Genomic DNA, 70064 nt, shown 5'->3' with positions numbered 1-70064 from the left:
ACAGCTGCAGCAAAAGCATTTGTTTTTAAGCTAGTGTTAATGACTCTCTTCATGTTTGCAATAGTCTAGAGCGAATGCAGCGTCAGACTCAATTTTGTGATGAAAAAAGCTAGAAAAATTGAAAAACTTTTAAAGCATTCGAAACTATTTAGAGACATGGATCCCCAAAAGCATGCTATTGTGCTAATATGTTATCATGCTATGGTATTGATTGTACCACAAACATGCTTATTGAGACTTTGAAATGTCCATGTTTGAGCTCTACTTCGGGCTGCATATGCTAGTAAATTGCTGTCCGCAGTATATCTTGTGCAACTATTACATTCAATGTAGTGAGTGCCTTTTGGAAATAAACACGGTTGAACAAAATCCAACAAGGTCTGCATGGTTGTTTTCTCTGTGCCCTTTGTTTTGAATCTTTTTATCAATGTGCTGAGGCAGTGTTCTAATCAAATACATGGTTTCCCCACTCAAAGGTCAACCTGAAATGTAAGAATCTACAAAAAAAAAAAGCACTCAACGTGCTATTTACAAACCTTGAGGTAATGTTCACCTGAAAGATAACAGACTGACCTTCCTGCTCTGCACAAGCAAACATTATGCAACCATGATTGGCAAGAACTGCCTCTTAAAATAGCTTCCAAATTAGCATTCCTTTTTTCCTTTCCTATTGTGAAAATTAGCCAAATAACACCAGACACTGATCTAAAAGAGCAATAATAGGACAATTGAAAAAGCATTTATGAAAATATTTGATTGGCTGCATTGTTCAGACTTCACACACTCCTCCAGTGTTGTCACTGCATGAGAAATTTCCATTCAATTGCAGACTGGTTTTTACATTATTGAGCTAAGGGAACCAACTCTTCTCAGCATTACCGATCTTGACATCTGAGTCAATAACAGTGAAGAAGCTGTAAATGGAAGCAAATAAAGAAGTCCTCTCCCTCTGGAACATCTGCAAGGCTTTCTTTGTTTGAGTGAGTGGATGTGGTTATGTGTGTGTGTGTGTGTGTTTGTTTGTTTCACTCCATGTGCATCTGAAAATAGTTCACCCCAAAATAACAATTTTGTCATCATCTACTGATCCTAATGTCACTCCATATGACTTTCTTTCTTCCATTGAACAAAAAAAGATGTTTAGCAGAATGTCCAAGCTGTTCTTCTCAATGTAATGAAAGTAGACAGTGACCGATGGCTGACAAGCTCCAAAACGTACCAAAAAGTAATCCATACGACTTGTTTGTGCGCTATATTAAGACTGATCACAATGTGAATCTGGTGAGGATAGTTCAAAAGTTCTTTAGCTGAAATATGTTTACCGAAATTCGAACCTCTGCCTCCAGTGGCTGAAGCTGAAAGTGTTGTTGAACATATGGACACATGTGAGATCTAGTTTCTAGGGTGAAATGTCCACAAAGTGGCACCAAAGGTGAGTTGAATTTTTAGTTGTACATGATGCATATTTTATTAACTCTGCACCCTAACACCAACCTTAAATCTAACCATCAGTGGAGTAGAAATGTCATTTTAGAGTGAAAATGCAACCTCAGAATTGCGCTCATGATTGTTTTTGTGAGCATGATTATTTTCTAATTCCCACAAGACCAGAACCCAAATCTAAACTCCTGTCATAACCATGTAGGCTTAACATTCACATATTATTAGGCAATGAAGGGATGTGACTTAACCATCTGTATAGCACTGCTTAAATGAATCAAACTCCACCCATATAAATTACATCAGTAACACACAAGTCCACCCAACTTGAAAAGTACTCCTTAAAAAAAAAAAAAGAAAAAAAGAAAAGGTACTCAGACTTAATTTTCAATTTGCTTTAGTAACAAATCTAGTACACTTGCCCCACAGTCTTTTATATATATATACAGGTGCATCTCAATAAATTAGAATGTCATGGAAAAGTTCATTTATTTCAGTAATTCAACTCAAATTGTGAAACTCGTGTATTAAATAAATTCAATGCACACAGACTGAAGTAGTTTAAGTCTTTGGTTCTTTTAATTGTGATGATTTTGGCTCACATTTAACAAAAACCCACCAATTCACTATCTCAAAAAATTAGAATATGGTGACATGCCAATCAGCTAATCAACTCAAAACACCTGCAAAGATTTCCTGAGCCTTCAAAATGGTCTCTCAGTTTGGTTCACTAGGCTACACAATAATGGGGAAGACTGCTGATCTGACAGTTGTCCAGAAGACAATCATTGACACCCTTCACAAGGAGGGTAAGCCACAAACATTCATTGCCAAATAAGCTGGCTGTTCACAGAGTGCTGTATCCAAGCATGTTAACAGAAAGTTGAGTGGAAGGGAAAAGTGTGGAAGAAAAAGATGCACAACCAACCGAGAGAACCGCAGCCTTATGAGGATTGTCAAGCAAAATCGATTCAAGAATTTCGGTGAACTTCACAAGGAATGGACTGAGGCTGAGGTCAAGGCATCAAGAGCCACCACACACAGACGTGTCAAGGAATTTGGCTACAGTTGTCGTATTCTTCTTGTTAAGCCACTCCTGAACCACAGACAACGTCAGAGGCGTCTTACCTGGGCTAAGGAGAAGAAGAACTGGACTGTTGCCCAGTGGTCCAAAGTCCTCTTTTCAGATGAGAGCAAGTTTTGTATTTCATTTGGAAACCAAGGTCCTAGAGTCTGGAGGAAGGGTGGAGAAGCTCATAGCCCAAGTTGCTTGAAGTCCAGTGTTAAAATTCCACAGTCTGTGATGATTTGGGGTGCAATGTCATCTGCTGGTGTTGGTCCATTGTGTTTTTTGAAAACCAAAGTCACTGCACCCGTTTACCAAGAAATTTTGGAGCACTTCATGCTTCCTTCTGCTGACTAGCTTTTTAAAGATGCTGATTTCATTTTCCAGCAGGATTTGGCACCTGCCCACACTGCCAAAAGCACCAAAAGTTGGTTAAATGACCATGGTGTTGGTGTGCTTGACTGGCCAGCAAACTCACCAGACCTGAACCCCATAGAGAATCTATGGGGTATTGTCAAGAGGAAAATGAGAAACAAGAGACCAAAAAATGCAGATGAGCTGAAGGCCACTGTCAAAGAAACCTGGGCTTCCATACCACCTCAGCAGTGCCACAAACTGATCACCTCCATGCCACGCCGAATTGAGGCAGTAATTAAAGCAAAAGGAGCCCCTACCAAGTATTGAGTACATATACAGTAAATGAACATACTTTCCAGAAGGCCAACAATTCACTAAAAATGTTTTTTTTATTGGTCTTATGATGTATTCTAATTTTTTGAGATAGTGAATTGGTGGGTTTTTGTTAAATGTGAGCCAAAATCATCACAATTAAAAGAACCAAAGACTTAAACTACTTCAGTCTGTGTGCATTGAATTTATTTAATACACGAGTTTCACAATTTGAGTTGAATTACTGAAATAAATGAACTTTTCCACGACATTCTAATTTATTGAGATGCACCTGTATATATATATATATATATATATATATATATATATATATATATATATATATAAAAGACTGTGGGGCAAGTGTACTAGATTTGTATATATATATATATATACACTACCGGTCAAAAGTTTTGAAACACGTGACTGAAATGTTTCTCACGATCTTAAAAAGCTTTTGATCTGAAGGCGTATGCTTAAATGTTTGAAATTAGTTTTGTAGACAAAAATATAATTGTGCCACCATATTTTTATTTATTTTATTATAAAACTAAAATGTAATAAAAAAATAAATGAAATAAAAAACTTTTTTGAAATTGATGACTTGGACCAAATAATAAAGAAAAGCAGCCAATAAGTGCCCAACATAGATGGGAACTCCTTCAATACTGTTTAAAAAGCATCCCAGGGTGAAACCTCAAGAAGTTGGTTGAGAAAATGTCAAGAGTACATGTCTACAAATTCTAGGCAAAGGGTGACTAATTTGAAGATGCTAAAATATAACACAGTTTTGATTTATTTTGGATTTTGTTTAGTCACAACATAATTCCCATAGTTCCATTTATGTTATTCCATAGTTTTGATGACTTTACTATTATTGTAAAATGTGAAAAAAAAAATACAATAAAGAATGAGTAAGAGTTTCAAAACCTTTGACCGGTAGTGTGTATCTATCTATCTATCTATCTATCTATCTATATATATATATATATAAACTGAGGAGTGAGTCTAAATTATTTTCTGTGGTAATCAACAGCATGCCTCAGATGCTGTTGACAGAACTAATGCTGTATTCGATCTTCGATTCGATTTTTACAACACACTTCCACTGAGTTCACACCTCTTAACATCCTTTGTATTTCTCTCACAATCAACAGTTTCAGTGGAGACACTCTCAGTGTGAAGAACGTATCAAGAACAGCTCAACACCGCTCTGCAATTAAAAAGTGTTCAAAAACTTACCTGAACTATTTGGTATGCAGTGTATAGGATCCAAACATGATGTCATTATTTGAATAACAATGCAGTTAACTGAGTAATTATGAATAGTTACCTAATAAATATATGAACATTTGTTTTATATTTACATTTTCTTGGCAACATTCAAAAGATTGCATACAGATTTTTTCTCTGGTCTGTGATTATATAAAAGCTTCTCTCACAAGCAGGTGCAAGACACATGTCTCAGTGGCATACAAAGGTGAGCTCTCACATTAGTGCTGAAATCACACTTGTCACAGCAAGAAACAGATGTGGCCTGCAGAACAGAAGACCTCTTTCCCAGGGCAACAGTGCTGGTGCCACACACTCATTCAGGCTAGTATCAGTAACACCATATCAGGATCCCCTTGCAATAGACAACCTTCCTAAAATATAAAGGCAACCATATATTTTAATGTATAAAAATACCAATTTATACTATGTGATGTTACACATTGTGTGCAAGGAAGAACTTAGAGCACTTAGTCATTTTGTTATGAGTTTAATGTTAATTGATGTTAATGTTATGAGACTGATGTTTTAAAATATGAGATGAAAATATGAAAATATACTTTTAAATATAAGGTAACGCTTTAGAATAATGGTCCGTCATTAATAGATAATTATGCAGGAATTAATACAGGATTAATGAGTAGTACTACATTACAACAGTAGTACAACAATTTAGTTACCTCTATTAAGTAATATGGAAACATGATTAACCAATCAGTAAGTAATAGCGAACTGATGACTGAGGTAGTTCACTGTTAGGTAATCGCTAATTCCTCATTGAGAACTATCTACTAACTATGGCTAATTTAAAATAACTACTTATTAATTACTAATCAAAACATAAACAGTGTCTAAAATGTGAATTATTATATTTTTATTGTGAACATGATCATTAAATGCACCTTCAGATAAACATACGCGTCACGTGTGTTCTTTGTGGAAATTAATTTATGAATGTAGCAGCTCGCTAAATCATGGCTACTGTATCATAGTCAGCTTACCTTACAGAAATATAGGAATGTATGTGCCCAACCTGTGTATTCCTTGGGATATCTCTGTTCATTACAAATTATTAACTTCGGCAGGTTTGATATTGCTGGAGGTCTTTTTTTAAATAATTCTCATAACCCATAAGTAATGAGTCAAGTGTTACCACATAAACAAGGAATTACTAATTATTTTAAAGCGAGGGTCATGGTAACACATTATTAATTAATGAATACACACTTGAATATACACAACATTAATTTTTTTTTTTTTACAAAAAACTTTTTTTATGAATTTTTTATTCATAGATACTGTAGGATAATCTTACAAGAAGTGTTTAATTTTATGTAAAATTATTTTTTTTCTGAGTAACTTAATGGATCCAATGAAAAAAAAAAAAAAAAGAAAAGAATGAGTGTCACATCCATCAAGCTTCTAATCCAATCAGGATTTGCCATATTCAGTGGTCGTGCTGAAACTGAAAGAGAGAGTGCGATTTTGCTCCGACCTCCAGTCGATCTGCCTACACGTGGTAAACTTTAACATACATTCTGTTCTGTGCAGACTAAACATAGGCAAAGGAGGAAACATGTCAATGTAATTTGATAAAAGCTGTTCATATTTCCAGAGTGGGCTGTATAATGTGGAATTGGCCTCATGCTGCATGCCGGTTTTCTGTTGAAGTCTTGTGGAGATCAACACTCTTGTCCTTTAGACATATAATTTTATTATTTTACTTTATGTTATGATATAAGACTTTTAAAACATGTAGTAACCGTGAGCACCAGCAATTAAAAGCATTATCCTGCTAAAGGTTTGTAGCCTATGCAATTATGTTCAGTTATTTCAGTGATTCATAATTAAATGGCAGAATTTTTTTTTTTTTTTTTTTGGAATGTCTGTGAATGTTTGTTTGATCTGTTTGATTAAATTAATAAAATGTAGGAACAAACACTTGAGTATGCATTACTAACTGACAAGTAACACCTCTGTTAATGGATTATAATGTGTTTTCACTTTAGAATAATGGTCCAGATAACCTTTAACTCCCAAGGAAGAAAACAGTAAGATCTCATTAATTAATAATGCATTACCATGTTCCTCACTTTAGAATAATGGTCCAGATCATTAGTAATTCCTTCATACTTATGCGGTAACACTTGACTCATTACTTATGGGTTACCAGAATTATTTTAAAAAGAACTTCAGCAATATCAAACATGCAGAAGTTAATAATTTTTTAATGAACAGAAGAGATATCCCAAGGAATTCACATGTTGGGCACATACATCCCTGTATTTCTGTAAGGTAAGCTAACTATGATCATGGCCGTAACCACCATAGACATTGAGGAGGACATTTGGTCCCCAACAGTCCTGAATATGTGGTTACATCCTTGACTATGATACTCTACCAGACACTGTAGCCTTGATTTAGCAACCTCTTAACATTCATAAATTAATTCCAACAAAGAACCCATGCATGATCTTGTTCACAATAAAAACATAATCATTCACATTTTAGACACATGTTAATGTTTCGGTTAGTAATTAATTAGTAGTTATTTTAAATTAGCCATATTTAGTAGATAGTTCTCAATGAGGCAGATCAAATTCAGTAATTACTGATTACCTAACAGTGAACTACCTCAGTCATCAGTTCGCTATTACTTACTGATTGGTTAATCATGTTTCCATATTACTTAATTGTAGTAACTAAAGTGTTCATGTAGTACTACTCATTAATCCTGTATTAATTCCTGCATAAATACCTATTAATGATGGACCATTATTCTAAGATGTTACCAAATATGAAACTATAAATTATGAAATATGTGCTCTATATTGACAACAATGTTTCAGGGTGCTCTGATGCTGCATTTTATTTTCACGGAACCAAAGCAGCATCAGAACTGTCTTTGATACTAGGGGCTGAGGTGGGTCAGAGCAGGATTAATTAAGTCTGGCTTTTATATGGCTTTCCAGCTTTTCACAGAGGTTTGAGCAGGAAGAGAGCAGCCTTAACTTGGCTGTGTAAAGATACCTTTATTAATTGAATGACCAGTAAAATTGAACAGTAGTGAATGTTTGTAACTTTTTTTTCTCCTTTGAAATCTTCTACAGACCCCCTAGCACCTTTTTGTGGCCCAATGAAAGCATAGGAGACTGAAAGAGTGAGAAAGAAGAGCAAATCTCACCACTTCTTCCCAACCACCCATGGGTGTAGCTACATGGTGGCCATGTCTGGCCTGTGCCACCTTGATTAAAGCTTGGCCACCCCTCTGGCCACCCCTGTTGTGCAAAGCAATCTGACCGCACTGACAGCTTACTTTTTCCCAGCTCAAAGTCCTATTACATTGACACAAAGACAGTCTGCGCTATAGACCTTTTTCATGTAGGCTAGTCCCAGTCCGCACCATTTGTTGTGTTTAGAAACTTCTGGTATAGCCTTTATCAATAGCAGTGACCACAAGATGAAATTATTGTTGCTTTTAATGAATGACTCCTCGGAAATACTGAATCTAAACAACCCTAACTTGGGTTCCAATGATTTCCCAGGGATGATGAAATAAAGAAAATGGCTTCATGTAAATCGACTGTATGAAAGCACACATTTGTGGTTTCAAGGAGGAGAGTGCATACCTGTGAAAGTATCTGATGTGGTAAGTGAGGCGTTTCTCAGGTAAAGTGTTATGATCCATGAAGAAAATGAGGAGCTGCACATTGTTCAAGTTATTCTCCGAGGAATAAAGGTAGCAAACTCGAGTCTGAAAAGAATGTTTTTTTAAAGCTCATTTTACTTTTACCATTGTTTTTTAATTGATGGTGCATTTGCAGCATGTTTATTTCCCATTTGTATTTAACATTTAATGCAGTTGCTGGTTTGTATGTTAAGAGCGTTCAAAATGCAATAACGTGATGACAAACATCACAAAGGAAATGTTTACATCTTTACTGTTGGCTTTTTTTTATTATTTGTTTATACTGCATTCATATCAGATGAGGGCCCCCATATTTAAACTCACATCTGTAATTTATTTGCCATTGGTGAACACATCCAGTCACTGATTCTTGAGATAAGGGACAAAACAGGTTTTAAATCTTAGTTTTTATTTTTTTAATAATAAATTAATTTGAAATTGATATATTTGTAGACAAATGTCTCAGCAAATGAACCATGTAAGGGAACATGTAATGGTTTTTCTGAAAATTGACATTTATTCACTTCATAACATACATCTTACTGTCATTTGTGTCAACTCCATTGGACACACTAAAAAACATACTATTTTAATTTGATCTATCCAACAAGAGTGTAAAATCTTTAATTATCTAATAATAGTGTTCAGTAAAGGAGTTCAGTTCTAAAATACATTCTATAAATTTTTTATTTATTATTTTTTTCTGTTTTCACACTATTCTGAAAATTCAAAATTGATGAGTTCAAAAATTCAATCTCAACAATATGTTGTACTCTGGAGATCCCGATACCCCCCCAGTTATAGCTGCCTCTTTAACCTAAACTAAAATGCCCCGATTTGTCCCAAAATTCTAACTGAAATTATCACAATTATCACAGCCCTTTCACAGACGAAGTATATAAATACATGAAAACACACATAGTCAAGGGGCACATTTGAGCAGCAGGCAGTATGGAGAAAGTGGCTTTAAGAAAAGTAATCTGTAGGATTGCAAAACTGTTATTGCTGTGGGAAAGAACTGGTTGAGTTCAATGTTTGTTGAGATGCAGTTACATGAAATCAGTTTAGTACAGAAGTGTAACACCAGTAAATGTGTGTGCTATAAGATACCTTATGTGTGAGGGTATTCCATGCAGGCTATACACGGTCACAGTTAGACATATTAAGTAATTTTCTGCAGATTTGAAGCAAGCTGAGGTTTTATTATTTTATTTTTTTAACACCCCAAAGAAATCACTGGGTCTTACCTGACCACCCTTGAAAAAAAGTTCTGACAACACCCCTGTAACCATCTCTTGTTTTATTTATTTATGTATGTATGTATTTATTTATTTTATTTTTATTTTACTTTTTACTGTTTAGTGCACATAAACTGCAGTGTAAAAATGACTCCAAGCTTCTAACATGTTGTCAATAATCAACTCTAGCATTTGGGGATTGTGACTACAGTCAGGTTGGAGAATGATAACTAAAGCACCTACAGTAGTCTGCAAATAGTTGCATAAAGTTTGCACCAACAAGTCAATCTTTAAATGTGCGCAGGGCAACAACCTTCTTTCTTGTAGTGTGAACTTGGCCGATGTCTATTTGAAAATCGTGAAACCTGATAATGGGACTAAAATTCATGGCTTTTCCTGCACATTCACTTTTGAGATGGATTCAGGTCAGAGAGGTAGGAAATTCAAGCTCTGCCTGAATGAGTCTGGTGGTCCGCTGAGGTTTATGCCACTTTGACTCATGCACAGACTGCGCAGTTCTGAAATTCCTTCATCTCTTGTATAAATCCTTGTGGATGTTGTACTTGGTCCCATTTTGAGACTGGCAGATCTGAAAGCAAACACCAAAGAATCACCTGAGATTTTAGAGAACTGCACCAAGAACCACCAGCCTTTACCATGGTACAGATGGTAATGGTACAATACTTCATAATTACCATATTAATATACCATAGCATTTGCATGGTACTCCAAAGTACCATAAATATGAATACTATAAATACCATCATTGTTATAACAACATCTTTGTTTGTGTCCATGTAACATGTCACAATAAATTTGATCATTTCTACTTAATTTTATGAGTTTTCAGAGTTTTAACTCGGTTTTCTTCATCAGTAAATAAATTCAGTGGTCAAAAAAGTGCAATGAACTTTTGGCACAACCTTGATTTAATGAAACAATGTATTAATTAAGGCAGCAATTAAACTTATGATTTAAACTTTAGTGGATTGATTTTTTTTTTTTATTGATTTTTTTACATTGTGATATTTCCAACATGGTGTCCAAACAGCCATAACCATGGTAGATTTTGGTAAGCAAGTGCTTTTGAAGTTTTACAGAAAACATTCAGACATAATTAGACAAACAATACATTTCTCTCAAAAAATTTCAACTGGAACCTCATAGTAAAAATGTATATGTAAAAGTGCTCCACACAAAAACAAACACACACATACAGAATACATCAGAAACTGAGAGAATAAAAAAGTGCAGCATGATACAGTTGGGTTGTCATAGTAACTGTTATCTCTTTAAAAATTTCCTCATGTGGATTTCTTCTAACTGAGATAAAAAGAGAGAGAGAGATAAAAGAGAGACAAACAGAGATTTTGCGTGATACACCACATAGTGCTGATCCACCACCTAAAATGCTTCACATGTTTATTTCTGTTTAGTTATGCTGCTTCACCTTGCATGCTAATGTGCTAATGTGTTTTATAATGAGCTATGAATATATTTTCAAACATTCAAACATATAAACATTCCACTAATTAAAGACTAAATAGTTGTGCAGTTTTTATAGAGCATTTTCAAACAAAACTAAACTTGTTGCATGAGATGGTTATGTGCTTTAATGAAACTATCGAATCTCAAAAATGAAACACATTTGAATAAATCTGCTTACAGCTTGGAATGTCATTCACAACACATTTTACTTCCACAATCTGACATATTTCCAATCAGTGAAATAATATTTAACAGGAAAAAATTGCAGGATGATTTCATCCACTGGGAATTGTTTGGAGTGTGAAAAGTGTGCGTTTCATAGCACAAAGGAGCTATTGGTAAATTGGTAATACTTTACAAAAAGGTTCCGTTCATTAACATCTCTCTCTGGTATATTCGATTCAGATTGATCAATGGTGTCGTCCAGTGGTCAGATATTGCTCTGTAACTGCTGCATATCTGAGGATTGAGACGTATCAAACCGCTCATCCGGGTTCTGCGAGCCATCTCTCCTGCTTCTTGGCTCACTGTGCGATCTCTACAAGTAGGCTAATAAATTAATTTAAACTCAAATCAATATTTCATGTGCATTTATTTATTTATTTGGCAAGTAGTCTTGTAAAAGGCTGAATAATGAGGAGTCAGATGGTAATTTTGACAAAGTAATTTTTACAAAGTAAACAACAACAGAACTCTGACACAAACCAGGTGGATTTCAGCTGTTCAGAGATTTATTTCTCCTCAAATATGTAGCCAAGTGTAGAAATGTCATGTAATTTGGCACTAGTCATAAATTGGATGTGGCCCCTTTAAGAACTCCTGATGTTGCATGTACGGTTAGAGACGTGAATTCCGACATTGTTCAAGAGAGTTCCCGGTTTTGTTCATGGGCTGATAATTCTTTGGGTAAATATTACATTTTACACAAGCTGCTCAAAAATTGCATTAAATATGTGTTCACAAGAGTTGTATGTTAAAATTGAGTGATTGTTATGGGTCATTTTTGAAGAATGCATATGGATTGCATGTGTGTTATTTGACCACATTTGGTGCACACATGTGATGTAAATTTAGTGATAATCAGATCTTATTTAATGATTTATATCACAGAGTATTTTCCAAATAAGTGTAATACTTGTTGTATGTGAAAATATGAGAATTATGTTGTTTTAAACTGCAATACATGTCCTTAAAGCCTGGTTCACTTTCACAGGAACTCGAGCTGCGTAATCGCAATAGGACACAGTGTCAAGTGGTCTGAAGCCCTTATACAATCACGCAATTTTATAGGCGATGGTGTGTGAGAGAGCCATTTGGGATTTCGGCTTTGTGTCTGAGAGGATTGGAGTGTGAACGGACATCGGATTCTTCCTCATGCTTGTCGCCCTCCCCCGGAGCGAAAGCACGAGTTTCGTCGGACATGCTCTTAGGCCTAGCTCGGCAGACATTTTCTGACAAACAAAGCATGCAAAAGAGATACCATGCATGTCTTGAGCTGTCGCATTTAAAAAAAAAAAAACGCTGTATGAGAGAATTCATTGTTGGACGTGAACAAATTGGCCCCTTTGTCCCTATTGTCTTTTTCTGTGTTGTTCTGGGAGAATACACATGAATAAGTCAATGGAGGAGCAGCTTCTGCCTTTCTCTCTCTCCCCTCCCAGTTCAAAGCTAAATGCTTGCAGCGGAAGGGGATCATGCATGGACAGGTGAGCCCGGCCACAGAACGAGGGGTCTGGAATAAGAGAATATTCCCCAATGGATTGATGGCGAACCAACGTACGAAATGCTTCGTCTGTGCCATTATTCTTTTGGGATTCTTTCAGGAGATGCAAGGTATTTTAACAAATTTTTTATTTTCCCCGTTCATGGACCACGCAGGTGTTCTGGCGAGACAAGATATGTGCACTACTATCTCTGCTCAATTTGCCAGGACCGGTTTAGTGTCTAACCTGTTTTTCAGTACACCAATTTAGCTCAGTTTCCCCTGTAATTTATGCTGGTGAACAAGCATTGAATATTTTCAGCTTGAGTTTTGCTTCAGCCTCCATGACCAAGGGTCTCAAGGCACACGTAATTGTGGCAGCGGGGGTGTGGTTAAGCGTCCGTCCGGAGAGAGAGAAAGCGTTAAGGGCACTTGCACCTGAGCTAGATTATGTGTAACACCTGTCTCTAATGCCAGTGAGCATGGGGAGAGCGGCATATAAGCAGCCACGTCACCAGCAGAGAGAGAGAGAGGGTCTGGCACAAGGAATGCCATGGTACTCCTGAAGCTGTTGCGTTCATTCTGTTGTATTTGTTAAGCTGATGTGCCTGTAAAAGCTAATGTGTCTAAGTGACTATGTGCCTGTGAAGCTGATGAGTTTGTGAAGTTGAAAAGCACTGAAGTGGCCGATTAAAAGTCTTACCTGAGCCTGGAAAAACCCACTTCCCTGTGTTGTCCTTCCCTTCTGCTCTACAATAAAAATAGGTCTACACACGAGGTCTACGAACGAAGGAATAGCCCCCATTCAGTAAATGATATTGGACCGTATAAATGTATCCGTTTCTCTCCTGTTTGCCCTTCAGTCTGTATTGGGATGAGTGCGCAGTTGTACATGCCTCGAACGTCCGACAACAAAAATATGGTTCTGATTTCCCCTGCAGCATGCTGGAGAACAAACATGAAGAAAAAAACGCTTCCCAAATTCAACCTCTGTCTCCATGACCAAGGGTCTTAAGACATGCATAACTAACTTCGATGTTCATCAAGCACAAGTGTACACAAAACACACAGTGAACATAAGCACCATACGTTGTCCCCCCATAAAGAATGCTGGGGCCATTATGGCGAATCTGCTTGCTCTCAATTCCCTCCATGTTCACACATCCTTCCCCGTTGAGAAGATTGTTTATCTGCTGTTCTTTGCTGTAAATACATTCAGAGTGACCGCTTTTTATAATTGCCTGATCGAATTCGGCCTTTGTCACCATGACCAACATTTTGAGACATGCATAACAGAATTCAATGTTTATCAAGCATAAATGTACACAACATACAGTGAACATAAGCACTGCACATTGTCCCCCATGAAGAATGTTGGGGCCATTGTGGCGAATCTGCTTGCTCTCAATTCCCTCCATGTTCACACATTCTTCCCCGTTCTATGCTAGAGAAGATAGCCCCCCCTCCCCCCCTCCCATAAAGAATGCTGGGGCTGTTGTGGCAAAACAGTTTTCTCAAATAAACATTCCCCCCCAATGTTCATACACTTTTCCCCATTCAAAATACTAGGGAAAAGGTTTATTCTGTCAACGTCCCTGCTGTAGATACATTTCAGGGTGCTCATCATTTATGCCTAAATACAATAAAGGCAAAACATTATCAAATTCCCTTCAACCAGCCACAGTATTGGAGGAGTGAAGGCTTCCCTCCACTGTGCTGCTGGTTATGGGGCAGTCACCAAAAGTAAAACAAGCGCACCATCTAGTGGTTACAGGTCACACTGCAGGCAAAACCATACATTAATTTTGGCCCGTCTGTCAGCTTGGCAGCAGCTGAAGGACATTTCAAACTGGGTACTTCGAACAATAAAACATAGTTATGTTATTCAATTCAGGCAGCTTGCATCCCATTCTGGATTTAAGACTTTTGAATTTCACTCTAATAAAATGTCAATTCAGAATGCTGATGCAACAATAAATAATGTCACAAGTGCAGCCGGGGGACTAGTTTGTGACAATAGATTTGAAGGACGCTTATAAAAAAAATAAAAATCCATATTCAGATTGCACCGAAGCACAGGCGTTTTCTCAGATTCGATTTCGGGGGCAAGAGCTGCTTGTAAACCTAGAAAATAGTGTTCTGTTGCCAGGACAACAGACTTGTTTCTAGGAGTGGAGCTGGAGTTGTGGGCGATGCAGGCAAGCCTGTCTCCAGCTCGCGTTTCTGTCATTACGCCAGTGTCTAACGATGTTCAGAGTGGGACGTGTTCTCCCTGCGAGAACATTTCACAGGTTTTTGGGGCTCATGATCGCGGCTTCTGCTGTCATTCCCCTGGGCATGTTGCATGCAAGTCTTTTTTAGTGCTGGATGAACTCCACAAAGGAACTTCAACCACTGGCGCATGGGTTCCGTCTCTTCAAAGTGACGAGGTGAAAATACAGTTCACAGTGCTGGAATTTTTGCAAGAGTGTCTCAGGGCCGGGGTTTCCCCCACAATGCTAAAATTCTATGTTGCCGCTATAGCAGCTGAGCATACCCTTGTCAATGGAGTCTCTGTCAGTAGACATTCTCTTGTTTTTCGTTTTATGTGTGGGGTAAACAGGCTTAGACCTTTTCGTCCTGTCTGTGTTCCTTTATGGGATTTATCTTTTGTTTTAGAGGTGCTCTCGTGTGCTCCGTTCGAGCCTTTGGTAACAGTCACTTATACGTTTTTGACTCTTAAAACGGCCCTGCTAGTGGCATTGGCATCATTTAGAAGAGTTGGTAATTTGCATGCCCTGTCAATCAATCCCTTATGTATGGCTTCTGTGCCAGGGTGTTCAATGGTTTAAGACCTTGTTTGGGCTATTTGCCCAAGGTTATTATACGTCATTTCGCTCGCAGACTATTCATTTTCAGGCTTTCTATCCTCCTCCATTTGAGTCGGAGGAGCATGAAAGGTTGCACATGCTGTGTCCAGTTTTGGCGCTGTGAGTTTATGTTGACCGTACTAGCCAGTGGTGTAATTCAGAACAGTTGTTTGTGTGCTTTGGTGGCCACAACAGGGGTGTTTCAGTGTTCAAGCAAAGACTGTCACATTGGTTATTGATGCAATTTCAAGTGCTTACGAAGCACGCGTTTTACCTTCACTTTTGGGTATTTGATCCCATTCTACAAGAAGCATGGCATCCTCATGGGCTTTGGCTAGAGGTGCGTCCATGGAGGACATTTGTATGGCAGCAGGGTGGTCCTCTCTGCATACATTTGTTAGATATTATAATCTGGATGAGGGTTTGACTCCTGCTTCCCAGGTTTTCTCTGTTGGAACAGGAGTAAACTCATAATTCCTTCTTTTTATTCAGAAGCTTTAGCTCACTTGTGCGCTGCTATTTGCTTGCCACACAGGCTTAGGCAGTTTCTGTTCGAATGGCGTGAATGTATATTGTTCCCATAGCGAATATGCAGCTCGAAAGGGAACATCTCAGTTATGTGGAACGTACCCTGGTTCCCTGAGTGGAAATGAGATGCTGCATAGCTGCCCATACTCTCTAACAGAAGGCTCGTGCCTTCCTGCAGAAAATCAGACTCAATGGCGTGAAAGCGAGCACCTTTATGAAGCCTGTGATGTAGCTCCCAAGGGGCGTCGCTTCAGCACCATCAGCCAATAAATTGGCATGATTATATAAGGGCTTCAGACCACGTGACACTCAGATGGTGTCCCATAGTGTCTCGTTCCCACTCAGGGAACCAGGGTTATGTTCCATGTAACCGAGATGTAAAAATAAGTAAAATACTTTGAGTGATTTCAGCATGTTAAATGCATAAAATACTTTGAGAGTTTAAGCATGTGTTGTGCATAAAATGCTGTGAATGATATAAGCATGTATTAAGGTGATGTATGCTGAAGCAAATGGGTAAGCTAATGTTCTGTTTGTATTGTCTTTTGACATTAGCCTCTACTGTATTTATTTTATTTTTATTTTTTTATTTATTTATTTATTGCATTTCATTACTGTATTTCAGTTCTTTGTACTTCATCTCCATATTTCTTTCTACTGATTTTTGACTGTGCTGAAATTAAGTGAATAATTTTTACTCTCATTTTGGACATTGTTATTTTTTAGTCACATTTACAAATTATCAGAAAACTCCTGGATTGTAATTACATTTTTCATTCTCTAAATAAGTACAAAATCACAGTTTATATATACAGTATATATATATATATATATATATATATATATATATATATATATATATATATATATATATATTATTCCCTTTTCAATACGGCCCCATTGACCGCTGTCCTTTTTTAATAAACAGCAGTCAGATAACCCCCCCACCCCCCGCCCCCAAATAGTTTTGTGACAAGTCATTTATTTATTGGCAAGTAGTCTTGTAATAGGCTGAATATTGAGGAGTCAGTTGGGCATTTACACAAAATACCAATCACCCTGTCAGGGTTTATTGTGCAATAACAACCGGCTGACTGTACATTATCCCTTACTTACAGTATTAGGCATTATGAACAAACATTAATGTTTTTTTTTTTTTTTAAATTCTATCATAATTTACTTACCCTCATGCCATCCCAGATGTGTATGACTTTTTTCTTCTTCTGCAGAACACAATTTAAGATTTTTAGGAGAATATCTCAGCTCTGTAGGTCCATACAATGCAAGTGAATGGGTGCCAAAATTTAGAAGCTCCAAAATCCTCATAAAGGGAGCATAAAAGTAATCCATATGACTCTAGTGGTTAAATCCATGTGTTCAGACACAATATGATATGTGTGGGTGAGAAACAGATCGATATTTAAGTAATTTTTGGTCATAAATTCTCCTCTCTGCCCAGTAGAGAGCGATATGCATGAAGAATGTGAATCACCAAAAACAAAAGAAGGAGAATGTGAATCTGTTGTATTGATCTGTTTCTCACCCACACCTATTATATCGCTTCTGGATTAAATCACCAAAATCATCTGGAGTACTTTTATGTTACCCTTATGTAGATTTTGGAGCTTCAAAATTTGGCACCTATTCACTTACATTGTATGGACCTACAGAGCTGAGTTTGAGATCAGCCGATGAAAGAAAGTAATACACATCTGGTATGGCATAAAGGTGAGTAAAAGATGAGAGAATTTTCATTTTTTGGTTAACTATCCCTTTAAGTCATTTTTTTGCTAGAAATTCTTCTCCCTGCACAGTAGGGGGCGATATGCATGAAAAATGTGAATCACCAAAAACACAAGAAGAAGAATGTGAAAGTTAAAGTGGAGATTGACTTAACGGAGAAGAGAATTTATAGTAAAAAAGGACTTAAATATTTATCTGTTTCTCACTCACACCTATCATATTGCTTCTGAAGACATTGATTTAACCTCTGGAATATAGATTACTTTTATGCTGTCTTTATGCAATTTTTGGAAATTCAAAGTTTTGGCACCCATTCACTTGCATTGTATGGACCAATAGAGCTGAGATATTCTTCTAAAAATCTTAATTTGAGTTCAGCAGATGAAAGAATGTCATACACATCTGGGATGACATAAGGGTGAGTATGATGAGAGAATTTTCATTTTTGGGTGAATTAATCCTTCAACATTCATATCAATGAATATGGTTGTTGGTGTCAGGATATTTAATATGACTGAATGTGCTTTTTTCATAGGTTCATTTTGATTGGATTTTTATAATTAAATTAATTGTATTGTTTAAATTTGGTCTACAAGCTGTTTCTTTGTAATAACATTCCCTCCACCCAAATGAAATATTTATTCTCTTTTAAAAGTAGTCTAAATATGGAACAGCACACTACAAGGGCTTTAAAGCCTTCAAGCAAACCTTGACAACAAAGACAGCACTGTCTGCTGGTTTGTCATGAGACTCTTGTCTTCTCAACTCATTCTTCAGCCAATAAAGCTTCAGAAAGATGAAGATGTGTCTCAGGAAGCTGCATGTTTAGTTCAACAATACTCAAGGTCTACATCATGAGCAGGGGCGCATTAATGCACCATTTTACATGGGCTGAAGCCCAGGGGCCTGCTGCCTGCCTATTGGCTGCAATTATATATATAATTAATTTTTAGATATGTTTTTAATTATTTTTAAGGTTTTTAGTTATACATAGAATATACCATTATTTAATTACAGAAAAATGTTTTTGCCGCTGGTGACATTGATTGGTTGATTGCAATGATGCAGTGGACACATCCTTTTGTTAAGCTGTCCAGCATTGAGTCATTGCATATTGTGAAAGATATCAGACTTCAAGAACCACAAGAGTAGGGCACATAAAAGAAACATGCACAAGCTAATAGAGCAACGCAATCAACATCTTTGTAAAAAAAAAAAAAAATCTTACAGGATATTTTAAGCCTGCAGATAGTAATACCTCTGCAACTACTGATGTTAATCAGCCAGAGAATGCTAGCTAAACCGATGGGCTGCATGGAACTAAAATGGGCCATGTAGATGATCAAGACAGTGGCCTTGAAACAACAAACCCTTTGGAAAGTGATCAAATGACTCACTGCCCAAAATGTGAGAGAACATCTACACCGATCAGCATTGGCCTTGATAATGTCTGTAGTGCACCTGCAAATGTGTACCTGGAAGACGTGGTGCCTACCTCAGCTAGCCTGGAGGTGGAGTGGCAGAGTGAGGAAACCAACATAGCAATGTTGTGTCTCTGTTCTCTGTGTTCCCCTTGATTGATCCCAGCTGTGTCTTGTTAACCTTGTTAGTATTGTGTATATATTGCCCTCATGATCTCTCCGTCTTTGTCAGTTGTCAACCTTCCATGGATGTAACAGTTTGTTCTGTTGTCGTGGTTTGAGTTCTTTTATGTTTATTTATCTGAGTTTTAATTAAAAAGCCTGCACATAGATCCTCCTTCTCTCGCCTCTTGCTTGCAAATGTTACAGAACAACTGACCAGACTATGGATCTAGCGGCTTGGCAATTGTTGTCTCTCAGACAAAGAGGTGATATTATCGAGCAATATACAGAGCAGTTCTGCAGTATCAACCAGGATTTCAATTGGGGAGATATTTGCCTCAAGAACTGCTATTGGTTCGGACTTAATGAGCCTCTGAAATCCTGTCTGCCAGGTGGCAGATGTGAACTTTCCTTGGTCGAATTCATTGACTATGCTGTGAGGCTTACATTCTTCCCTTACACTATGGGGTATGGCAGTAATCCCGAGCCACTGCCAGCGCCCACGCCTGCCACGGTCAATGAGCCAGCGCCCACACCTGCCACGGTCAATGAGCCAGTGCCCACGCCTGCCACAGTCAACAAGCAAGCGCCAATGCCTGCCACAGTCAACGAGCCAGTTCCTGAAGCCTTGTCCATCCCGGAGCCAGCACTTGAAGCCTCGTCCGTCCCAATGCCAGCATCCTCGGCCATGAAGGCCGTTCCCACAGCAGTGCCCCCGGCCATCTGGAAGAGGAGGAGAGCCCCTGGTCTCCAGTCACAGCCTGCACTCACAGCCACGGAGGCTGTTCCCCAGTTGCTGGCAGCTCTCCCAGCCACGGAGGCCGTTCCCCAGTCGCTGCCAGCTCTCCCAGCCATGGAGGCCGTTCCCCAGTCGCTGCCAGCTCTCCCAGCCACGGAGGCCGTTCCCCAGTCACTGCCAGCTCTCCCAGCCACGGAGGCCGTTCCCCAGTCGCTGCCAGCTCTCCCAGCCACGGAGGCCGTTCCCCAGTCCCTGCCAGCTCTCCCAGCCACGGAGGCCGTTCCTCAGTCGCTGCCAGCTCTCCCAGCCATGGAGGCCGTTCCCCAGTTGCTGAGAGCTCTCCCAGCCATGGAGGCCGTTCCCCAGTTGCTGAGAGCTCTCCCGGCCATGGAGGCCATTTCCCAGTTGCTGCCAGCGCTCCCAACCACTGAGTCTGTCGACAAGCCTCTCCAGTTCCCCGAGTCTGTCCGGTTCCCCGAATCTGTCCGGTTCCCTGTACTCATCGAGACTTTCTAGTTCCCTGAGGCAGTCGACGAGTCCGTCCTGCCCCCAGTGACTTTCGAGCCTGTTCGGTCCCCTGTGACCGTCGACAATCCTGTCCAGTCCCCAGAATCCGTTGACCGGTCTGTTGCTCAATCCAGTGGTCAGCACCTGTCAGACACAAGTTACCAGTCTTTTCAGTGTCCAGCAGCCACCCACTTCCAGTATGATCCTTGTCCAGTGGCTGTCGTCCAGTCTGCTGACTCCTGTCCAGCGACTTTGCCCTCTGAGTCTCCGCCTACTGCGGCTCTGCCCTCTGGGTCTCCGCACCCTGAGCTTCTGCCTCCTGCAGCTCGTCCACCTGAACCCTTACTTCTTGTGGCTCCATCTCTGGAGCCTCCACCTCCCCGTGGCTCCGCCCCCTGAACCCTTGCCACCTGTAGCTCCTTCTCCGGAGCATCCGCATCCCATGGCTCCACGCCTGAGACCTTGCCTCCTGTAGCTCCATCTTCAGAGGCTCCGCCTCCTGCAGCTCCACCCCCTGAGTCTCTGCTTCCTATGATCTATTTTTTTTTTTTTTTGTTTGTTTGTTTTATGTTATTGAGCATCAGGAGCTGCTCCTTAGATAAGGGGCTCTGTAACACTTGGGACATTCTCCCTAGCAACCACTAGAGGTCACACTAAAAGGACTTTTAGTTTGAATATTGGTTTTGATTTATGTTGTGTCTCTGTGTTCCCCTTGATTGATCCCAGCTGTGTCTTGTTAATCTTGTTAGTATTTGTGTATATACTGCCCTTGTGTTCTCTCTGTCTTTGTCAGTTAACCCTTCATGGATTTAATGGTTTGTTCTGTTGTTGCGTTTTGAGTTCTTTTATGTTTATTTCTGAGTTTTAATTAAAAAGCCTGTACATGGATCCTCCTTCTCTCGCCTCTTTCCTTCAAATGGTACAGCAAATGAGAAAGAACAACAACAATTAAATTATTCTGTGAACTTGTGGAGGTGCTGGAAATATATCTTTAATTCCTTTATTTTTTATTTATTTATTTTCTATTCTTGGGCTATTGAACAAACAAAAGCAATTTTACATAATATTTAGCCAAGAGCTAAAGAGAGAGAGGGAGTTTGATTAGAAGAGACAGTCCAATAAAAAAAATAAAAAAAAAGGACAAGAAAAAATAGAAACAATCTTCAAAGGGAAGAGTGCTTTTGTCAGCAGGCTGAACAGACGGAGGGTGAGGACTTTGCCAATGAGCCAAACGGCAGAACACAACAGGAAACATGACAGAGCAGAGAGCAAAGAAATGCAAGCAGAGAGTACAACTGGTTTTCTAGAGTATTAATAGTCTAGATGAAAAGGTAATTGCTGGAGAGTTGTTTAAAACTACAGTATTCTGCCTACATGTTCTTGACTTGATTGTCTATTATGTGTGATGATGTAGCTCATATGATGAATCTGATGGAGCCAGACATGGAAAAATAGAAAACGACACCTACCTGTTACTACAAAAAGCAAAAGTGATGAATTACGCTATATTTTTTCTGGGCCACTTGCTGTGAATAATGTCAACAATGTCTGCAGGGGTGGATTTTAAGCATCATGTAGGCATGTTGGGGAGCTAAGTTTAGCTATTGGGGGCAATTAATCATTTTATCGGTAAACAGAATTGAACTACTCAAACACAGGCACAGGCTTAAAGAGATAGCTCACCTAACATGAAAACATTTCTTCACCCTCATGTCATTCCAAACTGACTTTTTTATTTTGTGGAACAAGGAAGGAAGATGTTCAGACAAAAGAAGATGTTTAGCATAATGTCCAGGCTATTCATTTCCATTCAATGAATGGGGACTGTGAATTTCAAGTTCCAAAAAAGAAAATTTAAAGCAAGCACCGTAAAAGTGGTTCATATGCATCTTCAGGAACCACATGATGCCATATGCTTTGAGTGAGAAACAGACCTTAATTTAAATAATTGGACACACCTGATTAAAATTAATGTTTCATGATATTAAAAACCTTTTGATCTAAAGCCCTACTGTTTTCTTAAATGCATGTAAATATATAATTATAAACTGTATGAGTTTAAGGATGAAAGAGAAAGCAACCCACAACATAAAGTCACTACATGATTACAATACTTAAATTTTAAGTTTGTTCTTTTTTCTTTTAATTAAATTTATTTATAAGGCATTTTTACCGAAACAATAAAGACCAAACAAGACTATAGACCCACTGTCTGGCAGGTGTACTGTAGCCTATGTATCACATAAAAAAAAAAAAAAAAAAAAAAATGTATTTTAAAAGATTAATTTACATTTTATTGTCAAAATGATTATTCAAAGTAAGAAAAAGGAGAAAAGAGAAAACAAAAATAAAGCATATATATATATAAATGAGGCCCACAAGCAAACACAATGTTACTGTACCTCTGCAAAATCATTAAACTCCTAGAATGGATGGAATAATGGGTGTCCAAATTTTGACTCTTAAAAAATAAAGGTGCCATGAAGAACCAAAGAGGCAATGTCATAGTAGGACCATTTATGCAAATGTTTTGCAAATAAAATTATTTGCAAATTGAATGTTAATTTGGCTATTACAAACAAGTTGTACGTGTGTTGATAAAACTGTCATACAATCAGTTCCTAAAAATATTTTACATTTGTTTTATTTGTCATATCTGCTATTCGCATATATATATATATATATATATATATATATATATATATATATATATATATATATATATATAAACACATATTTTGCCCACTCAGTCGAATCCTTGGTATCTCTGAAAGAGATGGTTTGTTTACTTGAGAACCACTGCAACCAATTGTGACCATTTGCATGAACAAATATCTCAGTCTGATTTACAAACTTTTGGTTGACTTGATTTGTGTTGTCTTGAGATGCTTTTCCATTGGGTTCATTGTTCAGTTCACTGAAAAGAACTGGTAAAAAAAATAAAAATAAAAAAAATAAAAAAAATCTATCTATCTATCTATCTATCTATCTATCTATCTATCTATCTATCTATCTATCTATCTACCTATATAAATATGTTTGTTCATGAACCAAACATCACTATTTACAGTGAGCTCACTTTCCACCAGTTAAAATGTACATTATGCTGTAAACATATATATATATATATATATATATATATATATATATATATATATATATATATATATATATATATATACAGTATATTTTAAAAAAAAATTATGTTCCAGGAAGAACCAAAAATGGTGTTTCGCAGTGATGCAGAATTTTTTGTGCTCCAGTGGACATGTACGGTAAACAAAAACTGGAAATGTCCTAAAAGAGAAAAAACTTCAAAAAAAAAAATGACACTTCATTACTTTATATTGATTACCTATTATTATTTGATAGCACCTAATTTTGTGTTTTGTAATAGCCTTATTAACTTTTTATATCGTGAAACAAGAGTGTAGGTTTGGTTTGAAATTTGGCAGGGACACATTGCAAGGATAATATTCAAAATGTTGTTATTAAGAAAATGTGAGAAAGTCGGGCTGGTAATCAGGCATCAGTCATTATTACCTCATAACAAATGTCATTTCTTATTTTTCTGCCCCACCATATTAAATATTAGCCTTTTTTTAAATAATTTCTAAAGAATTAACAAATTAAGAACTGACCAATAGGGCTGCATGGTTAGGAGGAAAATTGTGATATGTGATACACTTGGATAATTTGACAGCGATATGTGATACGATAAACTTAAGATTAATGGGTCAAGGTGTACCTCTAGAAAATAATATCCAAGGGACATAAAGTGACATTCTGTAAAAATGTATTATCCACCATTTAACAAATGGAAATCTAAACAAATGGTAAATTAACAATTTTCATGTGCAAAATGACATCACAACATAAACTAAATATTTCTCCTATTGCTTATTTATATGTACTTATATTTTTATCTGAAAAAGTAGGCCTCCTGAACAAAGTAGGCTTTAGGTTTTAGCCTACAATTAATTATTTTGTTTTATTTATTTTTTTCACAAATGCCATATTTTATTGACAAATCATAATTTTCTATTCCCAATGCTCTTCTCCAATGTGCAAAATAAAAAAAATGTATTGGGTGTTATACCAGCATCTTAAAATCCTGCACCTCTGACAAAATCGTACAAATTTTAAGGTGTCTTCCTCAAGATGACGCTTATTGGCTGAAAAAGCAGAGTCCTCCATTGGACTGCATGCAAAACTCAGGACCTTTTTTTACACAAAACATTTGTACACGAAAAGTGTGCTTGTTTAAATCTACTTATTTCAAGGACTGGATGTAAGATAACAATGGAAGTCAAAAATTATTTTTTTAAAATCTTACAAACGACTGTGATTGGAGCATCCAGAACAGCACTGAGAAAAGTAACAGGAGCCACGTGACAACACCGTTTATGCTCTGCTTCAGAAGATAGGACAATCATTTACACATTAATAATTATACTAATGACATTTAATAGTTATTAAAATGAAAATAAAAACAAAGTATAAAGTTAAAGTATTTTCTGTGTGGTAAAATTGCCCAAATGTTGGTAGGGACATTTCCGATTTTCCCCATCACCCCGACCTAAAATTACACCTATGTCGAGAAATGATCAATAATGCTGATTATTTATTTATTTATTTATCATTTTACCTTGATAATTTGTATTTCACTTCAGCTCTCCATGCTGTTTTCTTTAAAGTGAAACCATGAAACCAAATCATGGAAATAATAGTTTTAATGTAGTAACTTTAAAAAAATGTTTCACTAACCATGTATGAATAACTTTGATAACATTTTGAGAACAGTTATCAAAGACAGATATCGCTGAAAGAACATCACTAAATTGCAGTGAGTTTCCCACCAGTTTAAACAAATGTTCAGATCATGAAGAAACTTTTTTTTTTTTTGGGTGTGTTTGTGTGTGTGTGTGTGTGTGTGTGTGTGTGTGTGCGCGCGCGCGCAAAACCTACTGCCAGTAACATTTTGGAATTCAGTTGTTATTTATTAATATTATAACCCAAAAATTATTTATTGTTGTCCAGTTTGTCATCATAATATGATACAGTATTATTATTATTTTGAGGATTTGTTGTATAAAATAGTAATATATTCCTGTCTTATATACTTTCACCTGGAGTTTATATTCTGATGCTGAGGCTGTATTTTATGTAAGCATCGTAGGCAACTTTCGTATTGTAACAATAAACATACAAGGCACGGCGGCCCCTCAGCACACTAGAGCAGAAGGGAAAAAACATTGCTGTTTATCAAGCGCTGAAACTTTGCTTGTTGCAGAACAATCTGGAATAATGTTAAACATTGTAACAGTCCCCTCTTTGCAGCCTGAACTTGTTCAGAACGTTAAATCTTTGTGACACCTGTGCTAAAAAAACGAACAGTTCAACAACTGATACAGAACGCAGGTGTCTCGGCATGCATTTTTGAAACCTGAAGCTCTTATTAACTTGACACAGTGTCTAAAAATGTGCCAGTTCTCCATGAGACACTGAAGAAACAGCGAGAAGTGGTGCAGCATGTATGGACGTCATCCAGCGCGTTTACACAGGAAAACAATGGAAAAACAGAGCAAACGCAGGCAAAAACACGTTCAGTATGAACAGCCCCTAACTCATCCGTTCGCGTGTATCTGTGAGTGAGAGCGCATGTGCAAAACAATATATATATATATATATATATATATATATATATATATATATATATATATATATACATACTCTCTCTCTCTCTCTCTCTCTCTCTATATATATATACACAGTACATTGTATTGTATATAACATTTACAATATATATATATATATATATATATATATATATATATATATATATATATATATATATATATATACAAGAGGATGACAATAGGTGAATAATGTTAACACTAAATGTGAATACAGAAGATTGATCTCACATGTTAATCTACACTGCGTACCAAAGTTCAAGCTTGGTGAACTCTGAACCGTGAATTCGTACAACAAGAGGATGTGAGACCAATAGGAGACTGAAACGTCACATGCTGACCTCTTGGCCCAATTCAAATGATACTTATTTCAAAGCTGCGAGATTTATTGTTGCAGGAAAATGTGTATACAGAATATTTTAACATTTTCATTATAATATTATTATTTTTTTGTGATTTATTATTTACTTACACCAAAAGTCCTCCCGCATGACATTATATCCTGGTCCGTTGCGTTGTACGAAAAAATGTTGCATGCTCAATGCATAGTGTGACCACCCCTTTCCTCATCCTGTCTGTTTGGTCCCTTACTGTGCTGCATCCACAGGCTTGTGTTTGCAGCTGCCTCTGTCGCTTGTGGGTTCCACGAGTTTCTCAGTGTGACTCACGCTCACTGTCAGTGACAGTGAGACAAACAAAACACAGGAATGGGAGATGATTGGATGTGTCTTATTAACCTTGCATGAATCTAGATGTGCAGTACCTGAGGGAAGAATCAGAGTTCAGGAAAATATCTACATCAGTCAAGTAGAGTGTGAAGAACTACAGAGAACACAGAAACATTTTTGGTTGTGGTACTGGGTGACCATGTACACTCTTTATCACTGTTTACCTGTTCTTCATTTTTTCAGTTTTGCAGCAACAAGAAAATATGTTCAAAGATGAAGGAATAAAAGAGAGGGGATTATAAAAAGAAATAGTATATTTACAAGAAGGCCTAATTTGCAATTAGAGCAAATTGCGCAGTTTAAAGCACCGGATCCAGTAGATGTCTGTGTAGTTACTATGGTAACCTGGGCTCCTGTATGGGTGGGTTAAAAGTCTTGGCAGTTGTGCCAAGGTAAAAAGTTAAAATATGGACACATCAGTCAAGCAAACTTTACAGCAATTTTTTTTAATTTGGCTGAAAACACTTTTATTCAGAGAAATTCCATAAAGTTTTCCCCGTCCTAAGGCTTAATATTCTTGATGCCATTTGTGCTTTATTACTTGTTATTACTGTAATAGTTTGCATCAAAATAGTCCATTTCTGCCAGAAAACATATAAAAAATTATATTTAAAATTATTGTTTTTAATAAAATGATATTTAATCAAGTTAATGATATTATTTAATGTTTCAGAATCAACCTATATTGGGTTACACCAATTAAGTAATAATTGTTCAGGACAAAGCAATTTTACATCAATAAAATCTAACTATGATATTTAGTCATACACTATGGTTACCATTGCATATTTTGTCAAATAAGCCCTTTTTAAATACACAAACTAAGTTTTGAGAACATTTGGGCCACCAAAGTATTGAATAGCAGGGCTGTTGACCACACTTGTGTTATTACTGTGTAGTAACATATTAGTTAAATATGGAGATGGAAATGGCTGGAGCACAGGAAAAAGGCAAAAATATCCTAACTAGAGAAAACAAGAGAAAGGCGTGAGAAACATGAGTAAACATGGCACATAACACAAGAACGATCCGATACTCAACTCACACAAAAGGGCTGTTTATAAGGGAAAGAGAAGATAGTGTGCAGGCGCTGTTCCATTTTTTTGCGCTGCATCTAGATTGTTTTTAGTGCAGGTGTCACAAAGATTCAAAAGTTTTCAACAAGTTCAGGCTGTAAAGAGGGGACTGTTGCATTGTGTCATATTGTTCCAGATTGTTCTGCACCAAGCAAAGTTTCAGCGCATAAACGGTAAGTCAATGCTTTTTTTCTGTACTGCTCTAGTGTAATGAGGGGGTGCCGTGCCTTGTTAAAACTGTATGTTTACTGTTTCAATGCTGTTACGAATGTTGCCTATATGCTTACATAAAATATAGCCTATTGCAACAGTACTTGCTAAGAGAAGAAATTCGAAAGATAGTGAGCGATTTAAGGTTCGGGTTCAGGCTTATAATCTCGGGTACGGGTGAGGTTTCATTTTAAGGCCTGTACAGACCTCTAGTACTGATGTCTCAGAACATCAGCACTCGGACGCTTCACTGTTTGTATCGCTCCACTTGTGTTCATGCCATTCTAAATTAAAGTGTAAGAGCAGTGCAGATGTGTAAAAAGCTAGGTGTGTCTCTTTACATTTATTTTTGTGACATCGCAAATTTTAATTTTTGTGTGTAAATTATTAATCTGAGGTGATGTGCTTCGCCAGTCAGTCAGTATTTTCATTCATCGGCACTCTGTGATTTCTCGCATTACTACTACACGACTAAAGCTGGGAAGAAAACGCTTTAACATCTTCAGCATTTAGGCTCATCACAGCTGAGAGACACAACAGACTGATTACTCAAGATGCTTACCTCTTATCGGAGTGCACAGAACGGGGGCTACAGGGGCGCCTTTCGCCCCTGACCCTGCTAAGGTCTGTGCATGTCACTGCACTACAATATTTTCGCTTGGGAGTGACAACAGAGACAGGTGATTGCACACGTACCATATCTCTCTCTCTCCAACACACAAACACACACACACACACACACACACACACACACACACACACACACACACACACACACACACACACATCTTTGTTTCTCCTATAACTTGTTAGAAACAGCCCAAGCTGTGATACTAGTTCTAAAGTGACATTTTTGAGAGGCTTGGACACATCATTTGGTTTGAATCAGCAACGGCAAATTCTTATCCATCACGTAAAAAAGTAGTTCCATGCACAAATGCGTTTTTTAAAATGTACTTATTCATTGAACTGTTGTATATAAGCAATATCACACTCACAATCCTGCTGTATGGCCCTAAATAAGCACTGCTGTGATTACCTGTGGCACTCGGCCGAATCACAGCAGTGCTGATGTAGGGCCATATCATACTCTTGCTAGTGTGATATTGATTAATTATGAAATGATATAGTCTATACAATTAATTTTAATAAATTTTAGCTTAGATAATTGTTTAATACAATTTCTACGTTTTTTTTTATTATTTTTTTTATTGTCACCATATCAAATTGATAAATAGTCGTACAATCATTCATCAGTAACTCTTTACAATAAGGTTGTATTTGTTTACATTAGTTAATTGCATTAGCTGGCATAAACTTACACTGAGTCATCCATTTTCAACACAATTTAATCTTGTTTAATTTTTATTTGAACAAATACTAATACACATTTTAAATTAAAACTTGCATCAATGTTAGTTAACGCATTGTGAACTAACATGAACTAAAAATGAACAATTGTGTTTTCATAAATTAAAGGGATAGTTCACCCAAAAATGAACATTTTCTCATCATTTACTCACCCTCATGATATCCCTGGTGTGTATGACTTTCTTTCTTCAGCAGAACAAATTTGAAGAAAAATAGAAAAATATCTTAGCTCATTAGGTCCTTAAAATGCAATGGATGGTGATCAGACTTTTGAAGCTCCAGACAGTCAGCACAGCAGTGTAGTCTAGGGCATACGCTGTATGCCCACTTATCTTTCAAAGAATTTTGCGTATGCCCACCTAAAATGAGTTTTGATACGTATGGCCGCCAGAACAGTGAGGAGGCTTTTAACTCATAGTTTTATTTTTTAAAACTGTTTTATTATACTGTGGTGATGCCGCAGCACCGTTGAATTCATTGCAATTTATTTTTATTTTTATAAGTGTTAGATTCTCTCTTAACCCGCACGGAGCAGCGGGAGGCGGGACCGCAACTGAAGGCTGAGCTACCAATCAGAACATTCGTTTTAGACATTTAGGATATTTTCTAACGAATCATATTTTCCGTTTCAATAAGGGGTGGGACATTTCTTGCGTCTACAGTGAAATGCTAATGCACCAGCAGTGCTGGAGTCACCATCATTTGCACTGTATATTTACTTTGCTGCTAAAAATGAAAACATGAATGCATTTCAATACAATCTCGATAAATTCACAGTATACCCACCACTTCAGTCACTACTACACCACATAAACGTCATTCATATGACTCCAGCAGTTAAATTAATGTCTTCTGAAGTGACACGATTCCTTTTAGTGTGAAAAAGATAAATATTTAAGTACTTTTTAACTATACACCATTTCTTCCTTTCAGCAGCAGTGTACACATTCATGAGAGAGCTGAGTTCACGTGGTCTCTCGTGTGACGAATTCACGTTGGCATGTTATGGGCATAATCTCGCATTCTTCTCTCGGTTGAGACATCCAGGATGAGCACACAAGATGAACCATTGAACGTAAACAAACAGATAAAAATGAAGATCTAAACCAAAACCAACTAAGCTTCTGTACAGCGTCCTTCCTACTCAGTTCTAAACAGCACTGCTCTTCCGGGTGTGTCGCACATGCATCAGTTCTCACGTGTCTCACATGCCAACATGATTACGTCAAATGCACATACTGCTGCTGACCAGAAGTGATGGTTTATAGTTAAAAAGTACTTAAACATTTATCTTTTTCGCACCAAAAGCTATCGTGTCACTTTAGAACACATTAATTTCTATATATAGAATTCTATATATTAATTTCTAATATAATTAAATAATTAACCTGGAGTCGTATGGATGACGTTTATGCTGACTTCTGTGATTTTTGGAGCTTCAAAAGTCTGATCACCATCCACTTGCATTTTAAGTACCTTCTGAGCTAAGATATTTTTCAATTTTTCTCCAAATGTGTTCTGCTGAAGAAAGAAAGTCATACACACCTGGGATATTGTGATGGTGAGTAAATGAGAGAATTTTTATTTTTGGGTGAACTAACCCTTTAACATTAACCAAGATTTATGCGTGCTGTAAAAATATATACATACTGTATTTCTTTGTTAGTACATGATATCTAATGCATATACTAATGTTAACCAATAGAACCTTACTGTAAAGTGTTACAAACCACTATAACTAGTGCAACTTCATAAGTGAAGCTGTAAACATTTAAGTGTGATGCAATACCGTAGCAAACCCACAATCAACCAGCCCTTTTGAGCACTAGATGGCACTATACAGGCTATAATCTCAGGCTGTATTAGATTGAGGATGGAGGGACAGAGGAAGGCATGTTAGAAAAAAAAAGCAATGACGTCAATGGCTCTACTGGAGTCTGACAGATTAACAGACACCGCTTGGATGACTCAAGACGATGGATGTGGCCTGCTGCTTTCTATTGTCCAACTGCTGTTCTTTTACAGCAAAGAGGGTTACAATTGATTGGACTCCTGATGCATTAATATGCAGTGTGCTTTTCCTCTTGCAAAAACAGTGGCCACACACATTAATGAGTGACTCAGTTTCTCCAGTGACCAGATGATAAAAGTGCTGTTGTGTAAATTCAACCAATGATCTCTCAGCCAGAACTTGTCCTCTCTGACTGGAAAATAATCAATGTATTTAGGGTACGTTTACACGACAACGATGTACTAAAAACGGAAAAGTTTTCCTTTGTGTTTTTGAAAAATTTAACATAGAGACGACAACGTTGTCAAAACGATCCCCGTTCACATGGATCCGCGAAAACGACTAAAAATGCTGTATTATGCATGCCAGGCCAGTAATTGGCGATGTCACTTTGTAAAGAAACACTACGCACCTGTGCACATAAGCATTCTCCCACAGAGCGGTAAATACAAACAATGAAGATGGCGATCGCTGGACATAGTAGTGATGCAGTAAATCTACACTTTGCTGGGGAAGTGTCAATAAACTCAAAATCTTGAGCAGCACAAACACAGTCATGTAGTCCGCCATTGTAGTTTTGAATATCTCGCACATTGTGTACTGATAATTTCAAGCTTTTTAAAGGTTGCAAAAGCACCATAAAAGTATCATAAAAACTTGAGAACTGGGTCAGTTCAAAAGATCCAACTCAAAAGAATGATTCGTTCACAAATTGGACATTGTTGCTGTTCTATTGAATCTTGACAAGCTAGGGTGGATGTCAAGACTTTCAGTGAATAATGACTTAAAATTAGGGCTGTCAATTGCTTAATTAAATAAAAAAAATAATAAATAAATATACGATGTGCCGATTAATTAATCAAATTAATCACAAGTAATCTAATTTCAATATTTACTGAGAAAGGCTCCCAAAATAAAGATAATTTAATATAATAATTTAAATAATTACAAATACTGTACAATATAGTACATAATACACATTATAATTCAAATAGATTACATCATATACATATATTGTGGCAACAGACAAGTAAAGTATTTAGACAATACAAAAAGTGGCTCTAAAATTTTAAACGTTGTCGTGTAAACAAACAGCCAAAACACCTCCCCAATGAAAAGATACAAACAAATTATCACAAATAAAATTACACTTAAAATATGTCCAGGGATGTACCAATAGGCACATAAAGTCTTGGCTACGTAAAGCTATTGAACATTTGTGCCATTATTGTCCAAGAAAAAGGGGCATGTTTTAACAAATGGGGTAAGTTGTCACAAAGGAACCTGTCATTAAACAGCCTAAGCTTTTCAGCTAAAACAATTAATGAAACTGCAAATATGTGAAAGGAAACATTCAGCAATACAAATGAAACCACTGATAAAATCAAAGCATTGTTCTGTCCAACAGAAATTGTAAATAATAAATTATATATCATTTCATCATATAAAACACATGACAATTCGCCCCAATAAAAATGTGACAACCTGTCTCAACCTGACATTTAAAAAAACTACTTGTCCTGAGAACACAGTTAACATTTTTGGTTAAAATTTACTTTTATTATATTGATAAAATAGATTGTAACCCTTACCTCAAGGTAAGTGTGGTTCCCTATCTGTCACTCACTCGACCTTGTGTCAATGTAGTGTGGTCTTTGCCTTCGTAAGAAAGCAAGCCACCCCAGTGGCTCCCCGCCTCGGTCCTTATACCTACGGGTATGAGGCCAGCGTGGATAGCACTGGGGGCGATTTGGGGACCCCAATGGGACCACCTCCGCTGGGTATCCCCCCACGGACCTCCCATTCCCCAGCACGCTCGTCTGCCCCGATCGAGCTTCCGGATGAGTCCGCAGGCTCGTCTCATGGCGAGTTCGACCTCTTGTTCGGAGCCCGCGAAGGTGATGAGCTCTCGAGCGTAGCATCGGAGAGTGGGCTCTTCCAGTCAGACGCGGAAGCCTCAGCTGGGCTCCCCCCCTCAGGTACGGTTGCCCAGTCACAGGCTGATGCAGAAATGACGGACATGCTTTCCCAGACAGCCGTGAGCGTCGGGCTAGAGTGGAACCCTCTGCTCTCCCCTGAACCCTCGCGGCTCTATGATTGGTTCCTGGGCTCGCGGCACCGCTCACTGCCGTGCCTCGCCCCAGTTCCTTTCTTCCTGGAAGTGCATGAGGAGCTGACAAGGTCGAGGGAGGCACCTTTTACTGCCCAGCCCCGATCTTTCAGCTCCCCCGCCCTCACTACCCTCGATGGTGGGGCAGCCAGGGTCTATTCGGCGATTCCCCTGGTGGATAAGGTGCTTGCGGTGCACCTATGCCCGCAGAGCGCCGCCACCTGGCGCGGGCGCCCAAAGCTCCCGTCCAAGGCCTGTAGGTTTACGTTGTCCCTGACGGACAAAGCCTACAGTGCCGCTGGACAAGCCGCCTCCGCCTTGCACGCCACGGCTCTCCTGCAAGTCCACCAAGCCAAGGCGCTAAAGGAACTGCACGAGGGTAGTTCCACCCCGGGATTGATGCAGGAGCTGCACTCACTCTCTGGGTAACGAAGGTCATGGCGCGGTCTCTTGGGTGGACGATGTCCACCTTGGTGGTCCAGGAGCACCACCTTTGGCTCAACCTGGTCGAGTTGGGAGAGGCCGACAAGGCACGGTTCCTTGCTGCCCCATTTTCCAGGTTGGCCTATTCGGTGACACCATCGAGGACTTTGTCCAGCAGTTCTTGGCGGTGAAGCAGCAGACGGATGCTATACGGCACATCCTGCCCCGGCACGGCTCAAGATCCCACACCCCGCCTGCTCGTCACCAAGGGTGTCCCCCTGCGGTGACTGCACCGGCTCCGCCGCAGCCCGCCCCTGCGGCCCGGCCCCGGCGTGGAGCCCACCGCAGGAAGCAGACACCACCCATCTCACGGCCGGCCGCCAAGAACCCGAGAAAGGCTTCGGAGTACCCCTGAGATGGGCGACCCAGGGACGACGAAACCCACTGCTTTGGAGCTGGTAAGCAGACCACTCCATCCCCCGGTGGAGGGCTGGGAGGAGAATCTTTTGTTGCCTTTTCATTTAATTTTGCTGCATGCCCAAGTGGCTGCGGTATCCAAGAGTTCAGCAAAAGAGCAGTTTCCTTGTTCCCTGGGTCACATACCCGGCCAATCTTGGACCTGCGAGTACTGAACCAGGCTTTACACAGACTCCCGTTCAAGATACTGATGCAAAAACGCATTCTAGCGAGCATCTGGCATCAAGATTGATTCGCGGCAGTAGACCTGAAGGATGCGTACTTCCACGTCTCAATTCTACATCGACACAGACCCTTCCTGCGGTTTGCATTCGAGAGTCAGGCATATCAGTACAAGGTCCTCCCTTTCGGCCTGTCCTTGTCCCCTCGCGTCTTCACGAAGGTCGCAGAGGCAGCCCTTGCCCCGCTAAGGGAAGTGGGCATTCGCATCCTCAACTATCTCGATGATTGGCTAATCCTAGCTCACTCTCGGGATGTGTTGTGTGCACACAGGGACCTGGTGCTCTCGCACCTCTGCCGACTAGGGTTTCAGGTCAACCGGGAAAAGAGCAAGCTCCTCCAGGTTCAGAGCATCTCTTTTCTCGGCTTGGAGTTGGACTCACGAACGAGCACGCACAGTCGGTGCTGATCTGTTTGAAGGCGTTCAGACAGAAGACAGTGGTTCCACTGAAACTGTTTCAGAGGCTCCTGGGGCATATGGCATCCTCAGCGGTGGCCACTCTGCTCGGGTTGATGCATATGAGACCGCTTCAGTACTGGCTTCAGACTCGAGTCCCGAGATGGGCATGGCACAACGGGACACATCGTGTGCCCATCATGCCGATCTGTCACTGCCTCTTCAGCCCTTGGACCGATCTCACGTTTCTACGGGCAGGCGTTCCCCTAGAGCAGGTCTCCAGGTGCGTCGTGGTTATGACAGATGCCTCCAAAATGGGCTGGGGCGCTGTATGCAATGGGCACACAGCCGCTGGCTCATGGACGGGCCTGCGGCTACGTTGGCACATCAACTGCCTCAAGATGCTGGCAATTCCTCTCTGAACTTCTTCAGAGGTCCCATGAAGAGCCCTTGCAGTCACCTGAGCTTAAGGCACTCTCTTTGAAGACTGCCCTCCTGACTGTGCTCACTTCCATCAAGAGGGTAGGAGACCTGCAAGCATTCTCTGTCAGCGAAATGTGCCTGGAGTTCGGTCCGGGCTACTCTCACGTGATCCTGAGACCCCGACCAGGCTATGTGCCCAAGGTTCCCACGAGCCCTTTTAGGGACCAGGTGGTGAACCTGCAAGCACTTCCCCAGGAGGAGGCAGACCCAGCCCTGACGTTGCTGTGTCCGGTGCTTGCTTTATGCATCTATTTGGATCGCATGCAGAGCTTTAGAGTCTCTGAGCAGCTCTTTGTCTGCTTTGGTGGACAGCGGAAAGGAAGCGCTGTCTCCAAGCAGAGGATCGCCCACTGGCTCATTGACGCCATAATAATGGCATATCACACCCAGGACATGCCGCCCCCGGCAGAGGTGTAGTGGCCTCCTGGGCCTTGACCAGTGGCACCTCTCTAACAGACATTTGCAGAGCAGTGGGCTGGGCAACACCCAACACCTCTGCGAGGTTCTACAATCTCCGGGTGGAACTGGTTTCGTCCCGTGTAGTGGCAGGCACAAGCTGACAGTTGGCCGGGTGTATCACTTGCGCATAGCGCCTTTCACCTCCCCTGAGCTGAAGACGTGCCCTGTTGACTCCCAGTAGTGTTCACAAACTGTGTTCCCTGGATGATTTCCTCTGAGCCCTGTGGCAGATGCTAACTAAGCCCTGTACTGGGTAGGTGATCCGCATGTGGTGGTTCCCCATAGGTAACCCCATGCAATGTATATCTTCTGCTAATTTGTTTCCCTGTTGGTAAACTGCGTCTTCCTTGGGCAGAGGCCCCTCTGCCCCAGTCACCATGTTTGTAGAAACTCCTCCCCCGTAGGGTAGGACCTACCATGGGACTTCTCCACATGACATACTTCCGACAAAGTTCGGCAAGACCATGTGACATAAATACCCCCCCTTTCTGGGCGGGTTGTGGTCTCCGCGGTGTCTTCCACTTGGGAGGGACACCCCCCGATGTAGACCTGGTGGCCCCAGTTGGTTAATTCCTTTTTTTTGGGGGAGAGGAAAAAAAAGAGGATAAGAGGCCACGACAGGGCTAGCCTGTCTCTATCTTTTGGGCATTCGACTTGTCCCCAAAGGGCCGTTCGACACTCATAACAGTGTTGGGGGTGGTTACGTGTCGGCCTGGCACACAATGGTCTGCCCGTCACACACTGCCAGTTCACGTAACACAGTTCAGCCAGTTGCGGCGTTTCATATAGGGACCCCTAGTGTCACTACATCGACACAACGTCGAGTGAGTGACAGATAGGGAACGTCCTGGTTACTTGCATAACCTCTGTTCCCTGATGGAGAGAACGAGACATTGTGTCCCTCCTGCCTCAATGCTGAACTACCCGCTGAAATGGCCGGGACCTTGTGTCGGCTCCTCAGCACAAAACCTGAATGAGTGGTTGCATACCAGCTCCTTTTATACCCGTATGTCCGGTGGAGTGGTATGCAAATACCACTCGCCAATTTTCATTGGCCTTTTATCAAAGACCAGAGGTGTTTCGGGCTCCCAAGAATGACCCCTAGTGTCACTACATCGACACAACGTCTCATTCCCACCATCAGGGAACGGAGGTTATGCAAGTAACCAGGACACTTTATCTTGTTCATTTGTTTAAACAAGAGCTATTAGAAAAATATGATGACATTGTAATTGGTAGGCAGAATTTGAAGAGTATTTTAAGAGGGTTTTAAACTAGCTATTTGAAACATACAAACAAAACCACTGTTTGAAAAAAACAAGCATATGTGTAATGGGATTTTTGACTCAAAAATGGCATTGACCTCATGTGGCAACTAGCCTATGTAGCCCTACTCTCCTATGTATCTTTTATATATCTATATAGTGTACACATTGTCTCTCATATCAATATACTGTATCTAAGGTTTTGGACCCCAAGATCTTGGTCTAGGTTTTATGATAAGAACAGGCATTTTTATAAATTAATATCTCTCTCAAATAAGAAATATATATTTTTTCTTTGTATTTTAAACTTTCAAAATGTAATACCCAAAAATACCTAATGAAGAATATTTATATAGTCTTATATTGGTTTCCTAAGTGTTTGCATCATAATTAACTGTTTCTGGATGCAAAAATGACTGTATGATCACTGCATGTCCATGTACATATTTACTTTTGGATTAAATATATTAACACAACTGACGTTGTCTGTAGAGACATCCATGATGACATCTAAATCTACTGTAAGTTTATAAACATCAAAGGCTCTATTGCAGGTGTGTGCTGTCTTGCACTGACCTCTGGTGGTCAACCAAATACATCTTTCTTCCTTGTTTTCACCCATTAAAATCAACAGACACTGTGAATTATTTAATTTCGCAATTTCATTGTTATACATTATGCTGCTGGGGAGAACTGGATTTTACAGGTAATCTTTCAATGCAATTAGCATTAAAAAAATTACAGCAGAGGCTAAACCTGATTATTGGAGCTTCCAGATGACATTTACCCCTTCAAACAGGGTGTAACATAATTGAAAAGACATTATCTGGCCAATTGACCAAAATTGGTAACTGCTGTCCCAGAGAGAGGAAAAGGCTGGATGTGTACATGCTAACAGCTAACGAGAAAATATTCTATTCTGATTGCTAATTCCTAGCACAGCTCATGTTAGAGGGAATGGTCATCTTCATATGCGTCATATACTGTACACTCCAGTCAGATGGAGGTTAGCTTCTCACTCTCCTTTTTATAGCAAGTTAGCAACATCATAAAGACATCAGAAACAGGTCTGCAGGGTTTGTTAACTGACCCATTGACAGGTTGTTGCAGTACTGTTTTAAGGAATACATCAACCAAAATGAATATTCAAACTGTCCATGATTGGCGAAAAGCTGAATAAGGATTCTTCAAAAATTGTAGCTAGAGCTGTGACACCATGTTGCCCTTTCAGTTTAAAAACCAGAAGAAAAATGACCTCTATAATTGCTCAATGACCTTTTTCACACTGAGGGATAGCTAGCTTTCATCACATTGACTACTGTAATCAATGTACACAACTCTCACAGTATAAACAAACTGGACAATGCTCTAGACTCCCCAGTGGCTGGGACAGCAGCATAGAATGATCTCAGGTTGGAAACTATAACTTTCATGATAACTGCCTGCTATGGTTAAGCTTTGAATAATTTATGAATGAGAGATTTACATGTATGAGGGATGTTGGCTGAGTGAGATAAATACAGTGGAAAGAACAAATTGTGCCTTAATTTATGTAAGTCATTCAAAATACTTGACACATTTTTGCAAAATAGACTCACCACTTTGATTGGCTGCTTAAGACTGTAAACCATGACTTAGATATTATTCATATTAACTGATTTTGCTTCAGGACCCAGATTTTAAATTGGACATCAAGCGTAAATTGACCAACACAGTACCAATTTTTTTTTTATTTTATTTTTTTTTTTTTATCATACAAAGCAAACATCACTTTTCAAAAATCAAACGCTGAAGTTTGTTCATACTAATATAATATGAAATAAAAATAAATATTTAAAGTAATGTGAATCTCTGCTGTCAATAATGCACAAAACACATTAGCACAAACTTCGGAAGTGATTAAATAGTATTTAATTTAGTCTAGGTTGTATTTTCTTTTACCTTTTACCTTTACCTTAGTTTTGTTCATGCTCTTCAAGGATGAGGGCATGCCATGCAATCTAGGTGTAAATGATGTAAAACTTTAATGAGGTTGCGATACACATGCCACAACACATACTACATTCACATACTGTAGATATATACCGATATACCCATATTCCATTTTCACAAACATATACGTATCTGTATTAAGTTAAAACATACCTTTGACCATTAAAGTGAATGTTTTAACCATACAGTATGGCCTTGGCCTGTAATTGTATATTAACTTGATAATACACTATGCTGCGGTAGCTTACCTTCTTTCCGAAACATAAGCTCATACTCTCTATGTACAACATAATCAGGGTCAGTGTTTTTTCCAACCCAGCAGGACCCCATGTCCTCAAATATGTCTTTCAGAGAAAAAAGGGAAGTGTACTTTTGTTTTCCCCTGCTTTTTTAATAATGCTTAGAATTTGGGATTTTAGTTTTTACCAACAATATTTACTGGTCATTTTCATGCTCATATGTCACTTTCGGACCATTTGGATAAAAAATAAATAAATAAAGCTTTAAATTTCAGTTATTTATTTATTTATTTATTTTAGTGGGTTGATTATATCATTCTTTTTTATAATGTCACTGCTTGCTCATAGTGCTGGCCTGGGTAGTAACAAAGTACATGAAATTTGGATTACATAATCAGATTAAAAAATCAAGCACTTGAAATTAGATTAAATTACATTTTAAATCAGAGTACACTTTTTATGGATCCCATGATAACATTTTGATTACATTACAAATCAGCCAATGGCAATAACTAGTGTGTAATTGAATGATTATGCTCCTACATTTTAAAAGAGTGGTCTGAGCCAAACCCTAAAACATGTGTGATAGGCGCTAGCCAGATTGCACTGGATAAAAGAAAACAGTGCGGTCTTGTTCCTCATTTGACCATATACAGAAATAACTTTCAAAAAGACATGGGGGAAAATAACTAAACAATGCAATCTTTGCCTTACAAAAATGATATCTGTTGAAAAAGACTCCAAATTAAATTTTAAGGAGCACTTGGAGATTATCTATATACTGTATGTTCTCTGTATTTGTAAGAAATACAAATTACAATCAGTACATAACAAAAAAAGTAAAATATATATAAAAAAATATTCTATGTATCTAGCCATGACTGAATGTACCAAAATCTATACACTGCAATAAAAGCTTGCTATACAACCCACAAATACCAACCAGGTCTCATAGACTCATGTTAATAAAACTACATTTTTGCTGAATTACTTTTGTGTGCCTCGTTATATGTATCGCATCAGATCCCCATGGGAATGCCTCCCAGGAGTGGCGATATCTGAAACTCATATAGAATGACAGCAATCTATTGGCAGATGGCGCTTGATGCTCCGTGCCTCATACATAGCGGCATTTCCTCATACACAGCAACATTATTGTCCTTCAGCACTTCGATTAATTCTCTCATGTTCTGCAAGCCCGACTCATTGCTTCATCATTCTCTTTTGCACTTCTAAACAGTGGATTTCTTTGGCACTTCTAAGAGTTGCATTATGTCCTCCCTATTGCTACAACGATAAGTATATCCTTTGCACTGCAGTGTATTGTGTGTTGCATTGTTATATTGTTTGTGTCTTTCTGATTAAAGAACCTAAAAGAGCCACTTGCTTAATGCATCTTTTTCAAGATGGCGTTCCACCAGTGTTTTCCTACTTGTTCCCCCTACCTTTTATTCTTCTGTCTGATGAGGATAGCTGTTCGCTTCCATGTTACAGCAAGGACTCTTCGATGACACCATGAGTGACATCATCAAGAGATTCCAGTCAGCTAAGAAGCAGTCGGTTGCCTATAAGCACATCCTGCCGAGGCAGGGTGGTGCTGTAGCACAGCTGGCTCACTTGTGGTCCTCTTCAGGGCAGTGTTCTGTGAAGCAAAGTACTCTGGAATCTCTAGTTCTTCCCCAGAAGGCAGAGACTGAGCAGCCAGTAAAAACCGCAACAGCCATGGTCAAGACGATTGTTGTTCCTGGTCCTCGTCGCAGTGGAAATGCTCCTTCTGGGCAAATGAAGTGTTCCTGATGGTCTGCGGGCCTTAAAACAGGTGCTAGACCTTACAGAAGTTTCCACCAGGCTTCAAGAAGGCCACAAAAATTATTCTCCTGCTTTTCCCTCTATTGTGAGCTGGGAACGAGTATATGATTTCAGTATTGTGACTGTTTATATCGATGATGGTGATGTGCCAAAAGACTGCCATATTGAAACTCAAGTGACAAACCTCATAGCAGCTGTAGCTGTGTGGGAAGTGCCGATTTTACGCCATGAGGTACACTGTCTTGTTGGCAAGGGTGTGACTGAGACTGTGCTGGTGTGCGACAAGCAGAAAGGTCTTCTGTAATCTTTGTTGTCTTGTTGCCAAGAAAGACAGAGGGCTGCGTCCAGTACTGGACTTGAGGCACTTGAACCAAACACTCAGAAAGTCTCTGTTCAAGATGGTTACTCGGAGACAGATTTTGTCTCATGTACGTCCGTTCAACTGGTTCATGTCATTGGGCCTGAAGGACGTGCACTAATATGAGCAAATAGCCCCTCACAGGTGTTTCTGGTCCTACAGCTGCTCACCGTCTTGGCTCTAGAAATCTTTAGGGCAGACATGCAAGGCTTTGACCTTATGGTCCATACAGACAGTACTGCAGGAGTATGTTTGTGCCCAATGCTGGCTCTGGCATGTCGTGTTCTCCTCTGGAGCGAGAGACATCTCATTTCTATTCGTGCAGTGCACGTACTCTGGTCATCTGAATTGTGGGGCAGATTTACTCTTGCATCAGGGAGTTAGACCCAGGATTGGAGACTTCATCTTCTGACAGTTCAGAGGATTTGGTAGGTATTTGGAGAAGCCAGGATAGACCTGCTTGCCTCCCTGGTGAGGATGCATTGTTGCCTCTGGTTTTCACTGACACAGTCTTCACTGAGCGTGGATGCCCTTGCTCACAAATGGGTAGCGAAATGCAAGTATGCATTCCCTCCTGTTGGCTTGCTACACCAAGTGTTTGGGAAGACAAGGAAACTGTGCTATTGGTTGCACTGGAGTGGCCCAACCACACTTAGCTTCTGGAGCTGGTAGAGCTGTTGAATGCTCTTGAGATCTGCTAGAGATCTGCTCTTGCAAGCTCTAGGCACAATCTGGCATCCCTAGCTGGAGCTGTGGAGACTCCATATCTGGCCCTTTAACAGGGCTCATCAGACACTCTGGCTGTCACAGCCGATGTTTGACACAATACTACAAGCTAGAGCCCCTTGATGAGGCTGCTCTACACTTTGAAATTGTGCCTTTTTGTTGCCTGGTGTTCCTCCCAAGGCAAGAACAGTGCATTGGCCTTTGCAGGAAGTGCTCCACTTCATACAAGAGTGTATGGCTCTCTCTATATATGTTCAAAGTCTGTGCCGCTGCCATAACAGTGGGACATTAACTTTTGGTGGGTTATCGCTAGGTAAGAACGTTTGGCCAGTAATTTTTAAAGGGAGCTAAACAGCTGAGGCTAGAGGTGCACAGATACCAATTTTTGAAGGCCAATACAAGTGCCTAGATTTGGGTATCGGCTGATACCGAGTACCAATACAAGTATTTTTGTGTTTGTAAATGTATGCCACTCTATATGCATTTGATATCTTGATATTGCCAATATTAGCGTTTTCAGTAATTAAAAATTACAATTCAGGACTGTTTTAATAGGGTGTAGCTTACCTTTAAAACTATTCCAGCTAACACGTCCACATTATTCATGCTTGTTGTTATTTTATCCATTTTGTTCTGTACATTCATGGAGAGGACAGTGCAGCTTTAGTATTGATTGATTGTTCTGGTTTTGTTACGTTGAGCCTGTTTGAGTTCGATGTCTGTTCGATTGCTTTATACTGTGTTGTTATTGGGCTGAAGTGACAGAGAGTAACTCCCATCACTTTTTCCCACTTCGTTTTTACATGTAACAAATGATTTTTGTAGTTGTAGTGTTTCTGGTGTGAAGATCTCTGTTGCGAGTCTGATTATAGTGCTCTTTTTTTCTCCCTCAAACACAAATGTGTGGACAGAGAGAAGGCGGATTGTGGTGAGCAGGGCGGAGCCAAGCAGCGTCTGGGCAGAGCGAGGCCAGGAAGATAAGTGGAAAATGACTTTCACTTGCATGCCACACCTGTCTCGCATTCCAGAGAGGGGCGGCAGGTGTACTTAAGGAGAAGAGACAGCGGCAGATGGGAGAGAGAGATGCGTGAAGCTGTCTGTGTGGGTCTGCATGTCAGAAGCGCGGGTGCTGAAAAGCAGCGCATATGTTGAATGTTTGGCTGAAAAGTTATTGTAGAATGCTGAAAAGTCTTCGACAATAAATGTCTGGGTGCTTATTCAACCTGGTCTCAGCTTCATTCTTTCCTTAATTGTTACACTGGTGCCGAAACCCGGGAAGGAGGAAGGATGCGCTGTCCAAGGACTTCTCGCCGCTGACTGTGGGTCGCAACGCTGAGGGAGTGTTCGATCCGGTGGCGCTGGAGCCCCACATCAACTGGCAACTGGAAGGAACGGCTAAAGGGTTCAGTGCCATCAGCCAGCATTGCGGACGGAAGCAGGACAGCGGGCCGAGGACCACTCAACGGCGTATCTGGGGCCGGCGAGCTCCTCTCTCACTCTCCTCTCTCTCCCCTCTCTGCTTTCTCTCTCCCTTTTGTTATTCCTGCCCCCCTCTTCCCTTTCTCCTCTCTTTCATCCTGTTCCCCCTCCCATGCACAGGTTGGATTCGGAGACCGGTGTGACCCGTTGATGCTCCCTCCCTAGAAATGGGGGGAGTAGGTCACAGGCCAGAGAAATCCCCGACCTGAGTTCGGCGATGGGGGTATGTGGTGAGCAGGGTGGAGCTGAGCAGCGTCTGGGCAGAGCGAGGCCGGGAAGATAAGTGGCAAATGACTTTCACCTGCATGCCACACCGGTCTCGCGTTCCAGCGAGGGGCGGCAGGAGTACTTAAGGAGAAGATACAGCGGCAGACAGGAGAGAGAGATGCATGAAGCTGTCTGTGTGGGTCTGCGTGTCAGAAGCACAGGTGCTGAAAACAGCGCATATGTTGAATGTTCAGCTGAAAAGTCTTATTGTGGAATGGTGAAAAGTCTTCGAAAATAAATGTCTGTGTACTTTGTCAACCCAGTCCCAGCTTCCTCCTTTCCTTAATTGTTACACGGATGAAATGAAAACTCACGCATTAGTTTCAAACGATTTCTTTCTTTCTTTTCTTGCTGTCTTTTATCTGTCAAAATGACATTTGGAATTATCTGTAAAAAATCCTGGATGACTGGCAAGCGCTTGGGAATGTGAGCTCTCACGGCACACACACGGGAGTGAGAGCAAGAGAGAGAGAGAGAGAGAGAGAGAGAGAAGACACGTGAGAGAATCCACTTATATAAGTAAAGTTGGTGTGGCAGCGGGGGCATGGTCAAGCATCCGTCTGGAGAGAGAGAAAGCGGTAAGGGCGCTTGCATCTGAGCTAGATTATGTTTAACACCTGTTTCTAATTCCAGTGAGCATGGGGAGAGTGGCATATAAGCAGCCACGCCACCAGCAGAGGGGAGAGAGAGTCTGGCACAAGAAAGGCCACGGTCCACCTGAAGCTATTACGTTTATTTTGTTATGTTTGTGAAGCTAATGAGTTGAAGTTACTACGTGCCTGTGTAGCTGATGTGTTTAAGTTACTACGTGCCTGTGAAGTTGATAAGTTTGTGAAGTTGTAAAGCACTGAAGTGGCTGATTAAAAGTCTTCCCTGAGCCTGGAAATCCCGCTTCCCTGTGTTCTCCTTTCACTCAAACCCCCTTACAGTTGGATAAAATAAAAAAACTGATGTTCTAGATTTAAATGGTTTAAACACATTCAAATATTTCTCATGTTTTCAAACTGTCTTAGAAGCACTATGCACTCATGTGCAATCGCATCATGATATGAATGTACTCGTACTCAGAAATATGAAATGATGACACCGATACGAGTATGAGTTTTTATCCCCCAGTTTTGACCAGATACGAGTACTACCGAGTAGCACCTCTAGCTTAGGCCTTCACGCCTTCACATAATAATAATAATAATAATAATAATAATAATAATAATAATAAAAGGCTATGATAACCGAGTTACTTTTTTCAAATTTTACATTCATTGACTATATTTACTGATAAATACAATTGAAAACCTCTCCCTTTCCAATCAACATGATCACACAGGAAGTCAACATGTTGCTCCCAAATATTCCAGCACCCTGATATTGACCCCATTCTGCCAAGTTACTGGCAAGCGCCATCCCCTATCAGACATCTTTGCATCAATTCGAATGTGTATACCTTTTTCTGTGGCACTATTGATAGTGAGTTGCATGACAAATGCAAATTCAGAATAGTCCCTTGCACAATATTTACTATGTACAGATCATTTGTGTAGGTATGTTTATTGCATTTGAAAGAGATGCCTTCTGATTCATGGTTATATGAAAATTAGGGTAATGTGTTTATAAACACATTATTATGTTGTTTTTACAAATACATGTTTTCTTCCTTTATTTTAGGAAAAGCTGCTGATATAAAGCATTCATTATTAGTAAAAAATTGGTTTTCAGAGTCGTGAAACTCATAAAAGCTCTCTAATAGAGAGAAACTCATGTTAGGGCATAAAGGTAAGGGATACTTTTGTAATAAGTTGACAATATCATGGGAGAGAGTAAGCAAGAAAATGTAAAACAATAGGGAAACATAAAGCTGTAAATTTTTTCAGGTTACCTACCATAAAATAGGCTGGGGTCAAAATGACTCCAAACATCATTGATGTGGTCAAAATGTGTACAGGAATTTTGAAAACTCTAAAATATGTAAAGTACTTATTTATATGTTCTTCTAATACATTTAGAAAAGTCAAAAAGATCAAGTTTTTCTAAAAAAAAAAATCATATTTTTAAAAGATGGCAAAGTTGCTGTGGGGTCAATTTGACCCCAAACATTACAGGTGGGTTAAGTTTCTAAATAGTGCACAAATAAATTCTGAGCTGTTTGTATATGCACCCTGCTTCGAAAATAAATGTGAATTCACTTTTGCAATTGTTATAGTGTTGATATTTTTGGTATTGTAGCTTAATATAATTGGAGTGTCAGTGTTTCAAACAAGTGCACGTCCACCTGTTCATAATTTCGAGGCACTCTTCTGTAAAAACGCATATAGGCCTAATTATAAGCAGATACAAACACTGACTCTTCATTTGGATACAAATAATATGATTCCTATTCCTAATTCCCTATATAACAACAGTTCTCTTCAAAATACAAATATTTTGTCATTGTCTTCCATCTTAGTGGAGTGCCGGCTATAAGCATTACTACTTGAACACTTAAACACTTTGGCACAACTACGCCACTTTCTGAGAAAGGGCAGAAGGACCCCTTTATACCCAATACATATGGTCACTTTGATCTAATCTCACAACCCTCACAGAATAATAAAGCAATGAGGCATGAATCAAAAATCAAACAACACTTTTTATTAATACAAATAGTAACTACTTTAAAAGAAAATCAACTCTTAGAATAAACACAATTAAAATGGTCATTCCAAGTGTGCCAGGAATAAACATAAGGACCGGAGTGGTCACTTTATAGATCCAATAAATGATCAATCCATAATAAAACAAAACACACAAAAGAAAAACAACAACAAAGAAAAAAACTTTCCTCATTAAAGAGTAAGGTAGAGTCCACTAGACAATGATGGCCACGCTCACCGCATTCCAGGTGCCTGAAAGTGAAATGGGAGAGAGAGCCACACAAGACCAGCCCACACTACATGCAACCACCCTCAAACCCCACACTCTACAATGTGCACAGTCACATCTAAAAATATGTGTCAATATGTGAGTTACCATATCCACACCACTCGCATACAGTGTCAAACACCAAGGAACCGCAACCGTCAGGAAACCCAGTCAGTGGAAGGTGAGCAAACGTGTTCTAATCGGACTCGGTTTTGTACATCAACCGTAGAAGAGATTAAAAAATAAACATATCAATGAAACAATTCTAAAACAAGAACAGTACTCAAAAATCCATGTTAAAAGAACAGACTTGATTGCCACCAGAAACGAATAATAAAACAATGGCTGGCACACTACAATGTTGCTCATAAAATCACCACCAGCTTCAACGCTACATCCAGCTAAGCAAGAAGCAAAACATGTCTAAATAGATACACTCACTAACAAACATGATAATTATAATAAAAACTCAAAAAGTAATAGTTACCAGAAATCCGTTCTGATCAGCAATACCTCTATTTATCAGTGCCCACACAATTAAGTTTTGTCCATGTCCACCTCTAATTCAATTCCATGTAAGTGTTGCCAACTCAATATAAAAATCACAGTCCTTGTCTCCCTTTTAAACAAACACAAAATGATTAAATCACTCTTGCATCCTACATGCACTAATCATACGTCATATAACTCCCTAAAATATTCTGGTTATTAATTGTATTTTAAATTACAGATAACTTATTAAGGAAGAGACAATGCCTTTGTTCTCATGATGCACGCCACATTATTGGAATACTTCCAGGGATCACTCATGTGTATACAGGTGAGCCTACCTTTATCTCTTCAGATCACATGAATCAGCTGACCTATTAATTCATCAGCCCAATAATTAGCCAATGAGGGGAAACCCCAGTTCCCCACATCAGGTAACATAGTGTTAGTTTTTCATGACCCTTTAAACACCTTTTGGTTTACTGAGCGACTAACAAATTGTTATTTTAGTTCATGTTTATTAATGTTTAATGACAGAAGTGTTAATTCAATAGGTACTTAACAGATTTAAAATTAATAATTAGATTGCTCAAAAAATGAAATGAAATGCCCAGGTTATCAAATTATATGATCAATAAGATTGCATTACTGATTTAAAATGTAATACATATAACTTGTAATCTGTACCGGATAGCATTTCAGAAGTAATCTACCCAGCCAATATTAAATATGAAATATTAGCCAACAACAGCCAAACAACAAAGGCACACTTAAAAAAAGAAATCCATCATACAGTACACACTATAGAAATAAAATCACACCTAATGAATATGTATTTTTCCTCAGATTTCCACATACTTTACTGACAATAAATAAACAAGTAACTATTAATTTATAGATAACCACAGTCATACAAAACACACATATGGTGCCATATGAAACCTTTCATATTTAAATAACATTTGGCAGACACTTTTATCCAAAGTGACGTACAGTGCATTCATGATATACATTTATTTTCAGTATGTGCGTTGCCTGGAATTGAACCCATGACCTTCATGTTGTTAGTGCAATACTTTACCAGTAGAGCTAAAACTTAGGTTGCCTAATGACACACCAGATGAAACATGTGAAATGTTCGCCCGTACAGGTCTCGGGTCCAGTGATGTTATTTTGTCTTGTGATCCTCTGAGACTGTCATTGCACTTACTAATACCAGTAACATTTGTGAGCACAGATGCCTTGTCCTTCCATCTAGCACACAGAAGATTTCTAAAAACCCCTTTAGCTCTCTTCCTGAAGTGACTCCCTACTATGACGTACAAGAAAGGGTTTATTGAGCTATTGCTGTACCCCAAGTAAGAAGCAAGCTGGACACTGATCTCCAAGATGTGTTCCCATAGGCACCCAGGTAAGAGCTGAAAGTAGTCTAGAGTGTCTAGGAAACGCACCAGATGAAAGGGCATCCAACAGAAGAGAAACACAACAAGAACTGTCAGAATCAGCTGGGTGGCTTTCCTCTCTGTTTGCACTCTGTTTGGTTGGATCCCCACACCACCATTTTTAAGTGCCCTGACCATGTGATAGGTGCAAAATGAAATGATCGGCAGAGGAACCAGGAAGCCAATCACGTTTATTGTAAGATTCCATTGAAGCACCCAGGCTGGATGAGGATAAACTAGGTAGCAGGCATCCACCTCGACGTTTGGAAAAAATTTTACTTTTCGGAAGAGCAGGGCTGGGAGACTAAGCAGGAAGCCCACTGCCCAAATCACCAAGCAGACACGCTTGGCCCATTCAGGGCGTCTAAGTTTCCAGGGCTTCATGGGTTTGGCAAGAGCAAGGTAGCGGTCCACGCTGACCAGCACCAAGAAGAGAATGCTGCAGTAGTAGTTCATAGAGATTGTGGTGTTCACCACCTTGCAGATGAGTTGACCAAAGTTCCACTGATAGCCTTGGGCGATAGTGACTGTCCAGAAGGGCAAACAAAGTACCATGATGAGGTCTGCAGCAGCCAGGTTACCCAGATACACATCAGCTACACTGCAAGGCTTCCGCTGGATGCAGAACACACAGAGGACCAGAGTGTTGCCCACTACTCCCAGGATAATGACAAGAGCCAGAAATGGTGGCTGGAGAGAAGACAGCCATTCCCAGGCAATTGTGTCATTGCAGAGAGAGTCTGATGAATTTAATTCCATTGGGACACTGTCAAATATTAAAATGTATATATATATTTATATTTGTGATAAATCAACATACACTTGAAATACAAAATTTAATTTCAACTCTAAAATGCATATGTGTGTCAAAGATGACTTGAAAAATTTTTTTTTATCAGAATTATCATAAACGTTTATTTCTCTCTCTTTAAGAGATACAGTTGAGTCCAAAAACCTGAGAACACTAGTGCATTTTTCTGGTTTAATACAGACGTCTTTGTTACGACTAGTATTATAAGAATTACAATCTGAGTGAAAAGTTGAATTGAAAAATGAATTTTAGAATTTCTTTGTTTTGGTATGTCCTGCTTGTGCTTTAATGACGGCATGGACTCCACAGTTTGTGTATAACCCTAACAATTCATTATCCCAGGATGATTTGAGGATGTTTCAAAGAGCATCTTGTGTGCTTCTGTGGAAGCAAGGAAATCGGACCTTTCGTACATAGCAATTTTTCAAAATCCTAAAACTTATTTTTATTTATGGATTTGAGACCCCACTGTATCTGCAAAAATATGCTTTGAAGATGTTTAAACATTTTCAATTCATAGGTATCAAAAAAATTTTAATACCAAAATTTAAGTTCAGGCTTATCTCAAGAATCCTGCAGCTAGTTACTGAATCATTGCAGTATGAAGTCTGTTTTATGTTTGGCAACTAAAAACCACCCAGACTTTGAACACAACTCAGAACGTAGTTTAGTCAGTTGTTGGCTATAATCCATCTGTCTGAGCAAAACTTGGAAATTCCAAGTATTTGGAAGTATTTTCTGTGTAGAATTTTAACTCAAACATTTAAAATTGTTAAGGATAAGGTAAAAGCTGAATATTAGCAAAGGTCATAATAGCTATACAGAGGTTCTGGTTCATAATGTTTAATCACTCACACACAGTCAATACATTCATAAATCCTAAAATAATAAACTGAAATTTGTTGGTAAAATAAGTCCTAAACACTCATGTGTGGTTGTTGCTGTTACTTGTATTGTGATTTAACTGTATATTACATTTGAATATAACTACAGTATTTAAAGTGTCAATGAGCAGTTAACTCTTACCTACCTTTCATTGTAAAGTGACAGATTCAGATTTTCAATCCAGAGTCTCAATCTGTTTACTACCGTCTTTGTGATGTGTTCGCTGCATGAATCTCCTCAAACTGGACAATGTTCAGATCAGACAGACACTCTTATAAACTAATAACAAGGCTGTCGTCATTGGAAGCCTGGACCTGCTCTCACTTTCTGTTTGTCATGCTCTGGCTATCTCCTGTGTGAGTAAAGCACTTGCACACATAACGGTTATCCAGCTGATTTAAAAAATAACCTTATGACTCAAGTGTGATGCTGCTGTCTCTGTGTTCGTGACACAGCAACTGTAGATAAAGATATAAAGAATGTATTCCTTAATTACTTCTCCATATTGTTTTACTGGAGAAATCTTGTCTTGCCAGATCCAGCTCTGTTCCTGCTTTGTGTCATTCTCCACTGCTACGTGTCTCTGAGTGATGACAACTAAATGCAGCCGGTGCCAGCCAGACATCACTTCAGTCTATTACGATGGACTTCAATGGATGAACTGATGCAAACTCCAACCATAAGACATGGGATACTTCATATGCCACTGCCTGAACCTTGGGCTTTGGATAGACCTCACCAAAATGACCTGCCAGTTGAACTGCGATGCACCTCACTGATCTCTGCCTGCATCACCTTGGTCTAATGATGGACTACAGTCTTAAAATGGAATACATAGACTATCAATTAATTGCCAACAAAAGCCTTCTTCAGCCAACTAACAAAGGACAATGCATATATGTGAACTTCTGCAGTTAATCCAGGATGAACTTCAAAAGACATTAGTCATTAATCTTACAGTTCATACAAAATCTTTGTTTAAACACTGGCCCTTAACACTTACTTAGTTTACTCATTTTAAACCATGACCTGCACTGCACATAAATAACTAATATTGGCATTATATTCATGCTGTTTATCCTGAGGGGAACTTGCCCCCACAGTGAGCCTGGTTTCTCCCAAGGTTATTTTTCTCCATTAACCAACATCTTATGGAGTTTTGTGTTCCTTGTCACAGTCGTCTTCGGCTTGCTCACTGGGGTTCTACTAAATAAAATTATTATTTAATTATGAGTTTTTATACACAATTTACAGTAATATTTAATCAAATTACACAATTATATCTCTAAGACTTTATAGATATTACAGTTTAATTTTCTGTTAATGCATAATTTTCTATAAAGCTGCTTTGAAACGATGTATTGTGAAAAGTGCTATACAAATAAAAATGATTTGACGACTTACTGTGGAGAATTTTTTTTTTTTCAGGAATACTTTGCATTAATGTTCCCTTTGTTAAGGGTTTATGAAGGGTTTATTAATGACCACTAAGTTGTTTACAAATGCATTATAAATCACTGATATGCAGTTATATCAACATGCATAATAAGGGTGACGTTCATAACATACCTGCCAAATAGTGAGCCATTTTACCTATTTTATTAATGTTTAATAATACCTATTCAGCATTAGTAACCTATGAAAATGTACCTTAATCTAAATAAGACACATAATGTATGAAGAAGGAGTTTCCAACATTAGTTCCTTAAGGTGGTCATCAGCCTTTATTACATGATATACGCTGTGAATGAGCATGAAAACTGGACTCTCAGTATCTAGGACTAGGTAAGTTGGGACACCACTCGGAGTAGCACCATTCTTTTGATATTAACTTGACAAGAAAAGTGACAACACAAGTGGGTCAAGACTTTACAGTAAATATAAAAACAAAGCAAACTGTAGCAAAATTAAACAATCCCTCCTTTTAATCTCACTATAATAATTTATTTTGTTGTATTGTGGCATTTTATGTTTATGATTAATATAAGTAGGAATTAAGCATGTAACAACATGTAAGTTAAAATGTTCACTATTCAGCATGTATTGCATGAAAGTCACCTTTTTATTCATGTTGTTATAACTGCATATCAATGATTTATAATGCAATAACATGAGTTATTAATTACCTCTTTATACACCCTAATAACAGGAACATTAATGTAAAGTGTTTTCTTTCTTTCTTTCTTTCTTTCTTTCTTTCTTCCTTCCTTCCTTACTTACGTTCTTTCCTCCCTCCCTCCTATAATCACAAATGTTCAGTTGCCTGCACAGGCAAATTGTATAGTCCAACTTCAGGCCAAACGATATAACGTGGTTATCCTTGACCAGATGTGCTCAAACTTTTTCCTACGAACGAAGAGCAGGATTCATGCTTCCCTCAATTATGGCAAGCCCTGAAGCAGCAAACCATCCCCACACCATCACACAACCATCACCATGCTTGACCGTAGGTATGATGTTCTTTTAGTGGAATTCTGTTTTCAGTTTAAACCAGATGTAAAGGGACCACTGTCTTCCAAACAGTTTCACTTTTGACTCATCAGTCCACAGAAGATTCTGCCAAAAGTTTTGAGGATCATCAAGGTGTGTTTTGGCAAAACAGATGAGCCTTAATGTTCTTCTAGGTTTGCAGTGGTTTTCGCCTTGTCACACTTCCATGGATGCCATTTTTGCCTGAGTCATGAACAGTGACCTTTCTTGAGGTGAGAGAGGCCTGCAGTTATTTAGAAGTTGTCGTTGGATCTTTTGTTACTTCCTGGATGAGTCACCGCTGTGCTCTTGGAGGAATTTTGGAAGGTTGGCCACTTCTGGGAAGGTTCAGTACTGAGCCAGTTTTTCACCATTTGGAGATAATGGCTCTCACTGTGGTTTGTTGGACTCCCAGAGCCTTTTTATTAGCTTTGTAATCCTTTCCATTCTGATGTAGTTCAATCACCTTCTTCCTCATCACTTCTGGGATTTCCAAGTTGAATGAGTTCAAAACACCAATGCTTTTCAGGCCTAGAACTTGCACATACAGTTTGGGAAAATGAGCATACTTAGTCACAGTCATTTTTCATCTAAGTGGATGTTACCTGTGGTTTGATTGTTGAAGACATCTTCTTGGAATATGGATTCAGTCATTTCTAAACATATTTATGAAATGGTTGATCTGTATAACCTTTTTTCCCCCCTGTAAGCTTCAGGGTGCAAATATTCACTTTTGAGACTGTGTAATGTACTAGAATTGTTCATTATGTAAGCAACTCATTGGCTTTTGAATTGTATTCTTCCCCTAAGGCCCTCGACACAATCCAGGAAACCAAGTCATACATACATATTCACATCTTCCCAAATAATCCTCTTGGCTGTTTCGTCTCAAAAATCTCTGTAAATACATCCACACATCACTGACTCATGCAACCCAAAGCATGAATAGAGCTGGAATTAATATCCCTTAATACCCCATCATTCAAAGCCTTCTTTTTACTAGTTTCAAGGCGTCAGTTCATTTATTTAGCCACTCTGAAGTGCTTGCTATACCTCACTGTGAAGGCATGAGGCCAAGAGTACAGACTCATCCTTATCCGAAAGCCTTCTGGAGCACAAAGTAAGTGGGCGTCTTGAACCCTGAGACATTTTAGAGGTGCTTCTTCTCCCACCAGTCTGCTTTAGGGAGCATCCTGGCTATCTTGAAGTTGAGAGGAATTAGATCCAGATGGATTGCAATCTGAGTGTCTCTGTGGTAACAGCCACACTGGAGACTCATTGCATGAGTGGTCTTTCTTTGTATCTCACCTCTCTACAACTGTAGATGAACTCACAGCCTTTGCTTTCAGTCAGCATCAAAGTGACGGGGCTTGTGTTGATGCTTCCAAGTGTATACAACACCTAGAGGAATTTGAGTGTTCCAAATGTGAAATCTGACAGCACAATTTTGTCAAAGAACATGTCGATGGACTCGCAAATGTTTTTTATGCAAAGTCCATGCACCTGTCAGAATTTCCTTCAGGGGTGTGTGGATAAGAAACAGCAGGCAAGAAAAAGTTATTCTGCAAATCAAAGTGCATTCATGTGTTTCATTTTAGAGCAGTTTAATAATTATTTCCATAAACCATACTCTTGAGTAAAGTTCCAGTAATGTAGGGTTCCAGTAATGCAGCTTCATCATTTTGACAGTACACTGCAAATAAAGTATACTCATCCTTAAAATAAACACTATGTAGGAATGTAAACAGTAATAGACAGTTCATTAAAAAAGCTAAATTACTGACAATCTTTGACATAAAAAAAAAAGCTTGTCTTAAGCTAAACCTTTTTTCTCTAGCTACAATAAATTAAACACAAGGCACTGGTTTTCCAGAAGTGAGTTATTGTACACGTAACCCTATTTAAACTAAAAGCAACAGTTCAACCAAAAATTACAATTCCATCACAATTTACTCACCCCCATGCGGTTCCAAACTCACACAACATTCTTTCTTATGCAAAAGACAAAATTAGATATTTAAAGAATATCACATTCTGTGTTTTCAAAACAATGGCTGTACAAATGCCTCACTTTAAAAGAATGTTCCGTATTCAGTAGAAGTTAAGCTCAATTGACAGCATTTGTGGCATAATGTTTATTACCACAAAAATTCATTTCGATTTGTTCCTCTTTTTCTTTGAAAAAAACAAAACTCGAGGTTACAGTGAGGCACTTGGAAGTGAATGGGGGCCAATTTCTGAACATTAAAATACGGAAGATGCTATTTGCACACTGGTACAAATAATGGTATATCCTATTTACACCCTAGTGCAAATAGTGGCAGAAACTATTTGCACCCATATTTAAATACTAACATACAGTATGGGCATCATTGCAGTATGTTTATTGTGTTTATTTAGAGTCCCACAGACACACTATATTAACCTCTACCCCTAAACCTTACCTTAACCTTACCTTAGAAAAAATAACCTTGGTTTTACTACAGTAAATGGTTTTCACCATGGTATTTTTTTTTTTTTTTTGTAAATTTACAGTAACCACAAAATTAACCATGGTTACTATATTAACAACATTTTACCAAACTCGACAAATGGTGACCAAATCACCATGACAACATTGATATTAATTTGTAGTTATTATTTTATGTAGTAATAAATGAAATATTAAGAGTGGAATCAGGAAATTGGATGGGGAAAGATGTGGGACAACGCATATTCAAACCACGGTTGCTAGGACAACAGTATACAATCACACACCCTCTTTACTCCTCACACCACTGCAGCGACACCTATTGTTTGGTTTTTCGTATATTTCTGTGGTTACACCAGACTTTTGGGGTGCAAACAGCTGCACTGTTTGGCAGATGCTACTTACACAGGGGTGCAAATAGACACTCCATTAAAATACTCACTGTTTCAAAAGTATAGCCACAAGACATAAAGGATATGCATGTAAACATAATTTTAGTGTGATAACATATTTACAAATGACAATGTAATGTCAACAAACCCTAAAATCCTAAAATGACTGTAAAAATGACAATATAAACAACTTTACAGCTCAAATAATACACAAGTTTTTACAGAAGAATTAATGCAAGTGCTTTTATAAAATTATAAGCTTCACATTTCTGTATTTAAACTCTCGAAAAATTGTCCCCATTCACTTCCATTATAAGTGCCTCACTGTAACCTCGATTTTTGCTTTTTTTTTAAAGAAAAGGAGGAACATGTCAAAATTTAATTTTGTGGTAATCAACATTATGCCACAAATGATATTGATTGAGCTTAACTTGTACTGAACCCAGAACATTCCTTTAAAGCTTAGAAGGGTCCAAAAGTGACGTGATGCCATGCGAGGAGCGGGCGTGTAAACAGCTCTGAGGACTTTGCTAGTTTTTTAATTATTTTTATGTCATAAACCAGTGAGATTCAATACATCCTGCTACATATCTGTTCTTTGAGGTCAACATGGTGGGGAGCTCAAATCCTCTGGCTCTGGAGATATTAAAAGACACTTACATGCTTGGGCTGGTGCCTCTGGTGGGTCCGCGGATCAGGGACTCGGTTTGGGCAGTGCGGCGGGAGAAATTCAATGTCAACTGTCCAAAATGTCTGTTATGCTGACGAAAGTTGTTGCTGACTTGGAGGATCTTGCTGAGGTGCGTTGATCAATTGCTGCCATGGAGACAAAATTCTCTGAGTTTGTTACAAGAATCGTGGACGTTGGGGGACAGATCGATTGTCTGGAGTCATCGGAGATGGAATTGGCTGCTGGTCGTTAACGACCAGGATGGACTTGGAACATGTTTGGGAGGATCTGGAGGATTTGGAGAGTCGTGACTGGCAGAGCAGCATCTGAGTTGTTGGAGTTCCTGAGCATGGAGAGGGCAGAAATATGGTGGGGTTCCTGGACGTGCTTTTCCCGAGACTGCTCGACATGGCAGGATGTGGGCTGGGGGTCGGGCCAGTTTGTGGAGTCCCAGCTCATGGATCGGCTGGGTGAGACGGGCCCCGATCGTTTCTGGCCAAGTTTCTGGGATCATCCGATGGAGATCTCCTGTTGTGTGAGGCGAGGAGCAAAAGAAAGCTTTCATAGCATTTTCTTGTTCCCTTTGCGAATTCGATAAGACAGAAATGTGATCGATTCAAGGAATGCAAGAAACTTTTACATCAACGGAAGGTCGCTTTTGCACTGATGTGGCTAAATTGAGAATAGATACTAAGGAAGGCCACAAAATATTTACATGCCCACAGCAAGCATTGTCTTTCATAGAGATAATGGGGTGAGTAAACCATTTCGTGATTTTCATATGGCCCCCAAGTGAGCTTAGTCGCTGAGCATACATTCGACTGTCTGAGGAAGCTGGGCGTCATTTTGTGCCTTTTTGTATCGGTTCCGCCTAGTGGCTGGAGTATGTTTTATGGAATAACACTCCTTCAAGAAACTTTTGCATAGATGAAGGGTTGCTTTTACACTGAAATTCCCGGTCAAATTGAGAATAGATACTAAGGATGGTCACAAAATATTTACATGCCCACAACAAGCCATGTTTCATGAATCTTTCATAGAATCAATGGACTGAGCAAGTCATGGTGTGTTTCTCATGTGCCTGCAAGTGGGCTTGTCTCACTGAACATACACTTGACCGTCCGAGGAAGCTGGGAGCATTTTTTGTTTCTTTTTGTGCTGGTTCCGCCTAGCCACTGGAGTTTGTTTTGTGGAGGAACACACCTCTGAGACAGTTTTGTGAATGAATCTAAACATTCTTTGTGTTTATTTCGCTTATTGGCTGGAGTTTGTTCTATAGATTATTTTCTGTTATGTAATTCTGTTTCACAAAATTTGTACAGATACACCGGACTTGAGCAATCAGATGGCAAAGTTTTCACGGGGGCTCTTGTAGGCGTACATGGACTGTTTGAATTTAGAGGGATGGACGCCTGTTGGAGCTGTCGTGCGCATGTTTTTCTTTTTTCTGTTTGTTTGGTTCTGGGGGAAGTTCGGGGTCTGACTGTGGCACTAATGTTGGAATGTGGTCTTTATAATATTCTTTTTGATGCGCTATCTATTAATATTAAATATTAATATGAGTGGATTGTCTCTCTCCACGTGGAATGTGAAAGGGCTGGTGCACCCCATAAAAGAAGGAAGGTTATTTCTTTTCTTAAATGTAAGAAATATTATATAGTGTTTCTTCAAGAAACACATCTTTCCCCGAAGGAAGCTGAAAAATTTGGGAAGATATGGGGTGGACATGTTTTCTTTAGTGCTGGCTCAAGTAAGAGCAGGGGAGTCATTACATTGATAAGCATCTACAATTCAAATGTCTCAAACAGATTAAAGATAAATTAGGAAGAGTCATTATTGTTTTGATGATCAGGGCTTTTTTATAGATCTTGAAATGATGTTGCAAGCCGCTGGCATCCCTCATGATATAATTTTGGGAGGAGACTTTAATCTATTGATGGACTCAGTCCGTGATCATAGTGAAGCAAAAGTGTGCAAGCCCCCTAAGCAACAGTGACGCTTCACAGGATGTGTAAAATTCCTGGTCTTACAAATATTTGGAGACTTTTGAACATAATTATTTTTCATGGGTCCATAAGATTTATTTTAGAATAGATTTTTTTTATATCTAAGTTGTTAATTTCTTCTGTCATTGATTGCTCAATTGGAAACATCTCAGATCACACCCTGATGAGTTTAGAGGTGTTGCCACAAATGGAGAAAAATAAATCATATAGTTGCCGCTTTAATGTATCCCTTTTGAAAAATCCTGATTTCCAACAAATGTTAAAGGCTGAAATCAGTGTTTATATGGAGACCAACTGGTCCTCAGTGTCCTCTGTGGGCATGGCTTGGGAGGCACTTAAGGCGGTTCTTAGGGGTCAAATCATACAGTATGCCTCATTCATCAAAAAATCCAGAGCACGAGAACTCGTGGAGTTGGAAGAGAATATTAAAAGTACTGAGACAGAATTGAAGCGCTGAATGTCATCTGATGGCCTCAGAGAATTGACCAGCTTGAAATACATATATAATACTATTTTGTCACGGAAGGTGGAGTTTTGGTTATTTAGGGCAAGATGGTCATATTTTGGGTCAGGGAACAAAGCAGAGAAGCATTTAGTTAGATATATAAAGCAGAGAGTGTATTTTTCTACCATTCCCTCAGTGAAATCTGCTGGTGGTGAAATTTTTACCTCGGCCATTGATATTAATAATGCTTTTAAAGAATTCTATCTTGATCTTTATAGTTCCACGTCTTTGTCTACTGATGCAGATATTAGAAACTCTGTGGAACAATTAGATCTCCTTAAACTGACGACTGAGCAAAAAAAAATCTCTTGATTCTGAGATAACCTTGGAGGAGCTTGACGAGGTAATTAAGGCCCTGCCTACAGGCAAGTCTCTGGGGCCAGATGGCTTTGCCGCTGAATGTTTTAGATCTTATGCTACAGAACTGGCTCCACTTTTGTTAGAAGTTTATACAGAATCATTAAAGAATGGAAAGTTTCCGCCAACTATGACACAAGCCCGGATCAGTCTGATTCTTAAAAAGGACAAAAATCCAAGCAAGTGTAAGGGTTACCGTCCAATTTCCCTGATCCAGCTAGACGTTAAAATTTTGTCAAAAATTCTGGCTAACCGATTAAGTAAAGTTATGACATCTCTTATACATACAGATCAGGTAGGGTTTATTCAGGGCTGCAGCTCTTCTGATAACATTAGGTGTTTCATCAATGTCATGTGGTCAGTGGCGAATGATCAGACTCGGTTGCTGCCATCTCACTTGACGCCAAAAAGGCATTTGATATGGTAGAATTGGATTATCTTTTTAAGATTTTGGAAATGTGCAGGTTCGGGAATACTTTTATTGAATGGATTAAGTTACTTTATAGATACCCAGTAGCGGCGGTACAAACAAATGTATTAATTTCAGATGATTTTACTCTGGACAGGGGCACCTGGCAGGGTTGCCCTCTTTCCCCATTATTGTTCTGTCTTGCCCTGGAACCATTAGCAGCCGAGATAAGAAAGGAGGATGATTTTCCAGGGGTGATGGCGGGAGGTTGTGTGATTTAGTTATGCCCCGTTCTGGGCATTTAGTTCTGGCAATTGTATTAATTTCGACCCTTTAATAAAAAGGTTTTCGAGTGATGTGAGTAGGTGGGCTTCATTACATTTATCTGTGATTGGGAAGGTTAATGTTATTAAAATGAATTTTATTCCAAAATTCAACTACCTGCTGCAATCTCTCCCTTTAGATGTCCCCCTCTCTTATTTAAAGCAATTTGATAGCATAGCGAAGTCCTTTATTTGGAATGGTAAATGTCCCAGATTACATTTCAACAAGTTACATAGGCCGATTGACAAAGGTGGGCTAGGCCTACCCAAGATTCTGTTTTATTATTATGCATTTGGTCTCAGACATTTGGCTTATTGGTTGCTTCCACCTGAGAGAGCCCCTCCTTGGTTTCGTATTGAACAGGAAGTCCTTGCCCCATTGAGAGGTGATTGCTTTTGGAAAAGGTCATGAAGCATCAGTGTATTACTCCCTGCTAATTCAGAGTTTTGAGGACAGAGCATTAACTTCTATAAAGAGATTATGGGAGAAATATTTGAACTTGGAATTGGAGGAATGAATGTGGGCTAGGATTTTAAAAAATGTCAAGACTTCATCTAGAGATGCAAGGGTTCACCTTATGATTATTATGTAAGATTTTACATAGATTTTATTGGACCTCCTCTAGATTATATAGGCTTGGTTTTAAAGGCACATCCACCTGCTGGCAATGCCAATCAGAAGTTGGAGACACAACCCATGTCTTTTGGGGGTCTGTTAAGATCCAAGATTTTTGGTTGAAGGTTCAGAGTTATTTGTGTGACGTTTTGGGCACTCAAATTTTACTTTGCCCCAGACTTTGTATTTTGGGCATTGGGGCGGTCATAAATAAATTGGGTTCTGACTAGTATTATGATTGGCAGACAAATTATTTTAAGGGGTTGGAAGTCAGACTGAGCTCCATAATTTCCGGAGTGGTGTGCAGAGATGAGGAGGGTGGCAGCTTTTGAGGAGGTGGCAGGTAGAAGGCTGGGGTTTGGGGACATGTTTATCAGAAAGTGGGATACAGTGCATCCGGAAAGTATTCACAGCGCTTCACTTTTTCCACATTTTGTTATGTTACAGCCTTATTCCAAAATGGATTAAATTAATTATTTTCCTCAAAATTCTACAAACAATACCCCATGATGACAACATGAAAGAAGTTTGCTTGAAATCTTTGCAAATTTATTAAAAATAAAAAACGAAAAAAATCACATGTACATAAGTATTCACAGCCTTTGCTCAATACTTTCTTGAAGCACCTTTGGCACCAATTACAGCCTCAAGTCTTTTTGAGTATGATGCTACAAGCTCGGCACACCTATTTTTGGGCAGTTTCTCCCATTCTTCTTTGCAGGACCTCTCAAGCTCCATCAGGTTGGATGGGGAGCGTCGGTGCACAGCCATTTTCAGATCTCTCCAGAGATGTTCAATTGGGTTCAAGTCTGGGCTCTTGCTGGGCCACTCAAGGACATTCACAGAGTTGTCCTGGAGCCACTCCTTTGTTATCTTGGCTGTGTGCTTAGGGTCGTTGTCCTGTTTGAGGTCCAGAGAGCTCTGGAGCAGGTTTTCATCAAGGATGTCTCTGTACATTGCTGCATTCATCTTTCCCTCAATCCTGACTAGTTTCCCAGTTCCTGCCACTGAAAAATATCCCCACAGCATGATGCTGCCGCCACCATGCTTCACTGTAGGGATGGTATTGGCCAGGTGATGAGTGGTGCCTGGTTTCCTCCAGACATGACGCTTGCCATTCAGGCCAAAGAGTTCAATCTTTGTTTCTCATGGTCTGAGAGTCCTTCAGGTGCCTTTTGGCAAACTCCAGGCGGGCTGTCATGTGCCATTTACTGAGGAGTGGCTTCCGTCTGGCCACTCTACCATACAGGCCTGATTGGTGGAGTGCTGCAGAGATGGTTGTTCTTCTGGAAGGTTCTCCTCTCTCCACAGAGAAATGCTGGAGCTCTGTCAGAGTGACCATCGGGTTCTTGGTCACCTCCCTGACTAAGGCCCTTCTCCCCCGATCGCTCAGTTTGGCCAGGCGGCCATCTCTAGGAAGAGTCCTGGTGGTTCCAAACTTCTTCCATTTACGGATGATGGAGGCCACTGTGCTCATTGGGACCTTCAATGTTGCAGAAATTTTTCTGTACCCTTCCCCAGATCTGTGCCTCGATACAATCCTGTCTCGGAGGTCTACAGACAATTCCTTGAACTTCATGGCTTCATTGGTTTGTGCTCTGACATGCACTGTTAACTGTGGGACCTTATATAGACAGGTGTGTGCCTTCCCAAATCATGTCCAATCAGCTGAATTTACCACAGGTGGACTCCAATCAAGTTGTAGAAACATCTCAAGGATGATCAGTGGAAACAGGATGCACCTGAGCTCAATTTTGAGTGTCATGGCAAAGGCTGTGTATACTTATGTACATGTGATTTTTTTTGTTTTTTATTTTTAATAAATTTTCAAAGATTTCAAACAAATTTCTTTCACGTTGTCATTATGGGGTATTGTTTGTAGAATTTTGAGGAAAATAATGAATTTAATCCATTTTGGAATAAGGCTGTAACATAACAAAATGTGGAAAAAGTGAAGCGCTGTGAATACTTTCCGGATGCACTGTAGGTATTTGGCAGTTTGGTTGGGAGGAAGTTTAGTTTAATTATGTATGTTTATTATATATTTTTTTTATTTAATTTTTATGGTTTGTTTGTTTGTGTGTATTATTTTATGTGACCACGGGGGTGTTCGTTGGGGGAGGGATATTAGTGGGGGTTAAAAGTTAAATGTTGATTCGGTGTGTATGTGTTGTGTTTTTCACTGTTGTTGTTTTTTTTTTTTTTCTTTGAATCAATAAAAAATGTTAATTACAAAAAGAAGGACCCAAAAGTATCAAGTAGTCCATGCAACTTGTGCATCATATTCCAAGTTGTTTTTATGTACATAATAGGTTTTGGTAAATTTATTTTTATGGAACAATCTTTACATCATTTGCACATTCATGAGTGTATTCAGTACGTGTTCACTTGAGGACTTGCATTGTTTTTAGCATTAAACAACCTAAGTTCAATTATAAACACGTATGCCACTGTGAACAAGCTTCTCTCATGCACTCATAAACACACAACAGATATCAAGATTTAAACAGGACAATTAATTAAATGTTGGATTGTTAAATTGTTAAATGTACTACTTTTATTTTGCTTGTTGGTCCTTTTTTAAGCTTTAATATTAAGCACTCTCCACTGACATTGTATTAAAATATGGTCTGCCACTCTTTATTTTTATACTCTTATCCCTTTATAGAACGGTGTAGCAATAATTTATTTTCTTTCACTTTATCATCTTTCATAAAAACTTCAACATAATGCATTATTGGAAACAAAAGAGCAGTATTTAAAGTAACTAATAATATGCTGTTTTTAAGCCACAGAACATTTGACTGTGTTTCTAATACAACAAATTGCTCCAAAAAATGCATCTTTTATAAGTTAATTAGATGTTGTTGTTGTAGTTGTTGTTGTTGTTAACTGACCAAATTTATGTAACATAGTTTTATAGAAAATGTAGAAAATATGAACATTATCATATGGCAATGCTGTAACACAATGGATAAAATTGCTGTTGCAATATGGCAACTCTGTACCACAATGGAATTGGAATGCACCAATGCATTTTCTCATTGGGAACATTTTAGAGTGGCATCAATTATTTTATTGCATTTTTTCCCCCTCTTTTATTTGGAAGTGTTGACCATAATATAATAATAGCATTTATACATAACTAACACACTTATGCATATTATTAATATATTATTGTATTTCTTCTTTTCTGATAAGTTTGAATACACAATGTTTTATGGAAAGGGAAAGAAGAGTGCTCAGTTAAGATGCTCAGCTAAGCTTTAGTGACGAACACATAATAATGATTCACTCTGTGTATAAATGCATCAATTACACACATATATATATATACATATATATATATATATATATATATATATATATATATATATATATATATATATATAATTACATTATAATTAATTATAATAATAATTTTTGAGAAAGAATTGTTTCTCAGCCATTTTGTGGTATAGAGTTGCCATATGGGTAAATTAAGAGTAAATTATGACAGGACTGTCATCTGAGAATCAGCATTAACAGTAATTTTGTCAATAAATGGGCCACATCTGTGTCCAGGAAACTGGCCTAGTACTACCATTAATGTTACTTGGTTCACGTAATTGGATACAGAAACCGAGGAGATTAGGCATCAAGTCTAACAGAATGTGATGTATGAACAGAGATCCACTCAGGCACGTCACTTCAGCTGTTTGCTCTCTGACTAAATGAGTTTACCTGCCAGGTGATGTCAAACAGAAGGTGACAGGTTGGACCCATTCATCAACATGCAGCTGTTTTGAGATGTGTGGGATAATTGGAGCCAGACTCCTCCAGTTCTCTCTGTTACAAACTGGCAACGAGCCATCAGTTTCCTGAGCACACAGTATGTGGGAGATTGATGTATCTGACACAGTTCAGGTTCAGGGATATTGTCTCTATGTCTTTAACACATAAATCGTGAGGAGATGAGAGTGAATTTTTTTTTTTCAGAAAGCTTTTCTGTTCATTGTAAAGTTGTTGTAGACAGCTTTGTGGGCACAGACACCTGTAACATCTGCCATAACACCCGAACATCAGCTGCAGGGTCGATGCCAGCTTAATCCTTGAAAACTGTTAAATAACTATCACCATGGTGATGCTGCCATAGCAACAGAGTTCCCCTTGGTAATGATTTTGCCACCAGTCTGAATGCATTTGTAGGAGAGCTGCATGGTGTTTTCCACAAAAACCAGCTGAAGTAATCTCAGCAAACAGACAAATCCCAAACAAAACTATTCCTCTTTGTGGAAAGAATGAATCATGATTCTGATTTAGCACAAATTGCACATGTGCAAGATGGAAAGCCATAATAAGTTGTTAACTTTGCCTGACCCTGGGGGCCGACGGGATATCTAATTTCATATCTCATAGCATTTCGAGGATCATCATATCTGTCTGGTTTAACAACATACACAAGTAGTTAAGAGCTTTACTGGAAAACTGGAAAATCAGAACAGAGCCATTGATGAGATAGACATGGACAGATTGATGGCAAAAATTAGTGACCCTTATTAAATGCATGTTTGCAGCAGTCTGTGCATTCAGCCTTCACGTAAGTGCCCTTCGTATGTGTGACATCAAGTGGAGACAGAGAAAAACGGGGCTTGCTGGTGGTTCAAAATGGCATGTGTCACAAATCTCTGTTTAGAACACACTATCAATTACAGTGCACAAATCACACACAGATGTGGAGGCTGAATGAAAGATGAACAGTCTTCTTTCACCTCCGCACGCAGTGCACAGGACAACTACAGCAGCATTCACACTCACATTAGTGGAGTATTAAGTAATCAATCAGTGATGTCAAAGGGACTGATCTGTAAAACTGCTACGTCGCTGTGTTCTTTTCAGTCTCCTCCTTGTCAATTTCTTTGTAACCTTGCAGATTAATCTTTTTCGAGATGTGGGTGGATGGAAGTCTAATATTCTCCACAGGAAAGAAAGACAAAGGTGAGAGAGAGAGGCGTTGATGCGACACAACGTCTTGAGGCTGTCTACACTTCTACATTCTAAACCATTAGATTTTTCTTGTTGGCAGGAATTGCACCATCGTGTGCAGCGCAACATGGAATGTTTACTGTAGACACGACATGCCGCAATCAGTGTAGACAACTTCATTTTTTTCTCCCCTTTTTCTCCCATATTTGGAATGCCCAATTCCCAATGTGCTCCAAGTCCTCATGGTGGCATAGTGACTTGCCTCAATCCGGGTGGCGGAGGATGAATCTCAGTTGCCTCCACGTCTGAGACCATCAATCCATGCATCTTATCACATGGCTTGTTGAGCATGTTACCGTAGAGACATAGCGCGTGTGGAGGCTTAACGCTATTCTCCGCAGCATCCACACACAACTCACCACGTGCCCCACCAAGAGCGAGATACACATTATAGTGACCACATGTGACTCAACCCTCCCTAGCAACCGGGCCAATTTGGTTGCTTAGGAGACCTGGCTGGAGTCACTCAGCACACCCTGGATTCGAAATCGTGAATCCAGGGGTGGTAGTCAGCTTGATTGTCTAATCAAATGATCCTCTGGAGAGCACACTCCAAAAACTTGCCTATATTTCAGATTTACACATTTCAGTTTCATCACAAAATTCCATGAAATTTAAGTACTCTTAAGCAAAATTAAATGAATAAAACCTCAATATATTTTAATTAATTTAATTTTTATAAAACTTAATTCAATTTGATGGAATTTTGTTATGATTTTTTTGTTTGTTTGAATGAATGAAATTCTATCCATTTATCAACCTAAATAATGTTTAAGACAACTTCATTTATATTCATTAACAAAACACAACAATAGGTAGTAAACCACTGCACTCACATTTAGAACATCTGAACACTGTGCTGGTGTTAAAACTTTTGTCTTGAGGACCGCATCTCTGCACTTACGCTTGCACTTTTTAGTTACATCATTTACATCATACATTCATCCTTATCCTAGGTAAAATATTTTCTTAAAACCATTTCCTTCTTTTAGCCTTTGAACCTCTGAACTCTGACTGAATTACATGGCAGAAAAAAATCTAATTAAGAAGAGAGCAGTCAATTGGCCAGACAGCATATCTCCCATCCCCACCTTCCACCAAAAATTGGCCCCATTCACTTCCATTGTAAGTGCCTCAGTGGAACCTTGTATTTTTTGCTTTTTTTTTTTTAAAGAAAGAGTCAAAATAATTTTTTGTGGTGATCAACCTTATGCCACAAATGGAACCAGAATGATCTCAAAATAATATATATACCAAATACAATTCATAAATTCACAGCACAGTTCATATTCTCAAAATCCGATTCATACATTCAAAATACAATTCATAAATACACAAGTGAGAGCTCAGATATTTCCCCGATTGCCCACAAAAATACATCTCACTTTAATAAATTCAGAATATTTTCACAAATATGTATCTATCAAGTTCTTGAATTAATTTGCATCAAAAAAATGTTGTTGCATTTATTCATGGATAGTTGAATTTGCATATGCAAATCTTCATATGTGTATGGATCAATTTGGATTTGTGTGTGGTTATTTTTGAGACCTTCCTGCAAGGTTGTGATTCACAAATTGCATCTTTTTTTTTTTTTTTTTTCTTTTTTGAGAAGTCCTCTTTAGCCAGTCACATTGACCTTTTAATCAACTATTCTAACAAGCCGTGTTGATCTGACTCGAGAAGCATAACGTTGCGTTGTTTTGCGCAATGTGCCTGCATTAGTGCACAGAGATGGACATATTCAGCATTTCAGCATGGCAGCAGATCACACTCCAGGAGTAAGTAAAGCAGACTTTCTATGTCTCATGGCATTTTATAACTCATAATATATTATGAGGTTTGTTTTTGATAAGTGTGGCATTTGCAGCGCTGCAAAGCTAATGATAATGACCAGTAGCCACACTTTCTGAAGAGAAGCCAGCTATCTTTAAAATTAAGAGAAACATATTTTAACTCTAGTGTTTGTAGGAGGGTAGTAGTAATCACAGGTACCACAAGAGTGGGGAAAACAGTGAATAATTCCTCTTTGCCATGGTTTGACAAATGTAACAATTTCATTGGTTCCATTAAAACAACCTATGTTTTAATAATGAAAAATTGTTTTGCAGTCACGTTATATGGAGGGAAGTGCAACCGAAGGCAGCCTGAGGACTACTGCATGCACAAGAGTGACAGAACTCACTACTGTGTCGCCTGGAGACAGTTTGCCCCTGCTAACATTAGAGAAGTTGCACAAAGCCATCGAGAAAATAGCTGCCTGCCAGGAGGAACTGTACCGAATTGTCAATAGTGAAGGAAGAGCTGCTCCTCAGCCCAGTGTTACAAAAGACGGCCATGAAAAAATAGTGAAGGAAAGTATATTTGTTATACATGTGGTGAACTGGGACACACCAGTCAGCGCTGTGGGCAGAACAGAGAACCGGGTAGAGGGGGTGCTTTTTCATCACGTGCTGCGGAAGTGGCAGAGGCAACAGGAGGAATCTCGGTGAGCGAGGTAACAAGCACCCATGGACCTTCAAAGATTATGAGCTGTACAGCAGACTGGAGAGTAGATATAGTGCCAGATATGCTCAAAAGAAGTGCTTTTGGATACTGTTTGATGGTGGATGTGAAGATAGCGGGGGTGCCATCTAGCTGCCTCCTGGACACAGGGTCGGAGGTTACCACCATTTCTGAGTCTCATTTTAAGCGTTATTTTGGAGAGCAGGAACGGCAGTTGTCATCTGCTAATTGAGTATGCCTCACTGCTGCGAATGGGCTTGATATCCCTGTCCTAGGGTGTTTACAGGCCGATATAGAATGCATGGGGAAGGTACTTCAGGGAAAGTGTGTTTTCGTGCTTTCAGATGCCAACTCTGACGTGAAGGAGATGATGGGGTTGCCGGGATAGTTGGTATGAATGTGCTTAGTGAACTCAGAGACCTTGTCCTGTCAGGGATGGAGGTGAAGAGGGTGAGCAAGAATGGCCAACACACAGAAGCAAATGTCAAGTGGGTACTGGCAAAATTGAGTAGAGGAGAGGAAATTCTGGGTCCGAATGGCAGGATTGGTTTCGTTAAGGTTACCAGGAAATGAGCAATGAAAATTCCTCCATTGAGAGAGAGGATATTGAAGGGTCACTGTAGGGTTTCACCACAGACAAAGTGGCAGGTGCTTGTAGAGCCCACAGTTTCAGTGAAGCTACCAAAAGGGCTCGTGGTCACCAATGTACTTGCCAGTACGGAAAAAGGCAGAGTTCCAGTGCGAGTGCTGAACCCCTGCAGGAAGGCTGTTAGGCTCATGCCGCGATCCAGAATAGCGATGATGTGTAAGCCTCAGGGGGTAGTTCCTAAACAGAGGAGGGGATGACAAGTGCTATATGTCAAGGAATAGATGCAGATGGCTGTGCAGCAGCCAGGCTGAGAGCCACCCTGAACAGTCGTCTATCCCAGTTTAGGTGAATTATGAAGGTCTTACATTGTTGTAACACAAGGAGTTAAGTGATCTACTGGTGCAATATAGTGATGTTTTTTTCTAAAATTGACACTGACTATGGTTACACAATGACGGTGACACATAGTATACCCACGGGAGAGGTGCAGCCAACCAAGCAACGGCACCAACGAGTTCTGCCTCACATTTTTCAGGAGTTCAAGAGACATGTGCAAGATCTGGTAAACTAAGGTATATTAAAGGAGAACTGTAGTCCCTGGGTGTCGCCTGCAGTAATAGTCATTAAAAAGGACGGTAGTGTACGCTTTTGTTGTGACTCCAGAAGACTCAGCCAGGTGACATTCAAGGATGCCTACCCACTTCCTTGCGTGGAAGAGTCCTTGGATGCACTGGGAAATGCCCAGCTGCTCTCAACGTTAGATCTTAGTGTGAGTTATTTCCAAGTGGCTGTAAGTGAGCAGGACAGAGAGAAGACTGTCGTCACCACGCCACTTGGTTTGAGTGGACACAGATGCCATTTGGGTTATGCAACGCCCCGGCCACTTTTCAACTCCT

The 70064-nt window shown here is 39.3% G+C and overlaps 1 protein-coding gene across 1 annotated transcript; it reads right to left on the bottom strand.

Annotated features, from left to right (window-relative positions):
- Nucleotides 1-48693: 48693 nt before the first annotated feature.
- si:dkey-63b1.1 (B2 bradykinin receptor) lies at nt 48694-49895 on the bottom strand. The gene has a single exon (XM_051655487.1). The coding sequence runs from the start codon at nt 49893-49895 to the stop codon at nt 48759-48761; it is 1137 nt and encodes a 378-aa protein (XP_051511447.1). The 3' UTR covers nt 48694-48758.
- Between the last annotated feature and the right edge of the window lie 20169 nt (nt 49896-70064).

The sequence above is a fragment of the Myxocyprinus asiaticus genome, chromosome 25, assembly GCF_019703515.2.
Source record: "Myxocyprinus asiaticus isolate MX2 ecotype Aquarium Trade chromosome 25, UBuf_Myxa_2, whole genome shotgun sequence".
Classification (NCBI taxonomy): Eukaryota; Metazoa; Chordata; class Actinopteri; order Cypriniformes; family Catostomidae; genus Myxocyprinus; species Myxocyprinus asiaticus.
The sequence above is the reverse complement of the archived record's forward strand: the minus strand, read 5'-3'. Positions and strand labels throughout refer to the sequence as shown.

Excerpts from the sequence above, each read along its gene's own strand:
- si:dkey-63b1.1 (XM_051655487.1), bottom strand. The coding sequence starts at position 49,895 with ATGGAATTAAATTCATCAGACTCTCTCTGCAATGACACAATTGCCTGG.